General features: G+C 35.2%; 1 protein-coding gene across 1 annotated transcript; it reads right to left on the minus strand.

The window, feature by feature from the left end:
* Nucleotides 1–29,794: 29,794 nt before the first annotated feature.
* LOC111062424 (zinc finger protein 208) lies at nucleotides 29,795–58,638 on the minus strand. The gene is made up of 3 exons (XM_039432430.1): nucleotides 58,510–58,638; nucleotides 51,879–51,977; nucleotides 29,795–40,938 (listed from the first exon to the last, which is right to left on the minus strand). Exons 1-3 carry the CDS (start codon nucleotides 58,591–58,593, stop codon nucleotides 36,238–36,240), a joined length of 4,884 nt encoding a protein of 1,627 aa, XP_039288364.1. The 5' UTR covers nucleotides 58,594–58,638; the 3' UTR covers nucleotides 29,795–36,237.
* Nucleotides 58,639–70,759: the final 12,121 nt, after the last annotated feature.

Raw genomic sequence — 70,759 nt, forward strand, 5'->3', positions numbered from 1 at the left:
CTACTATTGTTAAAATCTAATAATTGTTGTTCATTCAGTTCAATCATTGGCACTTCACGTTGCATATCAAAAGAACAGTTTCGACCTATGGCTATGATTTCATCTAGAAATTTTTCAACAATTTTCTCACCAACACTTGAAGCTCTATAGACGTGTGGACCATAAAATATTTCACCTAATTCATCTAAAATAATAAATGAGTAACCGCAAGCAACGTGTTTTTGTGTTTTCCTTGTAAAGCTATTTCTTATATCAGTTCCAAGCAAATCATCATCATCATCATGCACATCATCCACATCATCATTATTTGTTGGTACAATAAAACTTTCAAAATCAGCAAATGCAATGTATTTATTTTTCAAAGTGTACGAATAATTGCTAAACTTCAAAATTTCACCCTGTTTAGGCAGTATTGTTTTTTGTATAGCAAATGTTGAGCACAAATCCATGTGCTTGTCTAAATTTGCTTTTCCGTCACAATTTGCTTGTCTATTAGTTGTGAATTTATTGAAACAAAATAGGCAAATAAACACTTGTCCCTTATGTGATGACAAGTGGTGGCTCAGTAGTCGTGACAAACCATTATACCCTTGACGTGTGTTTATCAGAACATAGTGCCATTTTTTCGGTGTTGTATCATTTGACAAGAGTAGAAGATTTATTTTGTGTTCGCGTTGTCTATAAATTGAACAACGGTATGGGAAAAACTTATTGTTACTTGAATCATAGGCAATCACTGTGATTGATATGTTCACATTTTGTAATTCAAATTTTTTAATGTCATGCACTGTGCTAGGAAACTTTATACCGGTCAAATTTAGTGTGTTTTCAAATTGTTTAAGATAATCAACAGTCATACTGCTATGTCTAAAATGAAAATAGCTAAGTACGCTCCATAGAAAACATTTGCTATCGTTTCTGTTCTGTACATTTATAATGGCTTTTTTTGCTTTTATAAAAGCAGGTGTTTCAATATATGTGCTATTTCCGGCAGTTAAAGGATTATAACGAATAATATTTAAATCAAGGGAAATAATTCTAACAACATTCCATCCACTACCGTATCTTATAAATTTGTCAAGTGTCGATTCTATTTTATCTACACCTCTAATAAACTGATCTTGCAACTCATCTAATTGTTCTTCAACATTTACTAACACAGACGTAAAACTATAAAATGATGCATTTGTTGTAGTTTCAATAACTTCCTGTTGATCAACATTCACTTTTTTCAATAAAACAGTTGTTACAAAATACCATTTAATATTTCCGTCAAAATGTTCACTTTCTTCAACAATTAGTTCAAAAGTTTAGGTTTCAAAATTTGCAGTAATGTTTGAACAACATCGATAAATATTATTCTAAATAAAAGACAATATCGTATTGCGCTCGAATTTATGCTGGTTATTCTTTCAATTGTATAATCCATATTAATTACTTGAAATAGCAGTAGTAGTAGTAATAATAAATTCCTCACCACTTGAAAGTTGTTGATTGTGGATCGTTGTTTTCTTTATCACTGCTTTCATTGGCTTCGTCCTTTGCTGCCGAACACGTGTTGTTGCACAAAATTGCAGGTGCATCCAGTCCCTGCTGCTCACTAGACCAACTACTGGTCAATGGTTTCTGCAACTGCAGCCCCTCTGCAGCTGCTGATGTGAAGATTCGTCGTCCTCTTCCGACACCGTGATACCAACACCTCTGGTCTAATCGTATCGGTTTTGGTGTGGGCAAAAAAGTTTTGATGGCGGTGAAGTGCAGTCATCCGTCTCGTCGCCTTCATAGTCCATTATCTCCTCTGCCACCACCACCTCGTCCTCCCGTCTGGAAACAACAAACAAATAGAATGAAATGTGTGTGTGTGTGGTGTGTGTGTGTGTGTGTGTGTGTTGTGTGTGTGTGTGTTGTGTGTGTGTGTGTGTGTGTGTGGTGTGGTGTGTGTGTGTGTGTGTGTGTGTGTGGTTGTGTGTGTGTGTGTGTGTGTGTGTGTGTGTGTGTGTGTGTGTTGTGTGTGTGTGTGTGTGTGTGTGTGTGTGTGTGTGTGTGTGTTGTGGTGTGTGTGTGTGTGTGTGTGTGTGTGTTGTGTGTGTGTGTGTGTGTGTGTGTGTGTGTGTGTGGTGTGTGTGTGTGTGTGTATGTATACATTTGCAATTAATGTACTGAATGAACAGATAAAATTTACTTGCACAAATATTTACAGTTTAGAGCAAGACAATCTTCACAATAGAACTTTAAGCATGTAATTGCTTTATCACCAAGTTTGTTAAAACAATCAATAATTAGTTAAAATATTTTTTACTTACGTGAAGGTTGATGCAGCAGCTGCTGTTTCTGACGATTGCAGTGAATCCATTAGCACACACACACACACAATGATTTTTGCAACAAACTTAATCGAGACACAACAAACGAATGCAAGCAAAACGCATGGAAGACAACGCTTTTATATCGCCACTACTCACACACAACATATTGATTGCAATTATAATATGCACAATAACTTTCTCACAGCTGTTACTTTGACAGATGTTGATTCTGTTACAGTTCTTTGCAACGAATTTGCAAGGTGCAAACAACTTAGCCGTTTTTTCCTCAAGCTGATAAAGCATCTGTACTAAAATTTTGCATACAAACTAATCTCTACTGTTTAAACACTGCTGTTAACATTCTTCTTCTTCTTCTTCTTCTTCTTCCTCTTTACTCATTGTTCTTTTTTTCACAAATTCACAATTTGGCGATGACTGTATATGTAGATCAAACAATTGGTATTGATTGATCGATATGTCTGCCCACATACGACATGCACTGCAAATAAGACCAAATCCATTCAAATTTGAAAAATCAATTCCATAGTAAAAACCGTCAGTTGCAAGCTGTTTGAAATTTTTCGGCAAACAGTCTATTTTCATAAATGAATTTTCACGTTCGTATTGCACATCATAATCTGGTTTTTTCTGGAAAGTTGTTGTTCTAATATTGCCAACAAGAAAATTATTTATGAAACCGCATTTGGGTGACCATTTCTTGTGCTCAGAAATAGCATAATCAGTGACTTCCCAATTTTCCAAAACTACATTGCAAAAAACACATTTTGTTCTATCGTGCACTTTTAAAAAATAGAAACCTGCTTCTGCTAGATGATTGGGTTTAGGATACTGGTGTGGCCAAATCGTTTTATTACCATCAAAAAATGAGTCAAGCCTATCTATTTCTTTAAAGTAATTTACCGCTTTTTTCTCAACTGTATCATCATCATCCATACAATGAATACAACGCTTTCTTGCTTGCGGCAACATTTGTGTTAGTCAGCAACTGAAAAAGAAAAATAATATTATTATTATTATGTGGTTGCACTGAGGATGGCGGAGTTGCACTCAATTACTTTGCCTGTAGTTAAATTGTTACAGCTGTAACAATTTAACTACATTTTAAAATATTTAAAAATTTTTAAAAATTTTGTAAATTTTTGTATATATATATGTTGTTGTTATCTTACCTTGTGTGCGTGTCTGCCAACTTTGTGTGCGTAACAACAACAACTGATGTGCAATCATTGTTGTACTTGTCTATTTATAGTCAAAGTCACGCTCAGTGAATACACGCAGTTTGTCAGTAGCAGTTGCAGCAGCAGCAGCAATGAAGAAAGGTTATGAATTAATTATTGTTATAATATACACAATTAGTATGATATTACTTTTTACACTGTGTATTAGTAGTAGTAGTAGTAACCAAACAGTAAAAGACAGCAGCAGCAGTGCTGTCAATTTAACCACTTATAGAGCACATATATTATCTTATATAAGACTATGTGTTCAATCAAAAATGAATTATAAAATAACGAAATTATTTGATGATGGACTAGACAAGTGGTATGCTTATATGAATGATCAACGAAAGGTAATATGTGATTTTTTCAACAATTATACATCATTGAACAGTTGTATTAACATAAACCCAGCGTCAGGTGATAGTATATCAAATTTTCTGCTAATAACAACATTTCAACTTTGTAATATATTTGAGGTGGGTGATGGTTAACTGAATTTCCTATTTAGTATTAATTCAACATTGCTATTGAAAGGATGGTAGCAAGAAAATCAATGCATCGTCGTCGAGCACGTGGCGCTGGTATTTTATCAAAACTTAGTGGATTCGCCTCAACCGCCCTTAATAAAATTGTCGACAACTTACCAATTGAATTGCATATTCCACCAAACTATCGCTTTTGTGGACCGGGCACAAAGTTAGATAAAAGATTAAAGAGGGGGGATAAAGGAATTAATTCATTAGATGAAGCATGTAAAGTGCATGATATAGCGTATGCACAGCACAGTGATAACAAGACACGAGCAGTGGCTGATCGTCATTTGGCTGACACTGCATGGGCTGTTTTCAAAAATCCAAACACTGGTTTATCTGAAAAGGCAGCTGCATATCTAGTTACAAATTTGATTAAAGCAAAAGCTGCATTTGGTGGTGGCGGCGGCCGCAAAGGAAAACGGAAAACATTAGGTTGGAAAAATAATTTATCAGAGCAAAGAAGTGCACGACAAAAAGCAATCAAACAATTAAGTAAACACATAGCTGGTCAAGGTTTTTATTTAAGACCATATACACCACTTTTGAGTGGTGGTGGTAGAATCATCCCAAGTCCAAGCAGACAAAAGATTGAGAGAAGGAAGAGGAGAAAAACTGCAACAAAGAAGAAGAAAACATGAAGATAAAAGGACCGCTGTCAAATTATGATCTACAAGAGTGGGCTGATATTTTAGATATTAAATTATGTGGAATTTATATGATTGATACACTGCCAAAAAGAATTAATTTCAGTGAAAAAGCAATTATAAACTTGGTCTCGATTATGAACAGTGGAACACATTGGGTGGCTTATAAAAAACATGCACATAGAGTTTATTATTTTGATCCAATTGGTAATTTACAGCCACCTGTTCAATTAATAGACTATTTCAAACAACAGCCAAATGTGGAAATTTATTTCAATTATGATCAATTACAAAAACTGAATAGTAATGTATGCGGTCATTTTTGTCTTTTATTTCTTGCAGATGTGTTTAGTCAGTTGTAGAAGGTGGTAACACACACACACACACAATGGTTGTAATAACATTATCAAACAGTAGTAGCTGTTTAATAGAAGTACTACCCAATGTATTAGAGCTTGATACACGCTATGAATATGAAATTGGTTTGATTAATTTATGGACATACAATAGTGTACCGAATATAATCAAAAATGTCAACTCATCTTTTAAGTATGGTGATAAATTGGTTGATTTGGATACAGGTTCCTATGAAATTGATCGTATAATAAGTGAAATAAAGAGAAAATTAAATGTTGATAGTACAAATCTCATTATACAGGGGAATAATACGACAATGCTATGTGAATTAAAAGCGGATAAAGATGTTGATTTAACAATGAGCACTTCACTAGCTGATATACTTGGTTTTGATAGAGAAATTCTAGTAGCAAATTGTCACGATGTGTATCATAACTAGAGAAAGGAATTGAGTTTAGGGCTCATTTATTTGACGCTCGGCTATCTTTGATAGAATCTAAGGGGTCAACGTTCGAGCCAGCCACTGGCCTACCACTCAGCGGTGCTGCGCATCCTCTCTCCCCTCCCTCTCGGTCACTGAGGGAGGCTCGAGAGAGGCTAGCAGGAGGCAGTCGAGTTCCGAGAGCCAGGGCGAGCGGTCGAGAGAGGTGAGGAGGAAGCAGCGAGCAGCTAGCAACGTCACAGTACGTCTTGTACTAAAGTGAACTCCGATTTCTTCAGCGACTGGGAGTTGTGTTGAGGCTAAAGACGATTAGCCTCAAACATGGTGAACTCCATTGCTCAACACCTGTTTGGGCGAGTGCTGAACGACATTTAACCCGTTTAGATGACGGGCTACCAGTTTCGACCAACAGTGACACGCCAGGTTTGGTCAAAACCTGACTCCCCATTGGTAGACCACCAGTGGGACATCGAGGCGCAAGAGGACCTCTGGGGAGGTGTGGAAAAACCTTTCCCGCAACTCCGCGACCGATCTGGACCCCAGGAGGACAGCTGGTGTCCGGCAAGTAGGACTTAGGAAAGTCCAGAGCGCGAGCCGCCGCAACGCACTAATCCAGTGCGGGATCGAGAAAGGACCTCTGGGAAGGTGTGGAAAAACCTTTCCCGCAACTCCGCAACCAATCCGGACCCCAGGAGGACAGCTGGTGTCCGGCAAGTAGGACTTAGGAAAGTCCAGAGCGCGAGCCGCCGCAGCGCACTAATCCAGTGCGGGATCGAGAAAGGACCTCTGGGAAGGTGTGGAAAAGGCAGCTGCATATCTAGTTACAAATTTGATTAAAGCAAAAGCTGCATTTGGTGGTGGCGGCGGCCGCAAAGGAAAACGGAAAACATTAGGTTGGAAAAATAATTTATCAGAGCAAAGAAGCGCACGACAAAAAGCAATCAAACAATTAAGTAAACACATAGCTGGTCAAGGTTTTTATTTAAGACCATATACACCACTTTTGAGTGGTGGTGGTAGAATCATCCCAAGTCCAAGCAGACAAAAGATTGAGAGAAGGAAGAGGAGAAAAACTGCAACAAAGAAGAAGAAAACATGAAGATAAAAGGACTGCTGTCAAATTATGATCTACAAGAGTGGGCTGATATTTTAGATATTAAATTACGTGGAATTTATATGATTGATACACTGCCAAAAAGAATTAATTTCAGTGAAAAAGCAATTATAAACTTGGACTCGATTATGAACAGTGGAACACATTGGGTGGCTTATAAAAAACATGCACATAGAGTTTATTATTTTGATCCAATTGGTAATTTACAGCCACCTGTTCAATTAATAGACTATTTCAAACAACAGCCAAATGTGGAAATTTATTTCAATTATGATCAATTACAAAAACTGAATAGTAATGTATGCGGTCATTTTTGTCTTTTATTTCTTGCAGATGTGTTTAGTCAGTTGTAGAAGGTGGTAACACACACACACACACACACACACACACAATGGTTGTAATAACATTATCAAACAGTAGTAGCTGTTTAATAGAAGTACTACCCAATGTATTAGAGCTTGATACACGCTATGAATATGAAATTGGTTTGATTAATTTATGGACATACAATAGTGTACCGAATATAATCAAAAATGTCAACTCATCTTTTAAGTATGGTGATAAATAGGTTGATTTGGATACAGGTTCCTATGAAATTGATCGTATAATAAGTGAAATAAAGAGAAAATTAAATGTTGATAGTACAAATCTCATTATACAGGGGAATAATACGACAATGCTATGTGAATTAAAAGCGGATAAAGATGTTGATTTAACAATGAGCACTTCACTAGCTGATATACTTGGTTTTGATAGAGAAATTCTAGTAGCAAATTGTCACGATGTGTATCGTAACTAGAGAAAGGAATTGAGTTTAGGGCTCATTTATTTGACGCTCGGCTATCTTTGATAGAATCTAAGGGGTCAACGTTCGAGCCAGCCACTGGCCTACCACTCAGCGGTGCTGCGCATCCTCTCTCCCCTCCCTCTCGGTCACTGAGGGAGGCTCGAGAGAGGCTAGCAGGAGGCAGTCGAGATCCGAGAGCCAGGGTGAGCGGTCGAGAGAGGTGAGAAGGAAGCAGCGAGCAGCTAGCAACGTCACAGTACGTCTTGTACTAAAGTGAACTCCGATTTCTTCAGCAACCGGGAGTTGTGTTGAGGCTAAAGACGATTAGCCTCAAACACGGTGAACTCCATTGCTCAACACCCGTTTGGGCGAGTGCTGAACGACATTTAACCCGTTTAGACGACGGGCTATCAGTTTCGACCAACGGTGACACGTCAGGTTTGGTCGAAACCTGACTCCCCATTGGTAGACCACCAGTGGGACATCGAGGTGCAAGAGGACCTCTGGGGAGGTGTGGAAAAACCTTTCCCGCAACTCCGCGACCGATCCGGACCCCAGGAGGACAGCTGGTGTCCGGCAAGTAGGACTTAGGAAAGTCCAGAGCGCGAGCCGCCGCAACGCACTAATCCAGTGCAGGATCGAGAAAGGACCTCTGGGAAGGTGTGGAAAAACCTTTCCCGCAACTCCGCAACCAATCCGGACCCCAGGAGGACAGCTGGTGTCCGGCAAGTAGGACTTAGGAAAGTCCAGAGCGCGAGCCGCCGCAGCGCACTAATCCAGTGCGGGATCGAGAAAGGACCTCTGGTAAGGTGTGGAAAAACCTTTTCCGCGACTCCACAACTGATCCGGACCCCAGGAGGACAGCTGGTGCCCGGCAAGTAGGACTTAGGAAAGTCCCAGAGTGCGGGCCGCCGCAGCGCACTAGTCCAGTGCGGAATCGAGAAAGGACCTCTGGGAAGGTGTGGAAAAACCTTTCCCGCGACTCCGCGACCGATCCAGACCCCAGGAGGACAGCTGGTGTCCGGCAAGTAGGACTTAGGAAAGTCCAGAGCGCGAGCTGCCGCAGCGCACTAATCCAGTGCGGAACTGAAAGAGGACCTCTGGGAAGGCCACGGAAGGCCTTTACCAGAGCTCCGCGACCAACCCGGACCCCGGGAAGACACCCAGTGCCCAAGGACTAAGACTTAGTCCCGACACGAAGCCCTTTCTCACGACTAACACCGCAAGGTTCCTATTCCCTTCATTCCTCGACCAACCCTGTTTGGCAGTGCGAAAGCACAGCCCCTCTTTCCTAAAAGAGGGAAACATTTCTCAAAAACACTCAAAACCCTGTTTCAACCCCCAACTCGTTCGAGGGTGGTTGACGGACGCCCCACCAAGACTCCCGTCCCCTGCCGCGGCCCTCCCCAGTCGCCGACTGAGTTTAGCCAGCCCAGGGCGACACTGGGAACTCTGATAGAGAAAGGTGTGGGCAAAGATCTACTCAGAAAATAAATGGCATTATTCTAAACGATTAGTCTGCATCACAAATATAACATCGTTCCAGATTAGTTGTAATCTTGCATGCGGTAGTTATCGAAATGGAGAAGAGGCCACGCCCCTCGTCTCCTATTGGTCTTGTGCAGAACTCTCAAATCTACACTACTCCTTTTAATGTCCTTCAGCGAGTTTTCTCAGGGATGATACCTAGTGCAATCGAATCTTTACTATAAACCTACTATGTTCGTGAGAATCGTTAGAGCCGTTTTTGAGATCCGGTGAAATACAAACATATAAACAGAAGTTGCTCGTTTAATAGTATAGGATTACCTATGGGCTGTTTACTATGGGGAAGGGAGTCAGCTGCGCCGTAGGCTACCGCGACAGCTGTTTTCCCTTCCACGGCGTCAAATCGGATCGCAAACACATGACAATATATACATCAATGGATCTGCAATGAAAGTGGCTACATTAATTATTTGGCTCATTTTTCTTTAAAATTACTTGCTTCGAAGTTAATCAAAGAAAACAAAAAAAAAAAATCAATTCGAAAAACCCCTAAATTTTATGAAGAAAATGTTGGTTTCATTAAAAAAAATTCCGCTAGCAGGGAAAATAATCGGCCAGGTGAGAGGGAAAGTATCCAAGGACAAGGATAGGAAGGGCTGCCGTCACTGAAGGACAATCTAAATCGTGCTGATCTAATTAAAGTAATAGCCTAAATATAGTGTACCTCAATGTGAATGGCTTGAAATCAAAAGTCAAAGACATTAATTTTTTGAATTTTTTAAGAGAACAGGATATATTTATTTTAGCAGAGACATTTGTTACAGAAAAAGACGATGATTATTTTAGTAATTTTTTTCAAAGTTTTGTAATGAAATGGGTTCATGCAGTAAGAGTGACTAGATTTGGTAGAGCAAGTGGAGGGTTGCTTTGTGCTATTAATAGATGTTCTGAATTTTCTACTGCAATAAGTTTTATTAATTGACCGAGCGAAGTGAGACGGTTCAAGTCGACGGTTTGGCATTTCTCTTAATGTTTATATGTTTTTATGTTGCGCATTTACGGCGAAACGCGGTAATAGATTTTCATGAAATTTGACAGGTATGTTTCTTTTTAAAATGCGCGTCGACGTATATACAAGGTTTTTGGAAATTTTGCATTTCAAGGGTAATATAAAAGGAAAAAGGAGCCTCCTTCATACGCCAATATTACCGTGAAAATCAGACTATAGAATTATTCATCATAAATCAGCTGTCTAGTGGACTATAACACTACCCGTTCAAGAACATCGAACATCTTGAAAATGTATCTTTCTATTAACGTTAGTAGACAGTTGACCATAATACTACCCGTTCAAAAACATCGAACATTTTGAAAATTGTATCTTTCCATCAACGTTGTAGACAGTTGCAGCCAGACCTGATAACAGCGCTCACACTCACATTCCGGGACGATACGTCACGGTACGATATGGGACAGAAAGCTCTATGTTTATTTAGGATTTTTTCTAGACATTTTTAATTGATAAATTATTTATTAATTTTTGAGAAAACATAACAACAGGTCAATGTAACTCACTGAGCGCGAGGTCTACTGTTCACAGAACTACTAGTTATAATGGAGTAGACGTTATTCATTTAGAATTATCGGATAAGGAAATTGTCAATAACTTATATTGCCAATCTATTTAAACTGCAATAGCTGGATAAATGATTTCAGCAATTTAAATGATCTTCTTTACGAGGCAGAAATACCTAATTTGATACTTATAGGGGATTCAAATGTAAGAATAGGTGAGGAGCAGGATTTTTCTAATGAAAACTATTGTATTGATGAATTAAGTACAGACATCTTGCCAGATAATTTCGTACTGAAGAGAAAATCGAAAGACAAGTTAATAAACGGTAAAGGGAAAAATGTTTTTGGAACTATTTGAGGATTTTGGATTAGTATTGTTAAATGGTAGGACTAAGGGTGATGAAGATGGGCATTTTACTTTTATAGGACGTATGGGTGCGTCTGTTATTGATCTGGTTGCAATGTATAGTGGTAGTTTGAAATTTTTTCATGACTTTTTAGTAATTCCACAGGTGTACTCTGATCATTTACCAGTAAAACTGCAGTTGAAAAAAGTTAGAGTAGTTGAAAGAGTTGATGATACACACATTAATTTGCCACCAAAACTTATTTGGAGTAGAGCTGATGATAGATATTATAAAAATAGAATTATTCGAAATATGAGTGAAATGAATTAAAGTGAAAGGATTGAAGATAACGCCGATGTAGAACAGTCAGTTATCGCTGTTGTAGATTGTATCAAGAGATCGTCGAATAAATCACTACAGTTAGGACAGCATAAAGTTCAAGCAGGTGTGCTATGATAAAGATTGTGCTAAACAGCGTGATAAAGTATTTTCCCTATTAAAAATATTCAGAGAAAGAAGTTCTGATTTTATCAGAGAAAGGCTATCAATTGAGAGAAAAAATTACAAAGATCTGTGTAATGCCAAGGAGAATAGTTATTGCACACTAATTTGCAAGAGCTTAGAGACGGCAAAAGATACAAAAGCGTTTTGGGAGGCAGTTAATAAATTGAAACGACGGGATAATATATCTGTTAATAATATAAGAGCGCCAGAATGGACCAAACATTTCTCCGAATTACTTAGAACACCCCTTCATACAAACCTTTTTCCATTTGCAGAACCATTGATAGCAAATGATCAATTAGATAGAGATTTCACAATAGAAGAGCTCAAAATTGTATTTAAAAAAGCTAAAACTGAAAAGGCAGCTGGAAGAGACTGCATTCCTTATGAATTTTATAAAAATGCTCCAGATGAGTTATTGAGAGAAATAGTTAAAATGTTTCAGGAAGCAGTTGTCCCTGAGAGTTTTAAACATTCAATTATTCATCCTTTGTTTAAGAAGGGGAATATAAATTCAGTGTTCAACTATAGAGGCATTTCGTTTATTGACGCAATAGCTAAACTGTTTACTGGTCTTCTTCTTCTTCGACTGGAGTCCTGGGTACACAGTAATAAAATTTTGAAGGAAAATCAGGCAGGTTTCCGAAAAGGGTATTCGACAGCAGATAATTTATTTAATTTTATTTCATTGGCGGAATTGAAAACAGCAAAAGAGGTGGTAAATTATATGCCTTCTTTGTAGACTACCGGGCTGCATTCGATACAGTGAATAGAGGAGCTTTGTTATATAAATTATCATCTATGGGACTGTCCACTAGGTTTCTTTCAGTAATTAAGAGCTTGTTCAGTGGCACAAACTCGAGTGTGTGGTATAAGGGTGGCGTAACGGAGTTGTTTGGTACAGATACAGGTCTCAGACAAGGCTGCATACTCAGTCCTTTGCTGTTTGCATTGTTTTTGAATGATATTGAGGAGGAATTGAGAGGAGATGCCACTACGGATGGTGTTAAGCTCGGTGTACTAATGTATGCCGATGATATTGTGGTGCTGGCAGATACTCCAAGAGAATTACAAGGCATGATAGAGAGGTTAGAGCAGTATTGTGAGAGGTGGAGACTAGAGGTAAACCTGGAGAAATCGAAAATTATGATTTTTAGAAAAGGTGGAAGAAGAAGAGGTGATGAAAAGTGGGGTTTTGATGGAGAAGCTATAGAAATTGTTAACAGGTATAAATACCTAGGAGTAACACTCACGCCAAACTTGAGTTTCACCCCGCACCTAGCTGATAGATTGAAATGCGCGAAGAGAGGTTTGAATACTGCATGGAATCAGGTGATAAATGATGGAAAGGTGCCGTTTGCTCCCAAGTGGGTATTGTTTAGAGCGGTAGCAAGAGTGATAATGTGTTATGGAGCTCAGATATGGGGATATAGAAAATTCGAGGAAGCAGAGAAGCTCAAACGATATTTCATAAAAAGATTGTTTGGTTTATCCTATAATACGCCCAACTATGTCATTTTTATGGAAACTATGGAGTCGTCAATATATTATTTCACTCTCAGTTTGCAGTCTTTGTATATTGTAAAAGTTTTGTCTTATATGAATGATAGGTATCCGAAAAATTAGCGTTACAAATAATCAGTCAGAGATTGTCATAATATAAACATTGGAATGATATGGCCAGAGATTTAGGAATAGAGATTGTAATATTACATTTTTTCTCGATTAAAATCGAATCTTCAATTCGAGATCTATAAAACTTGATAGTAAATATCAGAGTAATCGATATGCGGACAACTTTTAACTGAGAATTTATCATAAATAATTGTGTTGCACATTCCATGGTATCACCGAAACAGAGTTAACAGAATTAACAGATCATTATAAATAGCATAGAGGATAAATAGATTTAAAATAACAGTTTCAAAATAAAGTTTTATTGAGAACAAATGTAAAATGTAAATTCTAAACTTGTAATTTATAATTTTTTGGAATTTAATATCGATGACGTGTTCATAACGTCGTCACTGTTTTTGGCTTCATCTAAAATGCTTTTCTTTGTAGGCCTTCTCTAAAAAAATGGTGGCTGGCTATGATGTTCTAGTTTTGTGCTCTCTGAATATTTTTCTGTTTAATTGAAATTTATAATGTTTTAATTTGAGATTTGAACAGTTTTATGGTGTTCTAATTTTGTATAATTTGATTTGTGTGTCTACAAGCCTATAGCCATTGTTTTCAACTATATGAATGGATAAGTATTTTAGCTTGTAATGATGCTATATGTTTAAGTGTTGTAAGGTATTTTTTTGTGGATTTGTGTTGTATATTGCCAAAATTCTTCTGAAGATGAGTGGTTTGCTCTGAAAACTGGATTTCCTATTCATTAGCAATAGATCCATTCATAATTTATCAAGAATTTACCATTTTGGAGCCGATAACTTTCTTTAGGTTAATAGGTGAAGAATGCTATTCAACCTATTTAGGATAAATTGGTAGCACGGTAAGATAAACTTGAATAGACAGAGCTTTGCCAATTGGAAAGGAGAACTAAACAAATTGAGAGAAGGCGTGAATAAGTGTGAGATATAACGATTTCAAAGTAAGGCGGCAGAAGCAAGATACCACAAAATTTATAAAAGTTTAAATCTAAATTTAGGGAATGACAGTTACCTTAAAAGCGATATTGCCTACTCTCAGGTCAAATGGATCATGAAGGGTAGAGGAGAAGCAATAGACCTGAATTATAAGCCCTGGATGATGGATAGAAATTTTCTGTGCTCACTGTGCAATAGAAAAGAAGAGGAAGATGTGTACCACTTTATTGCAAGATGTCCAGTACTCAAGGAATGGAGAGTTAAGTGGCTGGGTAAATCTATTTTGGGGACCCAACAGTTTACAGTATTTAGATTATGAACGGTAGTGATTGGAGAAGCCTCGCGTTATACTGTAGAGATGCGTGGAAATACCGATGGTTTTTGATAAATAACTTCAATTATTAAGTTACAATTTATTACTATAAGATGTACATAAAATAGAAAAAGTTGTGAGGTATAAATTTTTATTTGGTATACTGATAGTTCCAGAGTTCAAGTTTTTGCCATTTTGATCGAATCTTTGTTGTAGGCCTATTTACTATACTTTCTTTGATGATATTTCCAATTCATGAGGTTTCATTGTTGAAATAGTCAAAGTTACTGAATTTTAAGTTACTACTATTGTTAGTTTAAGCGAATACAATGCTGAAATATTACAGTATTACTGTATAAAACTCCTTATGAAACTCCTTCTTCAGCTGACGGCTTAAAAGCCAAGCTTGTGATTTTGTTTTATAATTTTATGCTTGTATTCAATTTTTGTCAATGAATCATTATTCTATTCTATTAAAAAAATGAATAGAATTATTTTAGTCCGTAATATAACGAATCGAATGCCATAAAATAGAACTCTTTCCAATCAATGGTTATAGAGATAATTGATTTTCCGTGTTTACCTGCATTTTTCAACTTTGAGGTTGGCTAGGGGGGGGGGAAAGCTCTAAGGGGATTTCTTGGGACTTTTGGAAGAATGACCCTCTGGGAGGGTTCTATCGATGGTGAGAGATTCAGCTTTTATTTAATTTTCGGTCCGAAAAAACCTTTATTGACTGGGCTAATCATAGTACAAAGCAGTTCGATACTTTGTATCATGAGTAGTGATTATAACATAATTATAGCTTGTCGATTTTAGTCACTGAGCTGAACTATCTATCTATCTATCATACCAACTATCCTAAATTATCGTACTGTATTTCGTGAAGCCATGTCTTGTTAATCACTAAAGCCAGTTTCACACAAAGCGATTTTTTTGTTTGATTTTTTGCCGTAATAAGAGTAGGATACTATATTACAGTAATATAGTAAGTTATACCACAGAATTAATAATAGCACAGAAGGCTAGCGGAATAGGACTATCTGTTCATGCGTAATCGAGTAGTTTGCTTTGCCAGATTGTAGATAGCGCGCAAAACCCTACTCCGGTCTCGCTCACCCCCCTTCCGCACTCCGTCATCACAACAACTCTATCACCCACTCCATTGACAGGTAGTCGCCCCTCACTCCTTCACACTATCACACACACACACACACACCACACAGATGCACACACACAGTCAACTTGGCACCAGACACCTGTCAACATGTGAAGCAATTATAGCAATTATAGGACTATTGTGATGATAATAATATTATTCAACCGCCTTCTGTTTTCTTTGCATTTCATCCCAACATTCTCCGGGAAACTCACAGCTGAATCATGACTGTATCATTTATATTACTCTGTGTTCTGTAAGAATGAGAATGCTATGTAAAGAAGAAGTAAAGGAATAAGAAAAAGAGAAGAAGAAGAAGAAAATATGAAGTTTTCAGTTCATCATCTTCTAAATATTTATTATTTTTTATCACTATTGTATAGTATAAATCCTCTTCTCCTCCTTCATGATCCACTAATTCTTATTTCTCTCATATGCTACTCCTTCTTCTTCTTTTTCTCTTCCTCCTCCTAGAAGAAGAAGAAGAAGAAGAAAAAAAGAAGAAGAAGATTTCTTCCTTCCATATTTTTTATCACTAATGTATAGTATATCTCCATCTTCCTTATCCTCTTCTCCTCCTTCATGATCCATTAATTCTTATTTCTCTGACATGCTACTCCTTCTTCTTCTTTTTCTCTTCCTCCTCCTGGAAGAAGAAAAAGAAGAAGAAGAGGAAGAAGAAGAAGAAGAAGAAGAAGAAAAAGTATGAAGTTTTCAGTTCATCATCTTCTAAATATTTATTATTTTTCATCACTATTGTATAGTATATCTTCATCTTCCTTATCCTCTTCTCCTCCTTCATGATCCACTAAATCTTATTCCTCTCATATGCTACTCCTCCTTCTTCTTTAATCTCTTCATTGTCATAGAAGAAGAAGAAAAAGAAAAGAAAATGAAGTTTTCAGTTAATCATCTTCTAAATATTTATTCTTTTTATCACTATTGTATGTAAAGAAGAAGTAAAGGAATAAGAAAAAGAGAAGAAGAAGGAAGAGAAAAAGAGGAAGAAGAAGAAGAAAAAATATGAAGTTTTCAGTTCATCATCTTCTAAATATTTATTATTTTTTATCACTATTGTATAGTATATCTTCATCTTCCTTATCCTCTTCTCCTCCTTCATGATCCACTAATTCTTATTTCTCTCATACGCTACTCCTTCTTCTTCTTTTTCTCTTCCTCCTCCTAGAAGAAGAAGAAGAAGAAGAAAAAAAGAAGAAGAAGGAGATTTCTTTCTTCTTCTTCCACTATCTAATCTTCTCCATGTTCTACCACTTCTTATTTCTATCTTGCTACTCCTTCCCATTCTTCTCTTTCTTCAATGAGAAGAAGAAAAAAGAAAAAGAAGAAGGAGAAGAAGAGGAAGAATAGAATGATGAAGAAGAGGAGAAGAAAAAGAAGAAGATGATTAGATGATAAGAATAAAATGACGATTTTGAGTAGAAGAAGAAGAATAAATAATAGACATGATGACAAAAAGATAATAGTAAGAAGCAGAAGAGGAGAAAAAGAAGAAGAGCTACAACTTGATGATGAAGAAAAATAAGTTTGGAGATGAAGAAAAATAGGTAGGAGATGAAGAGAATAAGATATCATGAGAAAAGAAGAAGAAGCTGATGTATTACTATTATTACATTCATTTAAACCACGGTATATAGAAGAAGACGGTAGGTGTCACGCGCATGTTTGTGCTGAATTTCCGGTGTCGCTGACGTCATTTTATATACAATCATCTGGTTTTAACTAATAAGTTTCATAAAATTGCCAATAGGTGTTAAAAACCTCGGTTGGTGGCGATGACGTAATCTAGCTGGCTGGCCACTGCGCACACATTTCATGACCCCTACCGTTTTCATCTAAATACCGTGATTTAAACCACGGTATATAGAAGAAGACGGTAGGTGTCACGCGCATGTTTGTGCTGAATTTACGGTGTCGCTGACGTCATTTTATATCCAATCATCTGTTTTTAGCAAATAAGTTTCATAAATTTCCAATAGGTGTTAGAAACCTCGGATGGTGGCGATGACGTAATCTAGCTGGGTGGCCACTGCGCACACATTTCATGACCCCTACCGTTTTCATCTAAATACCGTGATTTAAACTACATAAGTCACCCTATCCATAATATTGGTTGAGCTTAATTTTTGCAGGATGTTAGTATACATAGTTAATAGCCTGGAATCACAATATACTCATTTTTCCCTCACTTGAGAAAAGTTTTGAAAGAATCGATAAGGTCAACTTTTGTAAAGATATCCAATACTCCAGAATCATTACCTAAAAAATGTTGCGTTTTCGGAATTAATTAATTATCAAAACTGCCCTTTTTCACTATCTCGTAACTGGACTATTATTAACTAATGAGCTGTTTAACATGCATTTCAAGTACCACCAACAACTACAATATTTATCTTGATTTTTTTTTAGAAATTCACTTTTGAACTCTTAGATCTTCCAGAATGCTCGATAATGTGAGGGCATACCGGTTTGGAGATAGGGAACTATCATTTGATACTACGAGAAGAGATACTCTATCAGGAATTAATAGATTCAATCACAGAATTAATATCAATCAATCTCTTTATTATTTTCAAAATAATAAAATCAATACAAGTAAAAAACAAAATACATCAACAATAGGTAGTCTAAATACATAATGAGTTGGCACTATAAAATTCTTCATAACTGTATAATTCTAATTCCACGATATACTTTTTCAGTCTGTTTTTAAACCTTGTAATATATTTTTCATTATTAATCTTAGTAGGAAGGTAAGTGATGAATTTGATGCCCATATAGGTCGGGCTTTGTTTGTACTTCTCTTTACTATGTTCTTTGATAATAAAGTTGTACCTATTTCTTGTATTATAGTCATGCACACTGGATTGCCTGGGGAATTTGTCTTCATTATTTTTTACGTGTAATATTGTTTTATAAATATAAAGTCCATACACCGTCATTAATTCTAACTTTTTAAAAAATGTCCTGCACGACTCTTGTCTATTTAAATTAAATATTTTTCTTATTGCTTCTTTTTGGAGTTTTAATATCCTATTCAAGTTAAATGCACTAGTCCCACCATAAATCTCAATGCCATATGAAATATGAGAGTGGACAGTGGCATAATACACGGATCTCAAAGTTAATAAATTACAAATGGGTGCCAGCCTTCTTAGTGCAAATATTCCTGTACTTACTTTTTTACATACTCTTGATACATGCTCTTCCCAATTGAGTTTGTTATCTAGATCTACGCCTAAAAATTTTATGTTATTTAGGTTATTTAGCTTCAGTGTACTTTTTCTTTTGGGATTTCTACAGGTGAAATGTACAAATTTCGTTTTATCATTATTTAATAAAAGGTTCATTTTACTCAAAACGTTTTTTAAAAGCAATATTGTGTCATTACATTTTTCTTCGATTATATCCAAATCTTTGTCGAATATGCTTAAACTAATGTCATCGGCGTACATACAAAATTTAGTACTTTCAATTACATCTTTCGCATATTTTGGTAATCCCCCCAAATAGCAAAGGAACAAAAATGGCCCCAAAACAGATCCCTGCGGAACAGAGTAGTTCATGTACCTTAAACTAGATTTAATATCACTTACTTTATTTTTATCATAATACTTTATATTTACATATTGACTTCGACCCACCAAATATGATTTCATTTGTATTCCAGTTGTATATAGCAAATTATTATAGAAGATTTCTCTGATTTAATTTAGCAACATTTGAAAAGATGAATGGCTTCAAAGGTTTTCTACTGGAGGTTTTTTATTCAAATTTTTAATATCCCAACAATTATATAAAGTTGAAAAAAGGTACTGAATGTATTTCTCCTAGTAATGTTTTGAATGATATAATATAGGCCTATATTTTTCCAGTCACTGTTTTATCATCATAATAATTAGACTTGGCTTGAATACTTTAATAGTTATCTTGAGCATTCTCGTTATTTATTAAGTTTTACACTTTTGAGCTGTTTCCTTTGTTCATTGTGATATTCTTCTGCAAGCTCAACCAATATCTATCCTTTTAATATTGATTCTAATACCAATCTCAATGCAGAAGACATATAAAGGGAAAGCTAAGATTAATTTGATAAAAGTAAATTCAAGAGCGGATGCAGAGAATACAGGTTGCTAGTGCAGGGCATTAGTGATTTGGAAAGAGAATGTGGATAATCAATGGATGAAGATGGTAAGTGTGAAGATGGTAATAATAATATATTTGATGATTTTGTTTGTTAATCAATTGGATTGAACAACAATTGAATTTTCGATAAAGAACTTTGGTTTCAAAATTATTTCTACTCAGTGACCAAGGCACAATCTAGAAAAATAATTTTTATCACATATACATCACTCACATTATATGTGATAGAAAGCCCCAATATGGAACAAAAGAGAGTATGGGGTGATAGTATAACACTCACATCATAAAAGCATTATAAACTGAATAAATTGCAATTTTAAAAAATATCTTAAAATATGCCCAACTATTCTCTCCGATTATAGGAAAATAATGTGGAGTTTGGAAGAAATTGGAATTTACCACACATTATCCTGTTTTAAGTGTATGAGAGTTTAATTTCTAGAATAGAAATGCCCTCCGAGTTGGTTGAAGAGGTTGTCATCCTTTCGTAGTCTTTCAAACAGGCATTCAACCAATCCACTTGTCTTAGAGAATTATCATTTTTTCAGAAGGAATATATATTGTAGGGTACTTATAGTATGAATTCATAATCATGCGTATACTTTTCAATTAATGATTAATTTTTATTAAATACATTATTATTGGATCATGAAGAGTTGGGTTTTCCTTTTCACAAATAAAAAATAAAGAATGAGAGTTTAACAGTAAGAGAACAAGTATCATTTGAGAATTCCTCTCACAAATTATAAGTGAGAAATATGTGTTTCACAAAATCACAATACGAGAGCAAGTATTCAATACAATTCTTAATAATTACTGAAAATTCCCCACGCGGTATGCATGCTTTAATAAATATTCAACCTTATATTTTGTTGTAGTTTCTAATTAGAGAGATTCAACCAGAAAACTATTTCCTGATCAAGTATATGGAAGCCATAATTTTTCTGAAAAAAGAGATTCTCCTCCTAACAATAGTTAACACTCACACTTCCTCCAACTCCATCACCTCCTTCTTCCCCTTCTTCTTCTTCTCCTTCTTCTTCTTCCCCTTCTTTTTCTTCTTCTTCTTCTCCTTCCTCTTCTTCTTATTCTTCTTCTTCTTCTACTACTTCTTCTTCTCCTTCTCCTCCTCTTCCTTCAGCTCCTCCTCCTCCATTTTTATCTTCATTTTATTCATCTCCATCTTATTCTTCTTCTGCTATTTCTTCGTGTCTTCTTATTCTTCTAGGAGGAGGAAGAAGAGGAGGAGAAAAAGAAGAAACAAAGAAATAGCAGAAGAAGAATAAGGAGAAGAAGAAGAATATGAAGATGAGAATGGAGGAGGAAGAGGAAGAGAACGTGAAGAAGATGAAGAGCTGAGAATAATAGTGGAAGAAGAAGTGAGAAGAAGGATAATAATTATGAGAGGGAAAGAAAATGATCAGAAGTTCTTCTCTTTCTTCTCCTTATCTGTCATATCCCATCATCACTCCTCCTTCTCTTAATATTATTATCATTATTATCATCATTATCATCATCATTATCATCATCTCATCCTACTCTTTTCTACTCATGATCATCAAATAATATTTTCTTAATATTTTTCTCATTATTCTTATCATCCTCCTTTTCTTCTCCTCATCATATTGAAGAACTTATCATATCAACAGATTATAGAAAAATATAAATTATATATATTCATAATTCAGCTCTAGAGTTGTCAGAGCAGAAAGCTACATGTCACAAAGGAATGAAATTGTTTGTCTTTTATAATAGGCCACTAATTGGCCTTTGGTTGTGCTTGCAATATTATTCTTGAGGCTTCCTCAGAAATGAGTTGAAAGCCTGGCAGGCTGCCAGATGCAGCTATAAAAAACCGGATCAAAAGACTGACACTCTCCTTCCATATTCCCATGCCAGCCCACTTTTCTCCTTCCACTCATTACAAGCCGTTACAAGCGACTGTTGACATGCTTATGCGATCTGGTGGGACAATGCAGAACTAAATTATGCATGATCTTATAAATGCACTACGTTGTTATTCTCATTATAAGAGTTTTCTCTGGTTATACTGTAGTAAAATTCAAAATGGCCTCCATTTTAATATGTACATCAAAATTTTTTTGTATTTTTACCATGTTTTTCAGATGATATTGTTTGTCTTGTACATTCATGCAGTAAGAAAAGGATTAATTTCTCTGTTATTCTCTAATCAATCTTAATAAATAAGGTATCCTTTAAATCTTGATAAAATTTTCTAACTTTTTCGTCTCTTGTAAATTTTTTGTTAAGTGAACAGTTTTCGTGAAATTTGCCATCAATAATTTAAAATGGCCGCAATTTTTAAAAATGTACATAGAAAATATCTATTTTATTTTTCAAAGTTCAGTTTTTATAGCATTCATGCCAAATTTCAGATCAATAAAACATTTCGTTCTTAAAAAAGTTCCTAAGTAAAAAAAACAAAAAACAAAATGGCAGCTATAAGTATAACCGCTGAGTTTTGGACACTTCAAATACAACATTTGTATTCTCCTATCATCCAGGAACAATGCCCTAAAATGTTCGACACTACTTCTGAAACACTCTGTATATATACCAGAGAAAAATGATCAAATCCAGATGGTCATTATTTTCAGCTGCATAATCTTGTAACTGAGAGTTGGTCAAAACACTTTTCAGGTCCACAGTTGTTGAGATACTGACTTGAGCATTTTTTCATGAACAGTTTACTACAGTATGGTACTGTATGTCACAAAACCCCAATTTCGCCAAAAAGTGACTTGGTCACTTTTTGTAGTACACCGACGATAATATACTGTAAATTAATAAATATAGAATTGGAATAGTACCATTTTTCAAAAAAACAATAAAGTTATTTGAATGATTATAGAACAAAACTAGTAGTTCTGTGAACAGAAGACCTCGCGCAGTTATAAACCGCAGCCTCCTCTTATACTGTCCACTAGCCGTCAGGCTCGCTTCGCTCGCCATATCCGTCTAGCCAGGGGGCTCCGCCCCCTGGACCCCCGACTGGATCGTCCATGAATAAGATCAGCAGGCTCGCTTCGCTCGCCTGCATTTTTTCATTTGAGCATTTTTATCATATGTTAGGACAATCCAGTCGGGGGTCCAGATTAAACGTCTGGCTAAACGGATATGGCGAGCGAAGCGAGCCTGACGGCTAGTAATATAATATTCCCAGGATTGAAGTAGCAGTGCCCAATCAATTATTTTTCCACGATAAATGCATTTAAATCTTCAACTTGGTACCAACCTAACAAAGTCAACTCAACTTAATGCCAACCTGACAAAATTATTAATTTAGTTGCCAGTTAACAACTGTTTCGAAGAGGTAATCTCTCTAGATTATAGTTCTATAGTAACATATGATATGGAAATTTCAATTATAATATTAAGAGATTGGGAGAAGAAGAATATACATGCTAAAAGACAAACTTTAAACCCTTAAAAACAACCCTTAGAGTTAAAATATTGCCAAAAGATTTCTTAGTGCACCTCTAAAGGGCCAACTGAATATACCTAACAAATTTGAACGTTTTTGGTCCAGTAGATTTCTAGTTCTGCGAGTGAGTGAGTGAGTGAGTCAGTCAGTGAGTGCCATTTCGCTTTTATAATATAATTATATAGATAAGAGTAAATCATGTCTGTATGTCGTGTCGGCGAGATATCGGTGTGAAAACGGCTAATGGCTGTTTGGGTTGGTGTATCAAAAATGCTAACATCAAAAGCTAATCTCCTTCAAGATATACTGGCAACAGGACAGCCCGAGTTCGAAGCAGAGAAAGTTCGAGAGACAATATTATACTATGTTATTTTAGTTAATTGCATGCGTTATTGCACGCAATCAATAGTTCATTTGATAGTGCATTCAATGAGGCATGCAATTAATAGTCTACACAGTAGCTGATTTTTTACCAATTTACATTGAGATATTAAATTGCATGCGTCATGGCATGCAATTTATAATCAACTCGACAGCTGATTAATCACAGCTATTATCAGGCTTCAGATACAGTTTAAACAAAAAATTTCAAGTGGAAAAGATTGAGCATGAAAATCTCTGCAATTAATGCTCAGTAAAATTTTCACTAGAAATTGAAAATAAGCTCGAAATTCGACAAAATGTTATTATTTCAATTGCAAACTGTTGATTCTATTGAATCATTCACTATGAAGAGATATTTCGTGTATCTCCAGCGTTATTGTCCTGTCACCAGCTGGCTTGGATCTTTGAATAATAGACTTGGGATGCGCGTTGTAGTGGATGTAAAGAGAGGACGAGAGGACGTGAGTTCTCTCTCTCCCTTCAGGAGAGGAACGCTCGTGGGAGTGGAGAGAGTTTAATATGAGGCACAAAAAGAATAATAAATCAAAGGTGTTTGTGGTTCAATCTAATGATTCATCTAACGATGCATCTAGTAAAAATCCCAATTGTCTGAAGTGCTCAAAACCGGGTCATCGGTTAGTAGATTGTGCAAGTTTCTTGAAAATGACTCCTTGGGATCGTTATTGTTTGATTAAAGGAAAGTTTTGTTGTTTTCGTTGTCTTGATGTGGATCATTTGAGAAGAGATTGTCGTAGTAAAACTCAGTGTGCTCAATGTCGAGAATCTCATCATTCTTTATTGCACTTTTCCAGATCAAGTTCCAATGAAGGTGTTGCGTCCTCGTCGAACTCCAAGGCAGGTGGCACATCACCTATTAGTTGTTGTTCTACATCCAACGATGTAGAAAATTCGACCGTTGTGTTGTCGACCGTCACTGCACATGTTCGAGATTGTAATGATCAGCTTTGTGATGTTCGTTTCTTGATTGACACCGGGAGTCAGTGTCATTTTGTTACAGCCAAATTGTGTCGGCGTTTGAGACTACCATTCCAGCCCATGAAAACCGTTGTTCATGGATTCGGTGGTGGTACTAGTGAAGTTCGAGGTCGTACTTGTGTGTCGATTCAGTCGAAGTTGGATCCTACCGTCAAGTTTTCGATGGATGCCACAGTGGTAGATAAAATCATCAACAAGTTGCCTTCTTGTGAAATCGACAGATCCAAACTTCATCATCTTGAAAATCTCACACTGGCTGACGACAAATTCTACCTTCCTAGTAGAATAGATGGCATTATTGGTGCGGAGTTGGTTCCTCACTTGCTACGTGGGAGTCCTAGTATAGGTGAATCGCACGAATTGATGACTGTTAATAGTGTCTTTGGTCACATTCTGATGGGGAGAGCGCCGATTCTCACTTCAACAAAGAATGTATCGCATTGTTTTACAGCCATCTGTAGTCCATTCGTTAGTAGTCCATCGTTGGATAGTTTTGTGGAACGTTTTTGGGAGTTGGAATCGTGCCCTGCACCAAGCTGTCAACTGAAACCGGAAGAGTTGGAGTGTGAGGTAAATTTTCGGAAGTCTGTACATCGTGTGAATTCTGGTCGTTTTGTTGTTGCCTTGTCATTTGTGGAGCCGCCCAGCAGCTTGGGAGATTCGTATGCTGTCGCCGAACGCAGACTGCTGACGTTGGAGAGACGACTAGAGCTTGACAGCAATACTCGTATTTCATATCATGAAATATTGATCGATTACCTACGTCAGGGTCACATGTCGTTTGTAGCAGATCAGACAGACCGAGGTGGTTACTACATACCGCATCACACCATCGTGAAAGCAAGCAGCACCACCACGCCCATCCGAATTGTATTTGATGCTGGTTCCAGAACATTATCGGGTTTGTCATTGAACCAGGTTCTTCATGCTAGTCCCAAATTGCAGACTGACATTTTTGTTTTGTTAGTTAATTTTCGTTTGTTCGCAATCGCACTAACTGCCGACATTAAACAAATGTATCGACAGATATTAGTGGAGGATTCCTGCCGTCGTTATCAGCATGTATTGTGGAGATTTTCGTCGGAGGATCCGATCGAAATTTATCAGCTCAATTGTGTTGTTTTTGGTGTTTCAAGCTCTCCATATTTGGCGCTTCGCATCGTCCACCAGCTTGTAGAGAAGGATGGAAATCGTTTTCCAGCAGCCAAGGCGAGAATACCAAGAGACATGTTCATGGACAACTTAGTCACATCTGTCGCCACAGAGTCAGAGGCCGTGGAGCTGTATCGTCAGTCCAAGCAGCTGTTTGAGGGAGGAGGTTTCTTGCTCACGAAGTGGACTTCAAATTCACCATCAATGTTGGAGAAATTCTCGGAGGAAGAGAAATCGTTTTCGTACAAGGATTTCGAAGCAGACAACTCCTTGGCTATCTTGGGATTGAATTGGCAACCTAGTACTGATCTGTTTCAGTTTTCAGTCAAGAGTGGTGAGGTCGTCGCTACTAAGCGTTCTATTCTGTCAGTGATGGCTCGTATCTATGATCCACTTGGTCTCTTGTCACCGTTTACATTATTTCTCAAGTGTCTTGTCCAGAAACTGTGGAAATTACGAGTGGATTGGGACGAGAAGCCGCCTGAGTCTATCTGCACTCTTTGGGAGAATTGTCAAAAAGAGTTGCCTCTATTGTTGAAATTTGCTGTTCCACGTCATGTTGGTTTGTTTCAGGATTCTCACATCAGTTTGATTGGTTTTTGTGACGCATCATTGTCTGGTTATGGTGCAGTTATCTATGTGAAGTTGCAGAAGGTGAGCGAGGAGCCAAGAGTTGTATTATTGTGTTCAAAGTCCAAGGTAGCACCATCTGAAGTTGTTTCAATACCTCGTTTGGAGTTGTGTGCGGCACTCTTGCTGGCAGAACTCATGAATTCAGTAGTCACTATTATTAGTGAACGTTGTCATGTGTCTCGTATTGCCGCACTCTCTGATTCGACAGTCACCTTGTGTTGGATTAATGCTCCATCCGCGAAATGGCAAACTTTTGTGGGTAATCGCGTCGCAAAAATACAGGATTCTTGTATACAGGAGTGGATGCATGTTGCCGGAATTGAAAATCCCGCTGATTGTTTGTCTAGAGGTTTATCACCAGTTGAGCTTGTGAACTTCCCGTTGTGGCTCTCAGGTCCATCATGGATAGCAGAGGACGAATGCTATTGGCCCGTCCAAACTCAAATGGAAGAGATAGTGGATCCACCAGAGGCGAAAAAACCGTCAGTGTTGACAGTCACAAAATCTCCTGATTGTAACAGCAATGCAGTATATTCATTGATTGGTCGTTGTTCAGATTATGGTCGTCTTTTGAGAATTGTAATTCTTGTTTCAAATTCTTACAAATCTTACCACAATCAGAAGAATCAGATTTCGATGTTGCTGAGAGGTATCTATGTAAAGTGGTACAGAAGATACATTTTCCATCTGAATTTGTGCAATTAGAGAAGGGAGAGGATTGTTCTATGCGCCTACGTCGCCTGTCATTGATAGAGGTGTGATTCGCGTCGGCGGTCGTTTGTCTCATGCTGGACTGGAATTTGAGACTAGTCATCAGATGATCTTACCAAAATCCGACACTTTCGTATCGATGTTGATTGATTATCATCACAAGAAGAATTGTCATGCTGGACCTTCGTTATTGTTGTCCTTGATCAGACAGAAATTCTGGATACTGTCTGCTTGCTCTATTATTCGTATTTGTGTCTTTAAGTGTAATCGTTGTTTCCGTATTCGACCTAGTAACTAAAATATATCCACTACCAACTTGATAGTTTTTTTCTTTCTCTTAGATTTTTTTTCTTTGTGTTGTTTTTTGGTGTTGGTGTTTTTTGTTCTTTTTGGCATGTCTGGATTTTTTTCCTTTCTGTGGTTTTTTCAGTTTTTTGTAACTTGGCTGAAAAATAGTTTTTCAGAGGCGGGGGTATGGTCTGGCCAGAGAATTCGAACTGTAGCGCCAAAATCCCAGACTGCAGTTCTGCCAATAGTAGGCTTGTGTTGCGCCAGCACAGACCGTCCAGCTGTTTTGCCTTGTCATCCTAGTTTTCAGTTAGTTTTGTTTTGTCAGTCGTTCTTGTCTTGTCACCCCGTTGTTGTGCAAGATCCAATTTGTATTTTGACATGTAATTTCGATCAGAAATTTCTTGTAAATGATTGTTTGAGTGTCGTGTGTGTGAATTATGAATATAACAGCGTAAATAGTTTTAAATTGAATTAATTTGAATCGGATTTGAATTTATAAAGAATCCAGTTTGAGCTTTGTTCAAAACACAGTGCAGAGCCTGCAAGTTGAACGTGAAAAGGCTGCCCAGAAGCGAGAACCTGTCTTTTTCCCCGATTTCATCCCACCCTGAACCTGATCAAAACACCTAATAAAGGCTTCGAAGGGGCAAGTAGTCAAGATTGGATTAAATCTGGTGAGTTTTTGCTCCTTTTTATTGTTCATTAATGCAGAGTTTAACTGTACAAATAACCTGGCTCAAATTGAAGATTAAATTTTGCCCCTCGTTTGTATTTGATTCTTTGAATAGTAAACTACAGTCCTCTGGTAGCTCTAGCCTGAGCTTTGTTCAGAACAGAACTATTTAGCTTGCTCTCAAAAAGTGTTTATTCCTTTTTCCAACATTCCGTAACCCGAGCATCTCTCGAAGACACAGCCCATGTAGGGCCCATTACAGCGTGAATACTAGCGTCAGGTGATAAATTTTCATAACGGCAAGGAAAGTTGTGTGAGTGCGCCACACTCTTTTTTATTTTTTTAGTTGTGTTTTTTATGTTATGGCCTAACAAATTTATAATCCTACTTCAGGACTCTTTCCTACGGTACTTTAAAGTTTAGATGTAATCCTTATGAGAGATTTGTGAGCTGGCCACACAGAAATAAAAATAAGCTGTTATAACAATTTGCGTCATCCAACAGCCTTCGATACATGTGTTTTTCAATTTTATTTGTACTGATTCTCAAAATTTTAATTCTTTATAATGTCGCGGTACGAACGACGTCCTAACTTGGGTCGTAGAACTCGAAATTCTGTAAATTCCCAGCAAGCTGCATTCAACTATAACTAAAAATATAAACTGCTGCACAACTAAATAAGCACATAGGAAGCCCATATTGAGATATAAATATGAATACTGATTGTTGGATAATTTTCAAGTTTTCATAGTGCTTCAGATTAAGATAAGGCTAAGCACATCTGAGGAGGCGCGGCTTGGTGGTACAAAGTGTTGATTTTACCTTATCACGCCGTTCCACACCATGCTCGATTCAGTGTGTGAGTTCTTCCATTCAAACCAATAAGCAAGAAGCACCTGGATGTAGAATGCCACATCGCTCCTCCTCAAGTGTGTATCCAGCTTAAGTTTGTCATGTGATGCATTAACTATTTGGCGGTACAAAGTTCGCCGGGCCAGCTAGTTCTGTATAAAAATTGATTTATCATACCTATATAGTTTGTGGAATTAAATAATGATCATTTGATATCCTACATTGAGCACTTAATTACCATCTCCCTCCTTTTAGACAAAAAGTATATAAATTCTGAAAAAATGAAATTTATTAACTATATTTATATTTTGGTTCATTGGTATATTAATAAACTTGAGTCATGAGGGGGGGGGCAAATTTATTTCTTGCCTCGGGTGGAATACAGCCTGTTTACGTCCCTGCATGGACGGAGCAGCTACATCTAGCTATAAACAAAAATTGACATGAAGCAAATATAGACATAGCTCAGATTCTCTTTGATGTTTACCGAGAATTTTTGATAGCTCATCTTCTGCTATATAGCAGAGAGAATAGGCTCATAATTGCTATATAGCAGATCTTCAGTATCACGCTTTGAACTTGTAGCAGAGCTATATATAGCTGTGCTACATAGTGTAAACCTAGCTTTAGTATTATAGTCCAGCGGCCCTCCGCCGGCCGATAGGCAAAGCTACAGGACCCGCACTTTATTTTGATTAGTTAGCCAAGTATTACCAATCATTTCTTTACAAACTAAAACTACAATCAGCCGCCATTTTGGATACAAGTATCATAGAAAATTGTTATTGATGCAATTTTTCTTGTTAAAAAGGCCTATAAAATTATATACCAGACAATGGGTGTTTACATTTGAAATATTTGAGTTAAAACCCTTAGTCACCCCCTTATGAGGGGTTGAAATACATTTGTACGTCAAAAGGTAGAATATTTGACCAATAACTACTTATCGTAGAATACCTACAGTATTATGGCCTATCTACAACAGTCCCCAACTTATTGAAGGGTTCCCATACATATGAATCACTCTATGTATTATACTAGAAACCTTGACAAGTAGGCTAGAGGGCTTTCGATAAATGAAAACAATAATACTCTTAAAATTTGAGTTTATTAACATCAAGTGGTTTGTCATGACTGATAATGGATAAATATGTTTTAGAAATCTTATTACCAATATTACAGTATATCATGTTAATACAGATGCTAGCAAAACTTGAAGTAGCCTACAGCTGAAAGAATATTTTCTGCAAGTCTATAAAGTTGACAAAAAAAATTCTGTAGCTAGACTTGAACGTAATTAAAATATTATTAGAATGCCTCTTGTAACAAAAATTACAAACTAATACAAGTGGTAATTACCACTAAATAATATGATAATGGAAAGTTCGATTCGAATTGGGACTTCAATCTATTTTGATATCAATAATTATGCTGGCACCTGTATCTAAAAAATATGTTTATATTAAGACTTAAGGTTAAATGGCAAATGCACTGCACAAATTATAGAACATTATGCAATACTATCAGAGTATTGCCAATACAAAATATGAAAACATTACATAAAAAACAAAATGATTATAATAATCATTAAAAATCACATTGAAATAAATGAAATACAATATACGGTACGTAATAATGCATAAAGGAATTAGGAAAATGTAACAATCACAATTTGATTCAAGTAAATGAGCTATTATTGCTCAATTCAACAAACAGGTGCTGCCAAACAAAATTGGGACAAATGGCCATTTCGATTATTGTAGAAAAAATTGTTTAATTGAAACAAAATGCTGAATAGGAGTAAGTATTAAACGCAGAATTTGTATAATATTAAATAAATATATTTGATCAATCAACAAGAAATAATTTGGTAGTATAATATTAAACCTAATAATAACCGTGAGTGTGTAGGCTCTCCCGGCCTGGCGCTTAGTTACCAAAAATCTAAATCGCCTAAATTCGAGATAGCAAAGTTTTGATTTCAGATTCGGATTCAGCGCCCTCGAATTAGTAAAATGGTTCGCGGGAACTCTAAAATAGTCGAAAATAAAAACTCTGTGAGCACTTTAATGTTATTAATGAAGAATTATATTTCTATGAAGAACTTGGTTGAACCTTTCTTGAAGCAAGAAAGTACTAGTACTGAACAATAATAATACCGGTGTTTCCCCAACATTTTTATTAGCTGTAGAATAAACATATTTCAATTTTTTACATAATTACATATTACGTGTTTACTATGATAATAGAAAGCTATATTAAAAACAGCCATAACTTCCTTTGTTTTAGGGTATTTTCGAAAATGGGACTTACGCGTTAACGAATTTGAGGTCGCTGAATTCAAATCTGAAATCAAAATTCCTCTATCTCCATTATTGGACGATTTAGATTTTGGTGAAGAGGATAGCCTTGAAAAGTATGACAGACCTGGCTAGCGTTGCTCACTACTAGTGTGTAGTGATTTTGCTCCGAGTCGTTCAAAGACACAGACCCTTTAGACCCGTATTAGACTAGGTAACCAAGCTGCATCACCGGTGACCCGACTAGTTGCTGGGTACTAGTTCTTATGGCGCTTATTATATTACAGTAACAGGTTGCGTCTCCAGCGTTTGGTGACTGACTGGCTACTCTGCCCCGTAACCAGACGAGTCACCGCTGGGTGACCAAGATTATCGCTGAGTATTGAATCAAATGGCACCTATTACACACAGTCACCACTTTTGCGTCATCACGACTGTATTTTTGTATTCTACGAGTTCAGTTTGTTTGATGCTAGTGTAGTGAGCGGTCGTAATGTCTGAAAAATATGAAGAAACGCTGCTTCTTGCTCTTTTGTTAAAGAAAAGTAGGTGACGGGCAAGGAAAATGCACGTGCATCCGATATTATCCCTTGGAGAAACAAAAGTTGTTTTATACCCTTTTCGACGAACTTTGTAATGATGAAAAGAAATTTTTCAATTAGGCCTTCATGAGAATGTTAAAATTATCCTTTTTGAATTGTTTTCACTAATAAAGGTAGACATAACCGGAACAAACACCAGAATGAGGAAATGTATTTCGCCAGAAGATAACTTGTAATTAATTTACTTTAAGGTAAGTAAAAAAAAAAAATTCTAAGTAAGTAAGTCAGTAGGTTTACTGGTGATGACTCACTCATGGCGACGTGGCTGGCTGGCTGTACAGTAACCGGTGAAACAACCGCTGGCGCGACCGGTGATGCCGTCTGGTTGCCTACTCTAATACGAGCCTAATTTTATTGAATAAAATGGATGCGGAAATTTCATCAGAAGGAAACCAGATGATAATTATATCATCTATGAATGCTAGAATGAATGAATATGGATATTGAGTAATTACTTTTACAAGTATGATCTTCATCAGAGAAAATTCAGTGGACAATCAACAAAAATGCTTTGTAAATAATGTATTTGTTGGAAAAAGTATGAATACATATAAGACTGTATACTGAATTAAATTTATAGAATTTAAAGTACATATAGTAGTTGATTAAGTGAATGAGTACTGACCATAAATACGTGGAAATATACAGTATTTGTAAAAATTCATACACACCCATATTATATCAACTTCATAGCTAATCAAGGATTTCACTTTGAGGTAGCATAAGACACAATAGTATAAAGCTACTTGCGGCTAGATGAAAGGAGTAGTTATGTTATATGATAATTATGAATTATTAACAGTTTCCTAAAATATATACTACTTGTAATATATTATTTGTTGCTGTAGTTTTTTTGTTCTATATATTGATTGACTTAATTTTCTTTTCAAGATATTGAAATATTGAGAGGCATCAATGAGTCGATTATTGGGATATTAAAACGTGGAATAAAAGCAGTTTTGGATGAGCCTTTTGTTATATCTCGATCATAATATTACTATAAGATTTTCAATTTAATTTTATTATTTTCAAAACAATGGAGCATAGGACGTTGTTATGTGAAGAATGAGAGTATTTTCCTATGATTAGATGATTTTGGATGATTGGAAGCATATGAACGATCAATATATTTGTTGCAAAAACAGAAAATACTCATACACTTCGTAATATAATCTTTCATTACATTACTATAAATAGGTACGTACAGATATATTCTCAATGAAAATTAGCACCAAAACCAGTTTTCAGGTTGGTATATATTATTTTCTTTTTCAGTCTCTAGATAAATAATAATAATCATTCAAATAAATTCTAAATAAAATTGTAAGCTGTAAACTGGATTATGGACTAGACATTTTCCAATCATAATTATTCATAAAATCCTGTCATTATTATCAAGATAAAATTCTTTAGAGCAGGATAATTTTTCAAATTTTTCTGCTAGTGATTATTTCAATTCATGAACTAGAAGCGATCTACAGTAACTTACTCAAATATGCATTTCTATATTTCATGAGGAATATTCAATAAACAAATTCTTCTATTTCACAAATTAATATTATCCATAGATATAATGTACAACATTCAATTCATTATCTCTAGCCTACTCACTCTATAGTTATATGTTTACAATATCATGCTTTGAAGTGAGATGATACCAAATATACCAGCTATGTTAAATTCAACGTAAATGTATTAATCATGAACGAGGAAACTCCCTGTACTTTGCTTTTCTTCTGAAGATAAACTACTGATTATAAAATAAGTTTTATCATTTTAAACCATCTCCTGAACTTGGCACATAGTACTCACAGTCATACATTATATAATTATTTACCGTACTCAACAAAAATAAAATAAATAACAAGTTACTATAATTGTAAAATTCATTGATTATTTTCATCATGTCAAATTTAATAAGAATATTAAAATCAGAAATTATATGTGGCTTCAATTATAATTTGTATTATAACTTAGCTCTAATAAAATTATTAATGCATTGCATTTAGTATGTTTTTATTGCTTGAAATTTCAATTTCATAGTTTCAATTCCAGAGAGGGTAATAAATTTATTAATTTTGAATTTCGTATTTGATGGGTAATTTATTGTGCATTGCTAATCTCATATAATTGGCATAGAGTTGGCCCTTCATCAAAATTGATCTTGGTTGATGAATTATTCTAGAAGTCACACGTCAAACTACCAAGCATTATAGTATTATACTATTCTAAAAAGTATCTATTATAGAGAATATTGACAATAATTCAATTTTTATACCGTAAACATCTATCCTATATCCCATAACCAATTCTACCTAAAATAGCATTGGTCCTAAAATAATCTAAATATGCATAGTATGTCCAAAATACACAGTCATATGTGATAGAAATTCATTAGCTAATATTATTGTATAACGCATACGTATAACGTATAATCACACATACCACATTTTTTCAAAGAAAATTGTTTTCCATTATTTTTTACACAATACATTTCTGGATATCAGTATCATCTCACCAAATAATACCATTTCGAAATTAATAGACATGTTACAAACTTTGTTTATATATCCATTCCATGTAATTATGTAATTTTTCTATGTTCTATGAGTTCTATGTACATACAGAAGCTATAACATGAGGAAACAATAACAAAGTTCGAAAAAAATCCTAAAACAAGAACAATTTTCAGCCCAATGGACAGATACTTAGGAGAAGCTAGTCACATTACAAAGAATAGTATAAAAATCTATCAAATAAGTAACTAAAAGATAAATAAAGTTTAATTGACCCTTATTATATGAGTGACAGTCTCTAGATTTGTAACTGCAAGAAAATACAATATTCATACATTTTATGGTGTTATCTTAAAACTTAAAAAAGCTATTTTCATTACAATCATTACATCTCTATAGATTCTAATCTTGTGTATACAAGAACGAATTCACCGTAAAAATGTGAAATCAATCAACCAAATACACCTAAAAATGTGAAAATATATCCATTCACATATTATTCGGTGATAATGGTAGTCAATTTTGAATATTTATCTAAGGCGTTGCAATTAATTACCTGAGAAGATTCATTGTTACAATCATCAGTGAAAATCATTAATTAAATTAAGTGAAAAGCTTTAAAAATTATAAACAGCGGAAAGCGTTATAAGATCAAAACAAGTTGAGGTAAAAAAATTACATTGAAATTTCCAAATTGGGTGAAAAGTTCAGGAATAATTCATCGAATTTAGTAACAGATTACTTTGAATCTATAACTGGCAATTTCAATGATGATTACTGTATGACAAAATAGTGTATTATCGTTAATATATAGGAAAATGAATAGTAACAATAGTTACTTTAAAACAACATCAATAGAATGCTCGTACTATTCTATAAATTGTACTGTGATATTAATTATTTCTATCAAATTGATTGAAACTGTTATTATTACTATTATTATCGGCTTGAAAGCAATAATATTGTACTTTGATGTTTTGTAAATACCGTTGTAGTCTATACGGTAACGATCCATTTAAAACATTGAATTGGGTTTTGATAAATAATCGAATGAAGAGGCACTATTGGCAACGGCAAGGTCACATATTTCTTTAATTAATATGAACATTGATATAAAGAATGAACATTTACGACACCCATAAAAATGTTATGTACGAATCAGCCATGCTTTAAACACTCAAAGGGTTAAAACACTAAACAGTCTTCAATAATCAAAATAATAAGAACGAAACACAAAACTTTTCTAAAGATAAATGAACATTGATGTCAAATACTGAGAAGACATTACGTTTGTTGGATTAACTCTATTAGTATTTGACATTATAATGGAAAACCTTTAACCATTTATAATAATATTGATACAAATATCAAAGCTGGATTTGCTATCATCATTAATAACATGTTGGTTAAAAGTAGACGAGGGAAAAATAAGACCTTAAACTTGTAATTATTATAAGACAATAAAATGAAAAATAAAACAAAATTCCAACACGAAAAAATAATGGAAAATATACATTAGTAAATGATTATGACAATGAATATATCAATATTATTTTACATTTTTGTATTTATGATAAATTTGCTAAAATCGAGTCAATTTTGAACTGCCCAAAAAAATAAGTAATTACATTGAATGCATGTTTTTATATTACAATAATTGGAATATTATAAATCTACTAATATCAGTTATACATTATAATCCTAAAATACTCTACCCAATATATCTTCTAAGCTAGACACAGAACTTGACTCAACAGACAACATCAATAAGTGGAAATACTAATTTATCATACATATGATAGAATAACATCGACTTACAAGGATAATAAGTATAAGTGTGATGTGGGGAAAAGTGGTACGTGTAACAATATAACAATCAGTATTGTTCTAACTAATGCTTTACATTTTGATTCCCAATGTAATTTGCAAACAATGTATAGTTTCCAATATAATGAAACATAAGAGTTGAACTAACACTTTTTGATTTCTATCAAAATGGAGCAATATTTTTTATATAGTAATTTCAATCTAAACAATAATAATTGATTCGAATTTCAACACCGATAGGAATATTCTATAATTAATTTGTATGCGTTAATTTAAGATGCATCAAGTTACTTGGTATGTTCTTTAGTGTGTTCGTCAAGTGACTCTTTTGTGATGAACTCCTTGTTGCATATGTGACAGGCGAACAAGTTGCTCTCGTGACTGTTGACATGCACCTTCAGGTAAAACTTGGAGCTGAATGTCTTCTGGCAAATGTGGCAAACGTGATCCGAGCTGTGACTGAGTTTGTGCACTTTCAATGCTTCGGCCGATTCAAACTTTTTCTCACATGAGTCACAAGCGTTTTGATGTTCATTGCTTTCGCAGGCGTTATTGTCAGGGCTTCTCACTTGTTCTCCTGTTTTTTTGTCGTCGTCAGAGCTAGTAGACGATGTTTTACAATTTTCCGTGATATTTTCTAATTTAGAGTTGTCATGATTTTCTTTGCTGGCCGGATTTGAAGAGTCAGTTTTGCAAGTTGTGCTGTCATTTTCAGAGTCATCAATTTGTGGCTTCTCCTCCAACTCCATCTCTTCCTCCTCCACTTCCATTTTCACAACTGCATCTTCAATATCTTCCTCTTCTTCAATCAACTCAGATTCGAATGCTTCCAAAGAAATGTCCTCTTCTTTAATTTCTATGTCATCATTATACTCCTCTTCAACTCCTTCATGTGTTTCCCTCATATGCTGTTTCAAACTAGCTTTAGATGGGAACATCTGGTTGCATTCATCACACGAATTAGTAAGCTTGGTGATGTGTGAATCCATATGTTGTTTGAGACGTCGATTGGTTGGAAATGTTTTGGTACAGATTTCACAAGTATATTCCTTGCCTGAATGGGTATCTTTATGGAAGTTGAGTCCGTTTTTTGAGTTAAAAACTTTGTTGCATACCTGGCAAGGATACTGTTTACCTTTATGCATGTCCATATGCAATTTAAGGCCTAGTTTTGACGTGAACGTTTTGCTGCACTGTTTACAATTCAAGTCATCTCCGTTATGCGTCTCAATATGAACTCTGTACACACATTTTTTTGTGAATGTTTCATCACAGTAGTCACAGCTGAGGTCCTTTTCCTGCTCGTTGCCTTCAAGATGCACTTTCAAGTAAGACTTGGTGGTGAAACTCTTGTGGCAGAAGTCGCAGGTGTGTTGCTCGCCGGTGTGACTTTCCACATGTATCCTCAGAGAACTCTTAGCTGAGAAGGTCTTGTCGCAAACAGTGCAAGGGTACCGCTTGCCTTCATGGTTGTCCATGTGCTGCCTGAGACCGTGTTTGGTGACGAACGTTTTGTTGCACTGCTTGCAAATAAGCTGCTCGTCGTCGTGACACTGTTCCAAGTGAACTTTGTACGCACAACGCCTTGTAAACTTCTCCGAACAATACTCGCAATCTATATTGCTCTCCTCATTATTTTCCAGATGAGTAGCTTTGTAGGATTTAGTGGTGAATGTACGGTTACAAAACTCGCAAGTCTTCTCTTCGTTATCGTGTATCGACAAGTGCAGTTTCAAGGCGTTATTGGTAGGGAACACCTTGTCACAAAGCTCACAGGGCAACTCTTTGTTCTCGTGATACTCCATGTGCAACTTGAGAGCCGAAACTGAGTTACACACCTTGTTGCAAAGTTTGCAAGTCAGCTTCTCTTCTTGATGGTTGTCGACTACATGCACTTTGTAAGCACACTTTTTCTCAAATCTTTGGTCGCAATATTCACAGACGATTGAAGTTGTATCTTCACTAGCATCCAGGTGGATTTTCAAAGCCGAACTTGATGTGAAACTACGACTACAATGCTCGCAGGTATTTTTCTCAAACACATACTCATCTCCGTGACCGTAGACATGTAGATTGAAACCTTCGCGAGATGTAAAGTTCTCATCACATAATTCACATTTGTAAATCTTCTTTTCTTTATCTTCTTGGTGGCTGTACGAATGCAATCGTAGTTTGTTTTCATCAGAGAAAGATTTATCACATAAAGTGCAAGGATGACTTTTCTCTTCTTCAACAACCTTGTTGTGAGAATTCATGTGTGACTCTAGATGACGTTTTTTAATGAAACTCTTGTTACACACACTGCAAGTATGCCGTCTGCGCTTGTGGAACTTCATGTGCAGCTTCAGATACGATTCAGTATTGAATGTTTTTTGGCAAATGTCACATTTAATTTCATTCTTCTCGGCATGAGCTTCCTGGTGCATTTTGTATGCACAACGGGAAGTGAACTTGTCCTCACAAATAGAACAAGAGATAGGTTTCTCTTCGTTGACATCTTGATGCATTCTTAAGTAGCCTTTCGATGAGAAACTTCGAGTACAAAATTCACAGATATTCTTGTCGCCACCGTGGATTTCCAAGTGTGCTTTCAGGTCGGCTTTGTTGGTGAAGTTTTCATTGCACACTTCGCAGGCTATGTTGTTGCCGTCATGACTACTCAAGTGAGCCTTGAAGTACCACTTGGTCGAGAAGGACTTGTCACACAGGTCGCAGGTATACTGCTTGCCTTCGTGTATGTCTAGATGCAGTTTGAGACCGACCTTGGTGGTGAAGCGTTTGTCACACACCTTGCAACTCAGCTCATCTCCATCGTGAGTCTCTGAATGCACGCGCATCGCACACTTGCGAGTGAAAGTGGCATCACACATCTCGCATGTGAAATGTTTTTCCTCCTGATTGTTGCTCTGATGTATTTTCAAGTAAGATTTAGTTGTAAAACTCTTCAAACAGAAGTCACACGTGTACTGTTCACCTGAATGACCATTTATGTGAATTTTCAAGGAGCTTTTCGCTGTGAAAGATTTTTCACAGAACTCACAAGGGTAGCGCTTGCCTTCATGACTGTCCATGTGCAGTTTCAGACCGGTTTTGGTAGTGAAATTCTTGTTGCAGATTTCGCAGTAATATCCCTTGCCCTCGTGACTGTCCATGTGCATTTTGAGACTGTAATTAGTCGTAAATGAACGCTTGCAGATCTCACAGGTCGGCTGCTTACCATCATGACTATCCATATGCACATTTAAATACCATTTGGAAGCGAAACTCTTGTTGCAAATGGTACACGAGTACTCTTTGCCCTCATGGGCATCAATATGCAGTTTGAGACCAACTTTGGTGGTGAATACTTTGTCACAAATCTTGCAAGTCAGCTGATCGCCACCATGGCTTTCCAGATGCACACGAAACGAACACTTCCTGTTGAACGTGTCGTTACAAAAGTAGCACGAGAAAAACTTCTGCTCACTAGCATCTTGATGTATTTTCAGATACGCCTTAGTGGAAAACCTTTTCAGACAAAATTCACAAGCAAACGACTCCCCAGTATGCATGTTCAGATGTATTTTCAACGAACTTCTAGCAGTGAATGTTTTATTACATACAACACAAGGATAACGTTTGCCTTCATGCGCTTCCATATGCAATTTCAAACCAGTCTTTGTGGTAAAATTTTTATCGCACTGTTCACACCTCAATACCTTTCCTGCATGCATTTCCATGTGAAGTTTCAGACTATAATTCGTTGTGAAAGTTTTATTGCACAAAGTGCAAATCGGTTGATTACCCTGATGACTGTGAAGGTGAGCGGTCAAGTACCATTTGGTAGTGAAGGTTTTGTTGCATAACTCGCAAGGATACTCCTTTCCCTCGTGCATGTCCATATGGAACTTGAGGCCAGCTTTCGAAGAGAAACTTCGCTCACAAAGTTCGCATGGATAATTCTTGCCCTCATGCATGTCAATATGCAGTTTCAGGCCAGCTTTCGTAGTGAAGCTCTTGTTGCATATTTTGCAAGTCAACTGTTCGCCCATATGACGTTCAAGATGTGCTTTGAACACACATTTTCTAGTGAATGACTCACTACAAAAGTAGCAGGTAATGTTTGTTTCTTCACTACCTTCTTGGTGCACTTTCAAATAGGACTTTGTTGTAAAGCTCTTGTTGCAATAAGTGCATGTATGCATTTCACCGCTGTGACAGTTCATATGCATTTTCAGGGTACTCTTGGCTGAGAACGACTTGTTACATACATCACACGTGTACTGTTTACCTTCATGAATGTCCATATGCAATTTCAAACTCATGCGTGTTGTAAAGCCCTTGCCACATAGGTTGCAAGTGTACATTATACCTTGATGACATCGCATATGGTCTCTGAAATACCATTTTGTAGCAAAACTTTTGTTACACAGTTGACAGGTGAACTGCTTGCCAATATGGATATTCATATGAAGCTTCAACCCATTCTTGGTAGTTAATGTTTTATTACAAACAGTACAAGGGTAGGTCTTACCTTCATGAATGTCCATATGAATTTTCCAACCAGCTCTAGTGGTGAAGGTCTTGTTGCATTTCTCGCAAGAAAACTCTTTGCCTTGATGAATGTGCTGATGCACTGTGTAGGATAGTCTGGAAGTGAACGTTTTGTTGCAAATATTGCAGGCGTATTCCGTTCCTTTGTGACTATCCATGTGTACTTTCAAATACCATATTGTTGTGAAACTTTTGAAACAAAGTCTACATCTGTAGCGTTTCCTGTTGCCGATTCGTGGAACATTTGAGGTGAATTTATTGCGCTCATGTAATCCATCATTCCAACCATTTATAAACATATTGGGTTCATGCTTACTGCTCTGTTGATGGAAGTCGGGTGGGAAGTGCTCAGCTGGATTCAGAGAGACAACTATTTCGGTCGAGTTGATGTTGTGACTGTTGTCTGGCTGCTTCTGCATATCTCTTCTGTAATCTGGCAACGATTGGCACTCCACCTGTTAACACACACACACATTCCAATTTATTCAAAAATATCTTGAAATAGTCAATTATTTTCACTGGGAACACCAGAAAAAATAATTTGTTTTCACTGGAAAAACATTATAATATAAGTAGTTCTGTGAACAGTAGACCTCGCGCAGTTACAAACCACGGCCTCCTCTAATACTGTCCATCAGAGTAAATTCTGTCCTGTCCGAGATAAATGGCTAATGGCTTTATTGACTAATAGCTGATTTGGCCGTTTGGGTTCGTGTATCGAGAATTCTAATAATCTGTTGTAAACAACTATCATCATCAAAAGCTAATTTCCTCGGGCAACTGTTCAGCCCGAGTTGAAAGCAGAGAAAGGTGGATAGAAAACGCTCAGCTACACTGAGTTATTAATTGCATGCGTCATTGCATGAAATTAATAATCCACACGACAGCTGATTAATCTATAATATAATTATTAAGGAAAGAATAGGCTTATACCACTACCTCCGTAAACAAAGCATTATGATGACGTCAGCACAGGTAGGGCTCTTACACCAATAAAAACACTAGCAGATATAGATCAGCTGAAATCAACAACTTTTAATTGGTGTAGGAGCCCTACCTGTACTGACGTCACCAGAATGCACTATGGCTTTGTTTACGGAGGTATTGGTTATCAGTGGCGAAGCTACCTATAACTAAAAGGGGAGTCTAAAGCTTATCGCTTGTCATTCAGAGCATATTTTTATTCAAAAGACAAAGAAGAAAACGGAGTTTGAAGCAAATACTTCACCAGATCACTACACTCATCCATTACTTAGAAATAAGAAATTATGCTAAAAGTTCAACAACAAATTGAAGATAAATCTGAAATTGAAAAAGTATTTAGTTTCATTATTGTTGAGTAAACCAAAGCATACCGCCAAAACCGAGTTGTAGGTTAAGAACAAGCCAAGTGTTACACGAGCCACACCCACAAATGCCACAAACCAACTGATTTATTTGAAATCTTCAAATTTTGAAAAGCATCGATGATCGATGTTTGAAGACGATTGTTTCGATGTCGACCTTTCGATACATCAAGATGTATTTCAACATCGATACGGAACTCGAACTATGAACCCAGCTGTAGAGCCTGGACTAGACTCCAAGAGCCTAGACTCCAAGTCCTACTACGAAGCTATGGTGCTACGTCACGTTGTCATAGCAACCATACAATACGCCACGCCCATTATGAATGAATTGAGTCTCGTGAGTAGAAGACTCACCATGTTGAATAAATAGATAGCACGTCTGCTGTCGGCCAGACAGAGCCACAGAACAGTTTGGAAGGCGGTCTGGCCAGCTCTTATCCAAATTTGCAAAGAAATAATATAATAAAAAATGATATTCACAACAATCATAATAAATTTAAGGAGTCTCAGACTCTTAGATTCCCCTTTAGCTTTGCCACTGGTGGTTATACTCGAACGCGATAGGAAATTCACGAATGACGCATCATTATGTCTGAACAACTAGACTGATTAACTAGAGATTTTGCATAGAGATTCTTAATTTATCGATTATAGTTATAGGCCTATTTTCAGTTCATCAAAATTTCAGTACGTTAAGTTTTCAGCCCGTCCAGTTTACGATTTGTCAGGTTTTCAGTTTCTTGTTCGTCAAGTTTTCATTTCAAAACACAAAATTTTTACCAGTGCAAAGCACTAAGATTTTATGAAATTTGACAGGTATGTTCCTTTTTGAATTGCGCTTCGTCGTATATATTTTTTAATTTTACATTTGCAGGATAATATAAAAGGAAAAGGAGTTTCCTCCAAAGTTCAATATTACTGTAAAAATCACAATAAAGAAAATTATTCATGATTAAGCTGTCGAGTGGATTATTTATTGAATGCAATGACACATGCAATTAATAACTCAATGGAGTTTAGCATTTTCTGCATTGTTGAGAACGATTTGGCATCGTTGCGGAGCTAGAAAAGGATAGCCATATCTGCTTTGTCGAATGATAGGCTAGGACAGCAACATCAAATATTGCCATTATAACGTGGACCTCACTATAGATAAATCTAGAGTGAATAAAGTAGCTGAATAAAGTAAATAGCTGTAAATAATTATCTGAACAGAGTTATTATTAAAATTATAATTAATTGATTGATAAAAATAGAAATAGGCCTTTAACTATCCTCGGTAAATGAAGAATCTTTATGAAAATTTCAAGTTAATCAGTTCAGTAGTTGAGAAGTGTAGTCCAGTAAATATAGACATAAAAAAGGGGGTGTGCTTGCAATTTAAATTGTAGTTTTGATTCTTCAATATATTATTTGGGTACATGAGAGAAGTCCAGAACCAATTTCTTTATGCAAAATTTCCTTGTGCTAGATACAGGATGGCCCAAAAACCTCGTATTTTCGGCTCATTTTCCAGTTTTCAGCTATTTCTGTCAAATCTCGTAATCGGACAGAAAAATTTGCTCTAGACTTTTTTCTAGATTATGAAATTCTGGATAAAATGAGATCATTCGGAACTCTTTATCTCCAATGAGTAGTGAGTTATGATTTTTCAAAAATTAGTGAAATTTGAATAAAAAATCAATTTTGTTGAATTTTAGTTTTTGATCAACAATATCTTCCGATTGTTAACATTCAGATGTATAATTCAAAATCCCTCTGGACGTATTTTTGTGTTCTACAATCTGAGATCAGGTAGAGCGCTCTATCTCATATAGATTTCCAGGTACACCTGACAACAATGCTCCTTGTATTGTGAAAAACACCTAATTTTCATCTTCAACCATCATCACCAACTACATTGCCCTCACATTGATATTTCGCACAATGATATAAGTTCATGAGATTATTTTCTACGAGAATCACCCGTTAGATACACTTCATTCTAGTATTTCCTAGTGGAGAGGCGCGCTTGAGGACACCTCAAGGATCAAAATTTCAAACCCTTATAACTTTTGACAAAATGCTCAGATTTCATCGTACTACATCTTATTCTTCTTGGCTCGTCAAGGCGGTCCAAAATCAAGCCCATATTCTAATACACAAAAAATGGCCAATTTCTATATTCAAAGCTATGTATATCGGTAACCCCTTATTATAAAAATCATAACTTGATCTTGAAAAGTACAATAGAATTTATGATTTCAAATATCTAAATGATATCATAGAAATAAATAATCATGGTGGGAATGAAATAAATCGACAAAGAACTGATATATTATTGAATGATTTCCAATTTCATCAATTGCAATGTAATTTCCAAGTTTATCAGGATCTGATAAATTGAATACTGGTATTGGATGAACTTTTTGAATTTAAGTTGAATCCTGATAGCATTGTCACTGACACAATCTATATTATATATATATATATATATATATATATATATATATATATATATATATATAAATGTCTGTTTGTGTGTTAGTTTGTTTGTTCCCTATAGACTTAAAAACTACTTGACAGAACGGCATGAATTTTTGGGGATATGTTGTGTGAAAATTGGGGATGGTTTCTAACCAAAAATTTTAATAGGGGGCTAATAATTATTAATACATTTTACAGACCCAGGTTTTGGCAATTCCAAAATAATGATGAAATGATAATGCCAAAAGATTATGATAATTAGCCCCCTATTTCCAAGCCTGAATAGCCGATTGCAGAGGGCTTCTGAATCTGATGCTGTAGTTTGCAGGTTCAAATCCCGTCACAGTCATCTTTTTTTGCTCCAACTTTTCTACTTTATTTATCATCAAGTGTTATTGTTCGTATTAAAGTTTTATCTTACAATATTTTTGGTTGGACTTCTATAGAAACTGTTTCCCGTATGTTCTGTGTTTGACCTGCGAAAAAGTTGATACACATGCAATGAAAAATGAGTAATGAAAAAGTTATTGATTTTAGAAACATTCAATGTGCGAAGAAAAATCTTATTAACGATTCAACATCAACAGAGAAAATTAAATTAAATAATCGAATAATAAATCGATAATAAATTAAATTAATTAAATAATCGAGTAGGCCTATGTCTATCAAGCTGAAAGTATGGATAAATTATTGCATTTGTGGAATAAAGTGTATTTATTTCAATAAAATTTATATTTAATAAAATACAAATGTCTTTAATCTGAAATTTAGATAGTATTCCATCCAATAAAAAATCTATACAGTAACAATAGTTACATTGTTAAGCTAGTATAAACTACTATGACCCAGGAAGAATCAATCTACATGTTATGACGTCATTTATTAGTTGTGGGGCCTGAAGTAATAGCAGGTATTGGTATTGGTATTGGTCGATAATTTATTTGTAGAACAGCTGTTTTGACGACTTGAAAAATCATCAAATTTCACAATTATTTACACAAAGGAAAATGTACTCTGAAAACAATAATATAAATACAATAGTATGATCGTAGTTTTAAATAATATTCAGCCGCCAATCGGCATTATGTTATTCCCCTAAATTATTCTCGTTTAAGAATGAGGCTTATAGATCAATGAGCAAGGAAAGTTGTGTGAGTGTACCACACCAGATTTTTAGGTTAGTTGACGTTTTTGATTTCTGTCAGCTGTTGTTGTGTTTTGGTGTCTGCATCTCACTGCCTTTTGTATCGCAGTTGAGATTCCATTGCCACTTGCGGTTTCGATTTTGTTTTTTTAGATATCCTTATAGATAAATAATCTATATTCATTTTTTGTAATCATTTTTAATTATCTTTTACATTTGTATTATCTTTCATTATATTAGTATTCTCGTCAGTATATGTGTGGCAGTATTTTTGAGTCACTTAGTCACTTCCTTCAAGCTTCTTTGTCTGAGCTACAACGTTGTCACAGAATAGGTACAGAATGGAAACTGTCAATAAAACGCCTATCCAACAAATGCTTACATGGCGCAAATACTAGACACGTCACGTGACCTTAGGAAGTTCCAATCCTGGTCTTTTGATTGGCTCGTGGCAGTGAACGAGATCAATTGATCCTGATCATTAAAGTGATCCGAACCTACCATCAATACTATAGTAAGGTCCACGTTATAATGGCAGTGTAGGAAGATAGGAGAAAAGGGTTGCCAGATCTCAGCCTTGCCACCCAAACAGCTGATACTGGTATATCTGATGAATTTAACTGTTCATTATTGTTGAAAATAGTTAATCATATTTTATTTGTCAAGAAAATATATTTTTTAAAGATGTAATAATAAATTTTTATGATTGAGATTAAATATTTTGTCAATTAGTTGAATTTCTACATTGTTGATAAACGATGTGGCAACATCGCAAAGCGTGAAAGAGATAGCGCTATCTGCTTTGTCGACTGATAGACATGGATAGCAACACCATTGCAAATCTCACACTGTCATTATAACATGGACCTCACTATATTACAATGCGGCGCTCCTAACAAGATGGCGGATTTTTGCGACAGGGTACTAGCCAAGTTTCCATACTGTATATGTATACTGTGACGTTGTGCTTCGTCTTCTTTCCTGTTCTTTTCACTATGTCGAGGTCCTAAATCTTTCTTTGGAACTTCAAGTATTTTAATGAAGTATGATTTCTGTTAACATTAATTTCGATAGATCAATTTGCGCTACACATCTCGCCCTTAACCAATTCAAAATTGATCCATTAGTTTGTGATTTATCTCAACTAAAAGTTTTGCGTCACAACCTTGCAGTGTACATGAACTTTTCTATCAGTATTGAGACCTCTTCATTCATTCAGTTTTCAATCCAAATTCATCTTGTTTTGGATTTCGCATCTAGCTTGCAATTCTGGATCTTTGCAATGCTACTCATTGAAAAATTGGTTTCTTCTACCACGACGTCTCGTATCTGGATACTCTACTACCGTACGTTCGAATTCCATTTCACCATTGCCCTTGGAGGGTCTTCGTCGGAGCTTTATCGGTTTCTTACAACAGTGATGGGTTCACTGTTGTCGGCCCAGATTCGTCTTGGAGTCCAGCTGGTCTCCAAAAACTTGGTTTCAGTGTCTCATCCTGATCTGCGCCTGCGCGGACACACTGGTGCTCATCTTCGCCTGCTGTTGTTTCGACCTTTCTGAGCTAAGTCCTTCCTCTAAACATTTTTTTTCTTAGTTCAAATTTTAATCTTTTCGATTTTCTAAGATCATGATATTGATATTTTCACATCACTTTAATTGTAGAAAAATATTCACTTTGGTTATAGATCTTGTGCTATCTCTTCTAAATTGAATATTTTGAGTTTAAAGTATATTTGCTCTCCCTTCCCAGACTTGTCTCAAATCTATCAATAATATTCAGTGAATCATTTTAATTGAGTGTTTTTCACCAATTTCAAAGCCTTCATCTTTTATTGGTGATTGTATCCTTTTGGTTTTTACAATCGATAATAATTAGTAATCTTTATAATAAAATAATTATTTACTTTTCAATTATTAATTTACATATTAATGTATTTTCATTTAAATTTCTAAGTGTTTAAATAGTCTCAAACTCATTCGATTGTTCAAGTTTCAATTCTATCTATCAAGTTTTAAGCTCATGAGCATTCAAATTCATATTATCTTATTGTTGTAACTCAATCTTCAAATATTTCAAACAATTGCAAGTTTTGAATATTACTCCTGGATTTTGTCATTGCTTAAGTTCAAGTAAGCAATCAGCATCATTCTTTTACTTGTATTTTACTAGTTTCGTTTGTGTCAATTTAGTCTCTTGAATCTTGCACCTTTGCAGGTCTTATGTATCGATTATTACTTCAACTTTGCGACTACTGTTCTTCAGCTTATTTGTTTAAATTCATTGTAAAACTTTTGAAGTTTTGTAATCGATCATCATTTCTTTGATTTTGAACTTTCTTATTCTTTTAAAACTTTTTATTACAAATTGTGCTGGATACAATGTTTTAATTACTATTGTATTTGTTACTTGAGCTCCTTTTTTAATTGAGCATTTAATTGTGATTTTCAATATTCAGTCTTTTCTCATTATTTATCAAGCCTTTTGATTAGATTTGGATTAACCTTAAGTTGTAATTATATTCAACCTTCCATTTGGTATTTTTTATTTCAATCTCAATCCTGAGTTACCATTTGCTGTATATGCCAATTTGCTTTCATTCAATACATAATTATTATGTAAGCACATTGGAATTTCCTCCTTACAAATTTATATGTGGATTTTTATTAGTTTCTGATAACCCTACTAAATTTCATAATCTACAAATTCACCTTTTATACAGTCCACCATTTTACTTGGACAAATTTCACATTTGGTTTTGAAGCAGCTATATCTAATATTTAAATTGAATTTAATTGTATCAAAATAGGCTAATGAGCTTTATCTTTTCTTCCTCTATTGAAAAAAAAAGAATGAATAACTTCAATATATATATATATATATAATATATATATATATATATATTATATATATATATATATATATATATATATATATATATATAAACTACTTGACAGAACGGCATGAAACTTTGGGAATATGTTGTGTGAATATTGAGGATGGTTTCTGACCTGAAATTTTAATAGGAGGGGCTAATAATAATTATTTATTATTCCATTACAAACCTGTTTGTAATGGATACCAGCTGTATAATAAACACGTCACTCTGTGATAAATTGTGTAATGGTATTAAAAAGGTAGTTTAGAGTTGAAGTTAGTGTAGTTGATTGGTACCAGCTGTAGATAATCGTTCCTTGGAAGACCTATACAAATAATTATCACTCCCTAATCATTGAGAAACTGGAAAATGTTGGAAAAATTATTCATCTCATAAAATAGAGTTGTTCATATTGCATTCATTAATTACTGAAGGATGACCGACTAGATTAATTTTTTTCCGAATTTAGCTTAGCTTATATCTATAAAAGGCTAAGCCCCGACAGACTGAAATCACACCACAGCCCAAACTACTGAGCTTAAAAACTTGAAACTTTGCACAATTGTTTATGGTAGCCTGAAAACATCCACTAAGAAAGGATTTTCAGAAATTTGCCCCCTTGAGAGAGCTGGGCCCCCCAAAAATTTTGTACTTTTTAACCGTTCATTTCACAGCAAAGTCAAGAGGAACTTTGTTCAGCTACGAAAAAAAATTAGATCGATGCAGAAAAATTCCGATCAGGAGCAGAGAGGACCAGGAGAGGAAATTTTTTGAAAATTTTCATGTAAAATCACACTACAGCTCAAACTAATTGGCCTACAGACTTAAAACTCTACACAAATATTCTTCAAACATGCTAGACGCGCACTAAGAACGGATTTTGAGATATTTTTCCTCGAAGGGTTTCAAAGGATGAAAAAGGATCCTATTTAGTAAGGTTATTTACATGATAAGGTGAATGCCATATGGAACTGAGATAATTGACACATGATATTCTAACATATGTTGTAATCATTGGAAAGCTTAAAATAATTTTATCAATCAGCTGATCGAATTTAATTTTCCATGAATCGAAAGCGCGAGCTTGCCACGTGTTTGTTCCATTGTTGTATGCTTGGCCAGTTCTGTTTGCGCCTTCTATCAGCTGTATATGGAGTTTCATACATTCCGATTAGAACAGAGCACAGAGATTTTCTTTGGTTAGGAGTTTGTTGATAATTCTTTTTTCAAATTCAAATTTTATTGCAAACAAAAATCACATTGACAAATTTCCTAATAGACAACAAGATCACAAAAACAAGATGTCAAACATAAACCTACATTTATTTTGTAGCACGGCCAGAAAAAGACAAACTTGAGTAGGTACTAGCCGTAAGTTCATTCAATATAACTCATATTTTTGTGTTAATATTTTGTGAACAAAAAGTACGAGTGGATGAGAGATGTGTGTAATTTCTTATATTTGATCTAAATGGTTATTCATATTGTAGTAGTCGGGGTCACTTCAATCAAAGTTTTTTATTTTGTAGCTAATACATTTCATACGTATTGATTGTCCATAATGTATCCAGTGTCTATAATGTAAGTGATTAGACTACTCAAAATTAATGGCTTACTGGTCCTTTATAGAATTTATAGTATTCCTGGTGATTGAGTCTGTCTTTTTTCAGCGTTGATTATTAATAATAAAGCTTTATTTACAACTAGCTTACCTGGCGAACTTCGTACCGCCAAAAAGTCAATGTATCTCATGTCACACTTTACTTTATTTGGTGAATCATGAAATTTATCTGACAATCAATATTTTCATTTACATCTGAATACGGACTTCCTATGTGCTTAGTCATGCAGCATTCATTATTCCCAAAACATATTCTTCTCAATCAATTGGTAGTAATATCTAACAGAAAAGTGTTGAATTAGAAAAAATAGATAGGATGAATCAGTGTTTCAAAGATGAATTCAATGTTTTCATAGTTGCTGATTGTCAATAGATGGTCCAGGAAATATGCAATGTACGATGAATCACCAGGAATTACATATTCTTTCCATCTTCCATTTTAGGATGAATATAAGCTGAGCTAAATTAAAAAAAATTGTAAATTATTCTGACATTCTTCAGTAATAATAAATGCAATATGAACAACTCTCTTCCATGAGGTGAATAATTTCTTCCGACATTTTCCGGTTACTCAATGATAGGGGAGTGATAATTATTTGTATAGGTCTTCTAAGGAACCATTATCTACAGCTGGTACCAATCAACTACACTTGACACTACATGATCATCTTCCCGTTCTTCGGTAGCCGCTAGGCCGACAATTTCGAAAACATAGGTCTGTAAAATGGATTAATGAATAATAATTATTAGCCACCATACTAAAATTTCTGGTCAGAAACCATTCCCAATATTCACACAATATATTCCCAAAGTTTCATGCCGTTTTGTCAAGTCATAGGGAACAAACAGACATTCATTTTTATATATATAGAAGATTTCATTCGTCTCAAACAAAAGCCTCTCTGAATGGAGGTAGAATGATAAGGTTGACAACTTTCAGTTTTGTTGTTTTAATTTTTTTTCAAATTACTTTCAAAAAGTTCATGTTGTGTTTGAAATACTCCTGGCGCTATCATAGTTTCACAACTATTCTGTTCCACACTCCTATCTCTTGCAGTCGTTAACCATATCTATAATAAAATAAAAAGTTGGCTTATACACGTACTGGATAGGAAAATTATGTTTGACGCATCATCACGTCTGAACTACTGGACTAATTAACTTGAAATTTTAATAGGCTAGATTCTTAATTAACCAAGGATGGTTATAGGCCTATTTAAATTCTTCAAAATTTCATTACGTCAAGTTTTCAGATTATCAAGTTTGAAAATAGATCCTTGCGAAGCACGGGTTCCTGCTAGTTCATTATAAAATGGAAGATGGAAAGAATATGGAATTCTTTGTCATTCATCGTACATCGCATATTTCCTGGACTATCTATTCACAATCAACAACTATGAAAACATTAAATTCATCTTTGAAACACTGATTCAACATACCTATTTTTTTTTTTTAATTCAACACTTTACTGATAGATATTACAACCAATTCATTGAGAAGAATATGTTTTCGGAATAATAAATGCTGCATGACTGAGCACATAGGAAGTCCACATTGAGATGTAAATGAAAATATTGATTGTCAGAATTACATGATTCACCAAATAAAGTCAAGTGTGACATGAGATACATTGACTTTTTGGCGGTACGAAGTTCGCCGGGTAAGCTAGTGTTGGAAATAAGACAAAGTCTATTATTACGTACAATTCGAAATCTGGATGTTCAGCATTTCCATCATGTGATCTTATTGAAATCTAAATTGATTATAACGAAATTTATTATTGATGTAATTATAAATTTGAGTTAATGACAGAGTATAGATATCAATCAAAATCAAGCATTGAAGATCGCAAAAATCAAACAGCCTAATTGTATAATGTTAATAAAATATTTATGATTATAGAATTTGGATCCATTTTTGAAAGAAATTACAACTCACCTCTCTGATTTGAGTTTCACAAGGTATTCCGTGATATTCGCCGTTACCATAATCGTCATCAAAGGCTTCTGGCTCAGTCTTGATCATCATTTCTCCAGGCTAGATGCAGAGTTGAAACAACATTTGTTTAGAAATATGTTAATGATAATTTATACATTATATATGATTATACATTTATATATTACCAAGATCTTGAGCGATTCTGGAACTCTATTCTATAAATTGAGCACAGAGTCGGTAAAATTTTGGAAACAGCTCAATATTTCTGTTACAAGGATAATTTCACAATAGGTTTGATTGAAGATCCTATTTTATCTAAAAAGCTTACCTTTCTGTTACTTCAAAATTTTGGTCCGCCATTTTTAATTCAAGTTTATTTTTATTTTTTTAAATGGGAAGGTGGTCATGTAATATATGATTTCGATACAGAATTTCAAGAGAAAATGGATGACTAAAAACGATGACTATATATCAAACGATACATCACAAAAGATATTCATATTTAAAAATCCTAATGAATCATACATAAATGTAGAAAATGAGTAGTTTGAAAATGTTAGATATTGAATAAATAATACTCTTCATATCAACCAACCATCTTTATTTTAATACATTCAAGACTAGACTGTTATTAAGGTTCTGGTAAATAATGTATTGAAATCATATGATAATAATAAATATCATCTGTAACAGAAAATATGACAGATCAAACTTTACTGTTCGAAGTGTGTGGGTAGATGTTACCGAAAGTGTTTTCTAACACTTGAAAAAATATAATTTGATGTTTTTTTAGATTTTCAAAGTAACTCATCCATTTCATTTTTTTTATTTATTAACATCTTTAGATGTGCATATCTTTGAAACGGTTTGAGATATGAATTCGCCAATCATTCTTGAAATTCTGTATCAAAATCATACATCACATTATTATCTTCCCATTGGAAGATTGGAAAATAATTCATCACATAACCAACTTTCCGTCCAAGGGTGGACCAAAATTTTGAAGCGACTGAAGAGTCGTTTTCCAGTTAAAATAGAATCATCAATCAAACCTATTGTCAAATTATCCTTGTAACAGGAACATCAAGCTGTTTCCATAATTTTCACTAACCCTGTATAAGTCTTCTCACTAGTATAGAAGAATATTATAAGCAATTAAAAAAGCACAATAAAAATTATCATGTACATTTTTATTTTTATTTTCATCACAACACAACTAGTTTCAACTCTTTTAGAGTAATTTTGAAGTGTAGATTACACTTGTAATGGCTTATACTTGAAAATGGCTCTAGAAGAGTTGAAACAAGTTGTGTTGTTGAAAATAAAAGGGTACTTGATAATTTTTTTTTAGTTCAATAAATTGAGTAGCCCTATGAGAAAAGTGAATATATAAGCAATTTATGATTCTTAAGAGTGTGGGAGAATGAAAAAATATGTTTTATTTAAATTTAACCTCTGTTGATTCACTTGCTAGTATAAAGAAAGAAAGCTTTGTGTTGGTTACTAGTATTGAATTCACACTCATTAAGCGACTACGAAACTCGATAGCATTAAGCAAATAATATTCATAAAACAAAGCTAGTATAATGTAACAACTGAGACGTTCGATTCAAAAAAATATGGTACAGAAATTCAATCTGCTTTATAAACTACCACAGACAACTGTTCATTAAACTAGAAAAATAAATAATTATCAAGCAAACGCAAATAATATGAAAAACAATTTAAGATTAACTCAAATATTATTGATTAGCAGGTAACCCGTGCTTTGCACTGGGGAAAATTATGTTTTGTTAAAAGCAAGAACCTTAGGTCTAGGAACCATCAAAAATATAATAATTATTATTTTATCTAACTTACTTTAATAATATACATAAGAGTTGAAAACTCTCAGAAAAAACTTGAGTTAGATTGATCTTCAACCCGCAACCTTCCATTCTTGAGTCACACGTGGTACTAACAAATTATGCTACGGATTCACAAGGAGAAAGCTCTGTTCGGTTGGACATAAACTTTGAACCACAAATAGAATAGATTTCTTCTAATTCTTTGAAGATTGAAATTGATTAATAAAAATGAAAATAAGCCTATATGAATCCTCGGTATTAATCCTTCTTAATATGTTTTGGAACTTTTCAAGAATAGCACTTTTTCCATTGACTTAGCTTTGTGCCTTTCTTTATTTCTTTTTCAAGATGGCCACCAATTTTAAAATGAAAAATTCTTGAGTAATTCCCGGTTTTCCAGAGTGGAATTTCAAATTTTCCAGGTAGAATATCCGTGGTATTTGAGGAACAAGATACAATTCATAAAAAAATATTATGGAAATTTTCAGTTTGATCTTCCATGACGAATTGCGAATAGCATATTTGAATTTCCAAATATATTGATAATTTTTGACACTACAGTCTATTTTTGTGAAGAATTAGTACGTTCTTTCAACTACTCATGTGTGTGGAGTGCTTTTGGACAGGGTCCATTTTCAAAACTCAGCTGTGAGTAGTTGAAAAACGAAAAATTTCTCACAAAAATAGACTACAGTCTCAAAGTTATCAATACATTTGTACATTTATTATGTATTCTGAGTCATACTTTTACTAATGAAGCCATATATATGTTTTTAGATTATTTTTTCTGGTTAGGCCAGGGACACATGAACAGTTTTTTGCCTGCCCGGTTTTTTGCTGGGTGAAGTGCAAAGTACACAGGAAGGCATGGAGAAGGACACACTTCGCCGGGCCGGCTAAAAACATGACCCGGCGAGAAAATCAGCCGGCTATTCTCTACTTCACCGAGCCGGCTGTTTCGCCGGCCAGCAGGTTGGAGGGCATTGTACATATATGGAGATGAACACACGGTTCGGCAAACAGCCAGCCGGCCCTGCCACTACATCTACTCTTCACCACTACTCTACTCCACCACTCTTCTGCAGTCATTCGTAGTTCACCCCTCAAAGTGGTTGTGTGTGAATTGTTCAGTGATTTGTTCAAAAACTTTAAAAACGTTGAAGTGTAATTTTGAATAAAAATTAATAATTATGCCAATAAAAATTGAGACAGTTTTTTTCCGGCCCGGCTTTTTGCCAGATGAAGTGCAAAGTACACAGGAAGGCATGGAGAAGGACACACTTCGCCGGGCCGGCTAAAAACCGGACCTGGCGAGAAAATCAGCCGGCAGAACAGCCGGCTATTCTCTACTTCGCCGGGCCGGCTGTTTTGCCGGCAAGCAGGTTGGAGGGCATTGTACATATGGAGATGAACACACGGTTCGGCAAAGAACTGGCCGGCCCTGCCACTACATCTACTCTTCACCACTTCTCTACTCCAAACTCTTCTCCAATCATTCATAATTCACCCCTCAAAGTGGTTGTGTGTGAATTGTTCAGTGTCCAGAGTTCTTTAAAAACTTCCAAGTGTAATTTTGAATAAAAATTAATTTGCCAGTAAAAATTGAGAAAATATGAAAAAATTGCTGGTAAAAAACTCATTTTCATATATAATTTGTTATTGATAATTTTTATTGATATGAAAAGTTTCATAAGGGTGGTACTTTGTTAGGTAGGCCTCTTGAGGTGATCAAAAGTAGTTAAAATACATTAGCCTCTCACATTTATTTATTATAAGATCTCAAAAAATTGGGTATTACAATTGTTATATGTTTATGTATGTTATGTTCATTATACAGAGTGTTTGTAAACTCCCTACCAATACTCTTGGGCATTGTTCCTGGGTAACAAACATATCTAATCATATCATATCATATTTAAATTGTCCAAAAGTCTTCAGTTTGTTTTATGAATTTGAAAAATTGTCATAATTTTTTGGTAGATATGTCTAGTTGTTATAAATGATTGTGCAAAGTTTCAATTTTGTATGTTCAAACATTATTTAGAAAAAAATAATAAGTGAAAAAAGTGAAATTACCACTATGTGAGTAAATTAAGACTTGTGGACAATTTAAATATGATTATTTAGATATGTTTGTTAGCTTGGAACAATACCCTAGAGTATTATTGGTAGGGAGTTCGTAAACACTCTGTATGATCTGTAACATTCAGCATTTTATTGTGAAATGTACTTGTTTTGTGAAATTTGACTTTTCATGTTTTTAAATAGCCGCCATTTTGAAAATTTATATGTAAAATCCGCCAAAGCTTCATCATTGCATCTTAAACCGTTTTGCAAAACAGTAAACTGTTTGCAAACGATTTCACATTCAGTAAAAATCACAGACAGACAAGCGTCTAAAATAATATAATAAGAAAACCGTTTTCTTATAAGTCAAAAGAAAACGTAAGAGCTCACCTTAAAGTAGTTGTCAGCATCTCTTGTGGAGAATAGTATATTTTGCACCTAGAGCAGAAAATGAGATTTTTCCGGCCCGAAATCGGTTTTCAAGTCCGAGGCCATAGGCCGAGAACTAGAAAAGATTGAGAGCCGGAAAAACATTTTTGCCCATGGTGCGAACGCTATTTTTCGCCACACACAAAAATAAACTATATATATATATATATATATATATTATATATATATATATATATATATATATATATATATGATAATAGTTGTTTACTAAGCACATCCGAAATCCGAAAGCAGAAGTGGAAGCTCTAGCAAATCTGAGGTAATCTGAATATCAGGAAATTGTGCAAGTATTTTTATTTTTTATTCTGATTTGTCTGAATAACCTCAAAGATGATGTTCAATTATGTGGGAGGTTGAGTTTATACTTTTTTATTCTTTCAAATGACAATAAGATGATATTATTATAAATGTTTTAATTATTGAATAATGAACACAAATAATGAAAAGTTTTTTGATCAGCTGTTTTTTGATCACCTTTCTTAGTTCCATGTTAGCGCCTGGAAAGGGTACTCTTTCCGGCCTAGGCCGGAAAGAAACCTGTTCTGACGTCAGACGAGAGTCGTCTGCAAACAATGTCTCTCAGATCTACGTAGGGACTGGAAAACAGCTGCTTTCTGTGCAGTGTGGCGAAAATACAATCTCTCATGTTGGTATTTTATCCTTGTATTTTACATTCAATCTTAAAGAAAAGCTCATCAAATGTGGCCTCCGACATTCGAAAATAGAGCCAGATGTTCATAGGCCGGTATATGCTAAGTACATTATAAAATATTCTGTTATTATAGCTGCCGTGTCCGGCGACCGTCGAACGGCAGTTGCAGTGTGTTCTGGTATTCAACCGGCGCCGGACCCGGGCGAAACAGCCGGTCCGGCAGTTTTGCCGTGTCGTGTGTCCCTGGCCTTAGGTAGGCTAGTTTAAAAACATTACAAATTATGTTATTGCTAGCCATCAAGTGTTTTGTTTTATTTGAGTTTCTTTTTACTATACACTTCTTTAATAAATTAATTGAAATTTATGAAAAATTCATGAGTAATTTGAAAAATTCATGAGGAATTCAAGGTTTTCCTGGTAGGTGGCCACCCTGTTTTTCTATCTGTCGGTCTTCCTAGGCCATATTCTTACTTCTTCTTAGGCCAACCCAAGGTGTTATGTAGACTGTGCTCTAGTACTGTGGGTGGTACTTTCATATGGTGTCTCTAACGGTGCCTGCAGGATACCAGGCGCCCTCCTGTAGTATTTAGCCTTGCCTGGACCCAAGAGAACAGAGATGGGTGAAACTCCAGGCACAAATGTAGGTCAAGAGGCTAAGTCGAGGGACCAGGTGCCCTAGAGGCAATTTGGCAACCCCTCCTTCAGCGGAAAGACTTACAAAGAAGCCAGGAGTGGAACTCACGTGGGTCACGAGTTTGTGGGTGGAGAGACCAAACTTCACCATTGCTCAAAGAAGGGCGGCCATTCAGGCAAAACGTCTTGGAAGAGGTGAGGCTTTTGACCCTGTGAAGTTTCGGAGGGGCAAAAAGAAAAGATCCAAGAGACCAGAGATGGGTGAAACTCCAGGCAGAAATGTGGGTCAAGAGGCTGAGTCAAGGCTGAGCCAGGCGCCCTAGAGGCATCTTGGCGACCCCTTACTCAGCGGAAGAACCCTCAAAGAAGGCCAGGAGTGGAACTCATGTAGGTCACGACAAGTAACCAGGTGATGAATGGGATGTTAGTATAGGGAAAAATTCCTGGTTCTTGTATGAAAGACACAGGTATTGGTTGCCTAACTAGCATACTACTTGGGAACACAAAAAGCTTTGGTTGACGTGTGGGGTTCTTTGAACCTTTTGGATCCTTGAATCCGTCCCTTCAAAAATAATAATAATAATAATAATATTAAAATACTAAACTACGGAGATAATAGTGCTAGCTGAATGTTAAGGAAGAATTTCACATTTACTTACAACTAAATTAGACAGAGATGAAATAATAAATATTTATCAAATTCAACATAAATAACCAATTTTTGATAGAATCATGCAAATTTAAATTTAAAATTTGCAGTCCTATAGAATAAATTATATGAATATACAAACACATGATCATAAACAAGAAATTAGTAATAGTATTTATTAAATGTCATTCATTTCATTCATTAACTTGTAAATGGCATTAATAGGTCGAAACATGTAGTGATTAATAATGTTAAGTTTTAAGAAAAGGGAACCTACCTACTTAGATAGTTTAATTTTCAGCTAGAATAATTAATAGTTTAATTAACACAAACCTCTGGTTGTTCCATTTTGATTGTTTTGGCACCGTAATCCATGTATGCAGGACTGTGGTTGTAGTGGTGGTTGTTTGATCCCATTTGTTCCACACCCTATAATAGATAAAACAAAATTCAAGTTTTTGTAGCATTTATCTAAGGCTTTATTGACAAAAATTGAAACAAAATAAATTGTTGTTGGAAAGTTTGAATATTATTATTCCATGCAGTTGAATTTGAAGGATACTACATTGAAGACAAAGAACATCACATTTAAGGTTAATAGAATTACCCAAAGAACTTCAAGGCTAAAACTTCAATAAATGTTAATATTCTACCAAGATTAAAATAATTAGAAAAATACTGCTTCACTGCAGTATGAAATGTATTCAAATTCAACTCACACACCAATTTTCGTATTTCTTAAACTGTAAAGAATTACTAATGAGTATATTATTGTTTTAAAAATAGGTTATTGTTGAATGGGCATTATGAATGCGAAAAAAATGCTGACGCTTGTAGTTACTTTTTAGCAAAATTAAAATTACAATAAAACTCATTTAAATACTAAAACACCCACAAGCTTTCAGAATTCTCTATGTAAAACTCAATTGGAATTCCTATTCTCAACTATGAAACAGATGAGACCTATGAGTTCAATGTGCTGAGTACTGGTGCTTCGTTAAGAAATCGAAACCCAGTAAGAGGTAATAAAAACAACTGAGAAAATTGCAGGAGTTCCGTAGTATTCTTGAGAAAAATGGCGGATAATTACTGAAAACCCATGTTTTTCACGATTCTCTTAAAAATGACCTGACCGATTTTTTTCAAATTCATACCCTGTATAGTTATTTATCAGCTCTATCAACTGGCATGAGTCTCCATTCTAAGAAACTAATGGGGGGCCCAGCGCCTACCCCATCCTTGAGAAATAGACTTTGTAACCTCCTCGAGCATGAGGTAGGTAAATAGAGCAGTTAATAAAAAGAACACATAGTCGAGATATTTCATCTGTAGAGCAGCTGTTTTGAAGACTTTTAGAAAAAATCATCGAATTTCACAATTTACACAAAGAAAAAAGTACTCTGAAAACAATTATAAATATACACATATACGCAGTAGTCTGATCGTAGTTTCAAATAAGTTGCCGCCAATCGTCATTATGTTATTCCCTAAATTATCCTCGTTTAAGAGCGGGGCTTACAGTTCAATGAGTAAGGAAAGTTGTGTGAGTGTACCACACCAGATTTTTACTTTTTGCACAGTAGCCTAGTACTGAATACTAAATAAATACTAATAGTTGTAGGACAATAATTTCTATTAATTTTTTCAATTAAAGTTAGACTTGAAAATTATTGTTTTTAATAAAGTATTACACAGTAATATTAAAAATTGATTTCCTAGAAAGATGATGAAATAGTTGCTTTCTAAAAAAACAAAATAGCCTACTGACTATAATTATTCATTATAATGCAATACCTTTTCACATACAGGTGTATTTGAATGTAATTTTAATTATGTTCCAGAATATCTGATCAGGAAAAGTCGGGGTTTCTTTGAAATGGACGAAATCTTTGGCCAAAAAGTGGAGTGTGCGCTGTCAGTGATAATGGAGAGAAGGCCATTAGAACTGCACTGTAGAGCAAGACACTGTTGTACCTGTACCTCCTACAATTATCATTGACGAGGATGTAGAAGTGTTGGATGTTAGTGGAGTTGAAGAGAAAGAAATAGTGACACTCCGACACATCAAGACACTCTTAGTGCGAGTAGCCCATGCAATAAATTGAGAGGCAAATTGTCAAGGAAACCGCAATAAAAGACGACTGCTCCATTGAGTTACCTCGCACAGGTGAGATGTCTAGAATATTAGTGTAGCACACTATAATGTATTGTGACATCACAGGTTATATTTTCTGTAATGTCACCCTCATTTTTTAAATACTTTATAAATATGCAATGTGTCATATTAAATTAATCTTGTAAATTGATTGATTCTGAATTTAAACTGGTTGTTCAACGGTGTTGTGTGAGACACAAGTGATGGGTGAGGTGTACCTTATCATTGACCGAGCGAAGTGAGGTCTGAGATTCAAGTCGACGGTTTGGCATTTCACTTAATGTTTGAATGTTTATATGTTTTTTATGTTGCGCATTTACGGCGAAGCGCGGTAATGGTACTCTTTCCGGCCTAGGCCGGAAAGAAACCTGTTCTGACGTCAGACGAGAGTCGTCTGCAAGCAATGTCTCTCAGATCTACGTAGGGACTGGAAAACAGCTGCTTTCTGTGCAGTGTGGCGAAAATACAATCTCTCATGTTGGTATTTTATCCTTGTATTTTACATTCAATCTTAAAGAAAAGCTCATCAAATGTGGCCTCCGACATTCGAAAATAATTTAAAAACTTATTATCATCACTCCTAAGTTGGACAAATAGAGAATAAAATGCTCCATGAAGCTGTCTTTTCTCTAGAATTGAATGAATCCAAACACTTTGGCTCCGTTTCCTCTTTCTTCAGTGGTGGAGCAAACATAGCACAGCCAATTTCTGAGCTCTTGACAGTACCATTGCATAAATGCGACTGAGAGCCAGAAGTTCATAGGCCGGTATATGCTAAGTACATTATAAATATTCTATTATTATTGCTGCCGTGTCCGGCGACCGTCGAACGGCAGTTGCAGTGTGTTCTGGTATTCAACCGGCGCCGGACCCGGGCGAAACAGCCGGTCCGGCAGTTTTGCCGTGTCGTGTGTCCCTGGCCTTAGGTAGGCTAGTTTAAAAACATTACAAATTATGTTATTGCTAGCTATCAAGTGTTTTGTTTTATTTGAGTTTCTTTTTACTATACACTTCTTTAATAAATTAATTGAAATTTATGAAAAATTCATGAGTAATTGGAAAAATTCATGAGAAATTCAAGGTTTTCCCGGTAGGTGGCCACCCTGTTTTTCTATCTGTCGGTCTTCCTAGGCCATATTCTTACTTCTTCTTAGGCCAACCCAAGGTGTTATGTAGACTGTGCTCTAGTACTGTGGGTGGTACTTTCATATGGTGTCTCTAACGGTGCCTGCAGGATACCAGGCGCCCTCCTGTAGTATTTAGCCTTGCCTGGACCCAAGAGAACAGAGATGGGTGAAACTCCAGGCACAAATGTAGGTCAAGAGGCTAAGTCGAGGGACCAGGTGCCCTAGAGGCAATTTGGCAACCCCTCCTTCAGCGGAAAGACCTACAAAGAAGCCAGGAGTGGAACTCACGTAGGTCACGAGTTTGTGGGTGGAGAGACCAAACCTCACCATTGCTCAAAGAAGGGCGGCCATTCAGGCAAAACGTCTTGGGAGAGGTGAGGCTTTTGACCCTGTGAAGTTTCGGAGGGGCAAAAAGAAAAGATCCAAGAGACCAGAGATGGGTGAAACTCCAGGCAGAAATGTGGGTCAAGAGGCTGAGTCAAGGCTGAGCCAGGCGCCCTAGAGGCATCTTGGCGACCCCTTACTCAGCGGAAGAACCCTCAAAGAAGGCCAGGAGTGGAACTCATGTAGGTCACGACAAGTAACCAGGTGATGAATGGGATGTTAGTATAGGGAAAAATTCCTGGTTCTTGTATGAAAGACACAGGTATTGGTTGCCTAACTAGCATACTACTTGGGAACACAAAAAGCTTCGGTTGACGTGTGGGGTTCTTTGAACCTTTTGGATCCTTGAATCCGTCCCTTCAAAAATAATAATAATAATAATATTAAAATACTAAACTACGGAGATAATAGTGCTAGCTGAATGTTAAGGAAGAATTTCACATTTACTTACAACTAATTAGACAGAGATGAAATAATAAATATTATCAAATTCAACATAAATAACCAATTTTTGATAGAATCATGCAAATTTAAATTTAAAATTTGCAGTCCTATAGAATAAATTATATGAATATACAAACACATGATCATAAACAAGAAATTAGTAATAGTATTTATTAAATGTCATTCATTTCATTCATTAACTTGTAAATGGCATTAATAGGTCGAAACATGTAGTGATTAATAATGTTAAGTTTTAAGAAAAGGGAACCTACCTACTTAGATAGTTTAATTTTCAGCTAGAATAATTAATAGTTTAATTAACACAAACCTCTGGTTGTTCCATTTTGATTGTTTTGGCACCGTAATCCATGTATGCAGGACTGTGGTTGTAGTGGTGGTTGTTTGATCCCATTTGTTCCACACCCTATAATAGATAAAACAAAATTCAAGTTTTGTAGCATTTATCTAAGGCTTTATTGACAAAAATTGAAACAAAATAAATTGTTGTTGGAAAGCTTGAATATTATTATTCCATGCAGTTGAATTTGAAGGATACTACATTCAAGACAAAGAACATCACATTTAAGGTTAATAGAATTACCCAAAGAACTTCAAGGCTAAAACTTCAATAAATGTTAATATTCTACCAAGATTAAAATAATTAGAAAAATACTGCTTCACTGCAGTATGAAATGTATTCAAATTCAACTCACACACCATTTTCGTATTTCTTAAACTGTAAAGAATTACTAATGAGTATATTATTGTTTTAAAAATAGGTTATTGTTGAATGGGCATTATGAATGCGAAAAAATGCTGACGCTTGTAGTTACTTTTTAGCAAAATTAAAATTACAATAAAACTCATTTAAATACTAAAACACCCACAAGCTTTCAGAATTCTCTATGTAAAACTCAATTGGAATTCCTATTCTCAACTATGAAACAGATGAGACCTATGAGTTCAATGTGCTGAGTACTGGTGCTTCGTTAAGAAATCGAAACCCGGAAAAGAGGTAATAAAAACAATTGAAATCAATTTTTAATCGGAAAGTAGTTTGAAAAATTGAATTATAGCTTAAAAATACACAAACAAATCAATAAATGAAGAACAGGTATCCGTATTACTGTAATTAAGTAAACTTAATAGTGTGCCATTGTAAGGTATTAGTGTTGGTGAGATTGCCAGTTTCTTTGAGTTGTTTTGATCATCACATTTTCTATTGCCATCTAGATAAACTATGTATTCAAGTGTTTATTATTGTATTTTCATTATTGACAGTGGAATTTTGTGATATCTCCAACAGTTTTCGAGACATTCGCTCTTCAAAGTATGAAATTGTTCAAATAATAGGGTTTCATCCAATTTTTTGCTCTTTCAGAGCTTATAACTTTCCAACAATGCATTATAGAGATGAATGCTTATAGAATTAAAGAGTATTGAAATAATATTTAATATAACGTATTTTTTGGCTATTTCATGTTTTCCTTTCATTGTTATAGCAGCTTCAATGTGGGTGGTGGAATTTTCAATTTTGCAACAATTGATCATTTGACAATGAAATTTGAGGGGAATGTCTGAAACACAATTTTTGACTTCGCAGCTCAATTGGGACTAGCTAGGAGATACATAGCAAAAGTGCGCATCTCTAGCCCGTTTGTTGAAGGTATACAACCGCCAAGTTGACACTTGTTGCAGAGTTGAAAATTTCACCCCCATATTAGAGCTGCTATAACAATGGAAGGAAAAGATGAAATAGCAAAAAAAAATTGAAGATTACATGAGATTGCATTTTTAATGCTCTACAAACGTACGATGTTATTTATTTTTATGATGTATTATTCGAGAGTTATAAGCCCTGAAAGAGAAAAAAATGCTTATAACCTGTTATTACTTGATTTTACACTTTCAAGAGCAAGTATCTTAAAAACTAATAAATATATCACAAAATTGAACAAAAATTATGGAGAATTCATCAAGCTTTATTTTTGTCGGTTTAACGCATTGTTCCCAAGATATAAGCGAAATGCTAAAATAAAAAAGCAACTTTTAAACCAACCTCATCCCTTTAGCACAAGGTGTAGGGATTGGGACTTATGATATGTTCACTTACTAACTGGTCCAAAAAAAGCTGCAAGGTCAAAAATTGTGTTCAAAAAATCCCCTCCAAATTCCTTTGTCAATTGGCCTATTGAAAAACTGAAGATTTCACACTAAAGCTGATGTCAAAGAGAAGTGCGTAAAATTGTGAAATTATACAACACATTAAAGAAAATTTGATGGCTTATATTCAGCATAGATTTTCCCCATCGATTTAAAAAATGTTATAAGAATAAAAAAAACAAAAATTGGAAGCAAATGGGGTTTTTTTCAAGAAAGAGCGGATATCTCAAAACTATAGAAGATATAGAAAAAGTTTCAAGATAATGTGAGCTTCAATTTTGTATAGAATAGTAATTGAACGAGCTTTAGTGAGTTCTCACTTTTGACTTACTGAAGTTCAAAGTCGTTGTCCGTCTGTTTGTATGTTCTACAATAACTTTAAAAGAACTGATCAATCAGCTTCAAATTTTGAACACGTATTCTTCGAACCTTTTTACAAGTAAAGTTTGTTGTACAACAAAATTTATTCACTCTTTCGTCCTTTTTCAGGATATAAAAATAAAATTGAAAGTGCATAATAAGAACATTTTTTTTAATTATCGTTTAGGCCTAGTCAGCTGAAGAATTCATTGCATGCAATTACTACAGCTTTTCCATTCAACATTCATAACATCAGCTGAGTCTCTTTGGGAGCTATCACATAGACAATACAACTTTTACATCAATAAACTGATACGGGTTGATATATCAATGTGCGGTTTTCGTCTTTCATTTTCTCTTGGGACTCTGTATTTAAATCATGTATCACATGACCACCTTCTCATAAAAAAATGAATTTGGGTTCATATGAGGAACAAAGATGTTGGAGCGACAGAGTAATTCTTGAAGAGTAATTTTTCATTTCAAATAGGATCCCCAATGAAACCTACTGTCAAATTATTCTTGTAAAATAAATATTCAGCTGTTTCCATATTTTTCACCAACTCTGTATAATTGACCGAGCGAAATGAGGTCTAAGATTCAAGTCGACGATTTGACATTTCTCTTAATGTTTAAATGTTTATATGTCTATATGTTGCGCATTTACGGCGAAGTGCGGTAATGGATTTTCATGAAATTTGACAGGTATGTTCCTTTTTTAATTGTGCGTCGACGTATATAAAAGGTTTTTGGAAATTTTGCATTTCAAGGATAATATAAAAGGAAAAAGGAGCCTCCTTCATACGCCAATATTAGAGTAAAAATCAGACTATAGAATTATTCATCATAAATCAGCTGACAAGTGATTACACAGATGTGTGGAGAAGCCAGTCTATTGCTGTATTTCCATAAGGTCTATAGTTTCAATCAGGTACTTGTGGATGAGAATACTGCGTGAGGTCTATTGTTCACAGAACTACTAGTTAAAAGTTGTGGGTATCAAAGATTACAATACAACAGATCATGAGAGAGTTCTCCAACCCACGGGTTACTAGTATTATAGTTTCCGAGATATATGCGAGAAACCAAAAAAATGTACCTTTGAACCATCCCCACTCCCTCAGCATAGGGGTAGCGGTGGGGTCTTTTGATACGTTTACCTCCTTACTACCCTAAACAGAACTACGGGGGTCAAAAATTGTCTTCCAAACTTCCCCTCTATAATATTTCGTTGACTGGACTATATTATGTTGTATCAGCTGAAATCATGTGTCAGCGCTTAAGACAGTCTATATGATAGCTCCCAAATATCACCAACTGCTATTTGCTAAGTCTGTGTTATACTCAAGGCTATAGTAGTATATAGTAGGCTATAGTAGTATCAACTCCTGCTATTTGCTAAGTCTGTGCTATACTCAAGGCTATAGTAGTACGTTAGAAAAAAAATAGACGAGATACCAGATAGCGCAGGTTTGAGTCTGCTAACTCTATCTATCTCTGTTAAAACGGCAGCCATATTTGTTATAGAAATCTATTTTACCTATTTTACAGAAACCAAAACGATCATATAATGAGAAGCTCGTGGAACGAGAAGAGACCCTGTGTCCCTACACTTGGGAGGGCGCAAGGGACAGGATGAAAAACTTAAAAGCAAAATACAAGGAGGCCCTTGCCTGGAGAAATAATACAGGCGCCGAACTTCTGGCAGAAAATTATGAAAAAACAGTTGAGGGGAAGTATCTGAACAACAATCATTACCGTATGACAATCATCATCAATCTGAACAACAATCATAAATAGAATAAATTAACTACTTATTACAATAACTTTAGTACAAAAAAGGAAGCAATGTGATAGCACGGTCTAAGCCACCAAACTTCCGAATAAATTTAATGTTACACTTGAATTGTAGCCTACTCTATGTTGATGCGTAGCCTACAGTAGCATTCTACTCTAACATTCAGTAGCCAATTTGAAAAGAATAAGAAATAGTTCAAGATATACAACTTTGAATTTGAGTCATACAGTTTGCTAGTTATTTTGTTATCTTATTATGACTTTTGTGTTTATATCAGTGAGTGAAATAGTAAATGCTGAGCTCATTAGACTGATGAAAAGAATTTCTCATTCAAAGAAATCATGAAAATCCAATTGATTCACTTTTTATATAAGGTGTTTGTAGAGATCAAGCTGAATTTGTAAGAATTCCAATGTTCAATGTCTGCTCAATATGTTTTTACTTTCCTTGCCCTATTACCATAAGGTAAGGAAAGTATTGCTTTCCAAAAAAATTAAGGTACCCTAATTTCAAGTTTTCTATTCGTTTCAAGGTCCCCTGAGTTCAAAAACATGATTTTTGGGTGTTGGTCTGTGTGTGTGGTGTGTGTGTGTGTGTGTGTGTGTGTGTGTGTGTGTGTGTGTGTGTGTGTGTGTGTGTATGTATGTGTGTATGTCTGTGAACACGATAACTCCATTCCTAATCAACCGATTGACTCGAAATTTTAAGCTTAAGGTCCTTATACCATGAGGATCCGACAATAAGAAATTCAATAAAATTGAATTAAAAATGGCGGATAATTACTAAAAACCCATGTTTTTCACGGTTTTCTCGAAAACGACTCTAACGATTTTCTTCAAATTTATACCATGGATAGCTATTTATGAGCCCTATCAACTGACATGAGTCTCATTTTTTCTGAGAAAATTGCAGGAGTTCCGTAGTATTCTTGAGAAAAATGGCGGATAGTTACTGAAAACCCATGTTTTTCACGATTCTCTCAAAAATGACCTGACCGATTTTTTTCAAATTCATACCCTGTATAGTTATTTATCAGCTCTATCAACTGGCATGAGTCTCCATTCTAAGAAACTAATGGGGGGCCCAGCGCCCACCCCATCCTTGAGAAATAGACTTTGTAACCTCCTTCTCGAGCATGAGGTAGGTAGGTAGAGCAGTTAATAAAAAGAACACATAGTCGAGATATTTCATCTGTAGAGCAGCTGTTTTGAAGACTTTTAGAAAAAATCATCGAATTTCACAATTTACACAAAGAAAAAAGTACTCTGAAAACAATTATAAATATACACATATACGCAGTAGTCTGATCATAGTTTCAAATAAGTTGCCGCCAATCGTCATTATGTTATTCCCTAAATTATTCTCGTTTAAGAGCGGGGCTTACAGTTCAATGAGTAAGGAAAGTTGTGTGAGTGTACCACACCAGATTTTTACTTTTTGCACAGTAGCCTAGTACTGAATACTAAATAAATACTAATAGTTGTAGGACAATAATTTCTATTCATTTTTTCAATTAAAGTTAGACTTGAAAATTATTGTTTTTAATAAAGTATTACACAGTAATATTAAAAATTGATTTCCTAGAAAGATGATGAAATAGTTGCTTTCTAAAAAAACAAAATAGCCTACTGACTATAATTATTCATTATAATGCAATACCTTTTCACATACAGGTGTATTTGAATGTAATTTTAATTATGTTCCAGAATATCTGATCAGGAAAAGTCGGGGTTTCTTTGAAATGGACGAAATCTTTGGCCAAAAAGTGGAGTGTGCGCTGTCAGTGATAATGGAGAGAAGGCCATTAGAACTGCACTGTAGAGCAAGACACTGTTGTACCTGTACCTCCTACAATTATCATTGACGAGGATGAAATAGTGACACTCCGACACATAAAGACACTCTTAGTGCGAGTAGCCCATGCAATAAATTCAGAGGCAAATTGTCAAGGAAACCGCAATAAAAGATGACTGCTCCATTGAGTTACCTCGCACAGGTGAGATGTCTAGAATATTAGTGTAGCACACTATAATGTATTGTGACATCACAGGTTATATTTTCTGTAATGTCACCCTCATTTTTTAAATACTTTATAAATATGCAATGTGTCATATTAAATTAATCTTGTAAATTGATTGATTCTAAATTTAAACTGGTTGTTCAACGGTGTTGTGTGAGACACAAGTGATGGGTGAGGTATACCTTATCATTGACCGAGCGAAGTGAGGTCTAAGATTCAAGTCGACGGTTTGGCATTTCACTTAATGTTTGAATGTTTATATGTTTTTTATGTTGCGCATTTACGGCGAAGCGCGGTAATGGATTTTCATGAAATTTGATAAGTATGTTCCTTTTTTAATTGTGCGTCGACGTATATAAAAGGTTTATGGAAATTTTGCATTTCAAGGATAATATGAAAGGAAAAAGGAGCCTCCTTCATACGCCAATATTAGAGTAAAAATCAGACTATAGATTTATTCATCATAAGTCAGCTGTCTAGTGGAGTATAATACTACCCGTTCAAAAACATAGGATATCTTTAAAATGCATCTTTCCATCAACGTTAGTAGACAGTTGACTATAATACTACCCGTTCAAAAACATCGAAAATCTTGAAAATGTATCTTTCCATCAACGTTGTAGACAGTTGCAGCCAGACCTGATAACAGCGCTCACACTCACATTCCGGGACGACACATCACGGTACGATAGAACAAAAAGCTCTATGTTTATATTGGATTTATTGACCGAGCGAAGTGAGGTCTAAGATTCAAGTCGACGGTTTGGCATTTCTCTTAATGTTTAAATGTTAAAATGTTTAAATGTTGAATTGTTTGAATGTTTAAATGTTTATATGTTGCGTTTGGCATTTCTCTTAATGTTTAAATGTTAAATTGTTTGAATGTTTATATGTTGCGCATTTACGGCGAAACGCGGTAATAGATTTTCATGAAATTTGACAGGTATGCACGTTTTTTAATTGTGCGTCGACGTTTAAAAGAGGTTTTTGGAAATTTTGCATTTCAAGGATAATATAGAAGGAAAAAGGAGCCTCCTTCATACGCCAATATTAGAGTAAAAATCAGACTATAGAATTATTCATCATATATCAGCTGTTTAGTGGACTGTAATACTACCCGTTCAAAAACATCGGACATCTTCAATATATATCTTTCCATCAACGTTAGTAGACAGTTGACTATAATACTACCCGTTCAAAAACATCGAAAATCTTGAAAATGTATCTTTCCATCAACGTTGTAGACAGTTGCAGCCAGACCTGATAACAGCGCTTACACTCACATTCCGGTGTCGTATGCGGAGATCGCCCACTATGTACAGAACGCCCATGAATGACGTCACGCGTAAATGACGTCACACCTATCCTATCGAAACTATGACGTCATTGAGGGGTATTTCTCTCCCCACAACTCCGCTCCCCCCGCTTGCTCGATACCCTTTTTCTCTCTCGACACCATGCTCAAACCTCACTCTCCTCATTCTCTCTCATAGAGACTCTGCTCTGTCAAAGTTTCTTCTTCAATCATATACATTCCCTCTTTCTCACACACGTGCTCCCCTCCCACCGCTCGCTCAGTACAATCATTCTCTCTCGACATTCACTCTCCCTCGTTCTCTCTCATAGAACACATACACAATAGTAATATTTAAGGAAAAAATAATAATTCCGCGCGCGCGCGCGCGCGTGCGTACCTGATGCTCTGTCAATGTATCTTTCAATCAATCCTATAGCCTACATTCCTTCTTTCTCACACAAGCACATACGTCTATACAGTACTTCTCTCTCTCACTCTTGTTCACCTACTCTCCTTTACTATTCACTTGACATAAATAAATATTTTTTTTTATAGAACAACTTTCATTATAGAACAAGAGCTTATATTTATTATGTTTCCAACGCTGGTGAACAGTGAGTAAATACCGATTATACAGATATAATCGATATACTGGTAATTAGGAATGTTATTGAATAATGACTATCATGTCGTTATTACATCTATATTGATAAACTGTATTGGAAATTGGGATTTCAGTACCTACATAATCAAATTCTTTTTATTCTTCTCTCTACAAATCTACGCTTTGCGATTCTTCTTCTAGAATAATAATTAAACAATATTATTTTTATCT

The sequence above is a fragment of the Nilaparvata lugens genome, chromosome 7 (assembly GCF_014356525.2).
Source record: "Nilaparvata lugens isolate BPH chromosome 7, ASM1435652v1, whole genome shotgun sequence".
Classification (NCBI taxonomy): Eukaryota; Metazoa; Arthropoda; class Insecta; order Hemiptera; family Delphacidae; genus Nilaparvata; species Nilaparvata lugens.

Bases quoted from the DNA above. Each gene is read 5' to 3' on its own strand.
- LOC111062424 (XM_039432430.1), bottom strand. From the start codon at position 58,593: ATGGGATCAAACAACCACCACTACAACCACAGTCCTGCATACATGGAT. The intron at 51,978-58,509 runs GTTTGTGTTAAT...CTCTGCATCTAG, and splicing joins TCAAAATGGAACAACCAGAG to CCTGGAGAAATGATGATCAA. The intron at 40,939-51,878 runs GTGAGTTGTAAT...GTGTGTTAACAG, and splicing joins GTGAAACTCAAATCAGAGAG to GTGGAGTGCCAATCGTTGCC.